At 36.1% G+C, this 72,089-nt stretch overlaps 1 protein-coding gene across 2 annotated transcripts; it reads right to left on the bottom strand.

The window, feature by feature from the left end:
* Positions 1–16,273: 16,273 nt before the first annotated feature.
* fmr1 (fragile X messenger ribonucleoprotein 1) lies at positions 16,274–31,249 on the bottom strand. Of its 2 annotated transcripts, none has more exons than XM_088924966.1 (15): positions 30,957–31,249; positions 29,066–29,118; positions 27,928–28,030; positions 25,251–25,322; positions 24,657–24,805; positions 24,405–24,498; positions 24,183–24,299; positions 23,715–23,885; positions 23,076–23,154; positions 22,827–22,936; positions 21,796–21,885; positions 21,219–21,420; positions 20,409–20,588; positions 20,219–20,301; positions 16,274–19,424 (listed from the first exon to the last, which is right to left on the bottom strand). In XM_088924966.1, exons 1-15 carry the CDS (start codon positions 31,005–31,007, stop codon positions 19,245–19,247), a joined length of 1,734 nt encoding a protein of 577 aa, XP_088781092.1. In that variant the 5' UTR covers positions 31,008–31,249; the 3' UTR covers positions 16,274–19,244. The 2 variants fall into 2 exon arrangements, with proteins under 2 accessions (XP_088781092.1, XP_088781093.1); XM_088924967.1 differs by having other exon boundaries at positions 27,937–28,030.
* Positions 31,250–72,089: the final 40,840 nt, after the last annotated feature.

Raw genomic sequence — 72,089 nt, 5'->3', positions numbered from 1 at the left:
CAAGAGCAAAATAGTACATGCAGGTAGCAGGAATATTAACCATAAATAGAAAATAGGAAACACCAAAGCTTGAAGATGCTGTCTATGAAAAAACATAGATATGTATGTTGTCACATCAAGACAATGGGTGAATGGAATTAAGAATGCAAACATAATATACAGTAGTAGTTCAGGTGGGCAGCTGTGTCAGCATGCGTAGGCTGCAAAGGAACAAGTAATAGATTTATTCCATGCTGAAAAAAAGAAGAAAGAGAACACAACGTTTCAGGCTCCACGGCCGAAACGTTGTGTTTTCTCTCTTCTTTTTTTCAGCATAATATACAGTAGGATATATACAGTAGTACAGTATACAGTAGTATGGTGCACAGTTTTGGTCACCACATTACAAAAAGATATTCCTGCTTTGAGCTTCCAAGAACAGCATCCAGATACATTCAAGGTGTTTATAGAAAATATCCTACACTCACAGGGTTAAGGAACTGAACCTTTTTAATCTTGAACAGGGAAGGCCTGTTGGGACCTGATACAACTATTCTTCATAACAAACAGTTAAATATACACAAGAGAAAAAAATTGACAAATTACTGGAAAATTATTTTTCTACAGACACCATTTTACATTCGCACGACATATATGTAGATTTTAAATTTTCCAAATGATCCCTGTACATCCTTGAATGCAATGCTTACCTCTGTGAATTCAGCATTATGCCAAACAAACACATTGCCATACAAGCGTAGCAGTACCCTATTAACCTAATGCTTAGAGTTAAAATCATATAAATTGACTTAGTGATAAGAGTCAGATTCAGAAGAAGCCATAGGGAACATTGAGCAGCTACAGCAATTGGGCAGGGTGGACAGCTCAAAATAGATTACAAATGCCAAAACCATCTTATACAGATATTCTAACTTGAGGCATGGGTGCATTTGTGCATCAACATTTACAAAACACCCTGTAGATACTGGCAAAGAGAAGAGCTTTCAGATTAATCTCAGTTTTGAATCTCATTTGGCAATGGCAGAGAATGCGTGTACAGGAGAAACCATGAAAGTTTTCTTAGGTCTGAATAATCACTTTGGTGGCAGTGCAATTTGTGTAGGAGGCCATTAATGACAACATTATGAGTAAGCTTGTTGTTAATGAGCGCTCCAGCACACAGCCTAATGATAACTGTACATCAGTTACTTACAGCAGCATCAGCTTCAACATAATCCCATCATCCTCCCATATGATAATATTAATCCCCACAAATATTATATAATATCTTGCTTTTATGTAGTGCATTTCGTTGTAAAGGATCCAAAAGCACATTACCTATAGGTGGGAAACCACTCCTTCCATTACCAAACTAAAGCCCCTTCTGAGTAAAGTGCTACAGCCATTATCCTGTCCATGACACAGCAGGTAGAAAACTGAGAAATTACATCATCAATGAAAAAAAGGATGACATTTTCAGAGGCTGACTTTAGCCTGGACATGGAAGTTAACACCCCTGTTCTTATGAACAGTGCCATAGGGTCTTTGATCTCTGAGTAGTCGGGACCTCCTTCAGACCCAGATGCTAACTGGACAACAGGATTTGGAGATTCTGCTCCAGTAGTAAGTGCCACCTATTGGTCCACAGACAAGTTACAGCAGCACCTGGACGTCCTTTGTAGTCTCCAAACCCAGCAGTGACCTGGCTCAGTTTTCTTCTTAGATTCTGAGAATTGACAAGATCAGGCTAGTAGATGCTAAGATTGCTGAATCAATCCAAACTACCTGTGTGATGATCTCAGTACACCTATATGTCAGTGTCAAATAGCGAACAATAACACTACTGATGTGACAATTGCTTTACAGCTTGAATGAAGGATCATGCCTGTGATGTGTGTGCAATGTGGCAACTTGTCTATCTCACATCATTTGAATGCTTATATCTGAGCTCATAAAGAACCCACCATGCACTGATCATTAATGTAGAGGTTCTTGATATAAATGCACAATGATGACCCATATACTGCACATCATTTTCAACTTTATTGAATATATTTTTTGCAAATGATTAATTGATGTGACAGCAAACAAATTGTGAAAACAATACCATGTTTATCCTTCAATAATTACTGAAAAAATAATGAAGGAAAGGCTATACTTACTAATGACCCCATTCAGGGCATGACTGCCCTGTAATTTACTTGTTTACTGATTAACTTCTAAATGTTTACTTATTTGTTGAAGCTATTGAAAAAGAACAGAATCAACTACTGTGATTTAAATGTATATTAATATTATACATTGAATATGTAATGGAACTGTCCTTTAGTATTCATGGAGGAATTCAAATCATTTTATTTTTCTAGAAAGCTTCTCCCTGCACAGCAGCCAAGCAGAACCTCTGCAGAGAGTGAAAAAGGCAAAAAGAAAGGGCACTGAGCACAAAACAGCAGCTGCAAAAATTCGGCATTTGCATTTTCCCCACACTTTTGTTATTCTGTCTATTATACATACATGCAAGAACTTGTGATAAAAAGAAGCTTGTACAATTCATACAATCATAATCTGAATTAAAATCTCCTTTAATCAGGTTTGTAAGAACCTTGAGTAAATTTTAGCATAAGTAGTACACCAGAGCACATAAACAAGGCATTTTTGTGCTATTATGTAATGATTATGTATTTTTCAATACATTATCTTAATTAGAAAAAGGGGAAACATGAGATATTTATTGCAAATAACTGCATGTCAGTTTTGAATGTTCTAGTTTGATTTTAATCTGAATCACATTTCAAGCATCATCTGTTCTATTCTGCACACAGCTGAGAAAGTTTTCCAGCAGAAATAATGACCAGAGAGACGAAGGTCTTTGAGAAACAGAATCAAAGAAGTCCTGCTGCTGGGATCCAGGGGAATTGGTAATGATAGTGTTTTCTGTGGGAAGGCAGTATTAGTCAGAGACTGTGAAAAACCCAAACATTTTATAATTTATATGGTGTGTACATACTGCTGAGCACCCAGGAACCTACCCATCTCAAAAGCTACTGAGTGGCACCTCATTAAATACAGTCACAGCCTAATCTAAGGAGGAACTGATAGGAAAACCATTGCCTTCTCTGAAGCAGCTAGTCCTTTAGACTGTATTTGTTCGGTACAGCAAAAGATTATGTGGAAATGAAATTAAAGCCAAAATATTAGTGTTAAAGCCATCAACACCTTAATGCATTATCCAGTCTACTTCTAATTTTACATATGATTGTATGTTTTATATATTAAACACGCATATATGAGGATAAGTAAATAAAGCTAATTTTACAGTCATAGACAGTGCATGTTTGCAATACAACTGTAATATGTGGATTATTGAAATGGTTGAAATCTTTTTGTTGAGCACTTCATATCCAATTTTCCTGCACATGAGACTAATAGCCCAGCTAGAGATGGATGCCCAAATACTGAACAGTGTGGAGTCATCTAAGCTTGAGGTTGACAAGATAGATCATACAGACCTGAACTACTTGTTTTGCATTGCTGAAACGGCCAAGGAAAACAGCCATCCACAGAAACTTTCACAACTGCAAAAATAAGTTCCATCTGTTGCAAGACAGGCTAAAAATAATGTTCCATAGAAACATGTAAAGCTACATCTGGACGAGTGATCTTTCAATTCATTTAACAGGCCAGATTGAAACTTTCAAAGCTCTTTTGTCTGTTCAGCTCAGTGGTGTTAAATCCATTCTAAATCTATTTAAATCTATTCAGATCTAGATTATAGAAGTATTGATAAATAAACAATCACAATTGCAAAAACAAGTTTGTATATGTTTACCTAACTTATCTAGCTATCACAATTTTCACCATTGCCTGAAACATCATTATTTTAAATTTGTAGCTGCAATATGTATTGATCATAATAAAGTAAATATTCAAGAGGAAAAGAAATATAAATATGACACATTTTAGTACTGTACACTGTAAAAAACCCACAATTGTCTTTAAATCGGCACTGTTCTCCCACACAAAAAGTACAAAAGACATCTATTTTTAGAACATCATATAAGATTAATCTGGAAAGATGGAGAACTTTTTGTACTAGAATTAATACTTTGTATGTTCTTAGCATAAAAATAAAATCCAGGGTAATTGACATGACTGCATTTATGTTGTGTTTTTTAAACTGAAAATATGAAACAATATACTGTAAATGGTGAAATGATTTGAGTAAATTATTGAAACATTCAATTATTTACATTTGTCATGGAAATCTATCCAAAGCAGATAAATATTTGCCTATCTATAACTTTTTTCCAGTGTGAACTGATACTGCATAGAATTATTATTTAACCACTTCCATGCATATAAATATTCTATGGGAAGATGGGTTGTTTATAACTGAAACTGTGTCAATATCTATAGCTTAACATTGAATATTCCAAAGGAAATGGACTAGCCTGTGTGCTGAAACTCTACACAGGACATTACAAATGTATCTTAGGAGGAGAGTATATGAGCATCACTAGCTGTTTATTACAGACAACATTTTAATAAGGACATCCATCAAACAGATCTCCAGAACTGTGGTTGTAAGAAGATAAGGTTACAGAACAAGAGAACGTTGCTCGGTCCATCTTGTTTAGATAATATTTTTAAAAACAAATTTGAAAAAGGAACCTTTGATATTTACCACAAGAGCACATAATTATTCACGTGTTCTTTACTTCTAATTGCCGGGTAGTCTTCACATTTTCTTATTTATTAGTGCACAAAGAGCAGGGCAGACCTGAGGTCCCTGTCTGTAGCCCTTCTTCTGACCTGGCCCTCCTGTCAAACATGCATCTGAAAGGACCAGAAAAAAACAGACAAGCACAGAAGGCACAAAAGCACATGCACTGAAGGAGCATCTACCGAAAGCTCTCAGGGGATTTGTCCCCATCACGGCCAGGGTGAACAAGAGCAGGTGAAACAGCCGAGTCATCATAAGCCTTGTCTCTCAGAGCCCTATCTCATCAAAAAAGCTCATCTGCTACATCTCTACTTGTGTGAAGCCCTTTGTAGTCTAAAGTGCACAAATTAAAAAAAGAAGGCCCATCCCTGAATAACAAAGCACAGTCACACTGGGAAAACGAGTCATTAAAAACAAAAAACTTTTGCCATTTACTGTTTATTAAAAAAATTCTAATGCTTTACATTTAATTCTTAATTGCTTGTAATTATCAAATGTATCGCATCACTTCTTCAACAGACACTCATGAAAACACTTATTGTTCTAGCCAGTGGAGCACATAACATAAACCTGAGACACAGACCAAGACATTTGATCATTAGAGGTAATATTTCTGTGCCTGGTCTCAGGAATGCTCTTTGTTTAGATACTGACTAAATGTGATTTTTTTCCTGCTGTGCCAGTGAGGATGACAGATACCCCAACCTCTACAGCCTCAGCTAGCTCTTTCTATGATGAAAGCGCTCAACTGAGTGGCTTTGCTGCTTCACAGCAGCTCATTAAGGGATTCCCTTTGAAAGGGAAAAACTGATTTTTAACTTCAAAAACTATGACCCAACAAATGAAATCTGTGACTCTTCTCTCTGTACAACTGCAAATGGGACTGGGGTGAACCCATGTCCTACAAAAGGTCTATAAAAGGCTCCCAACTCACTGTGCAGGAGTTAAATCCCCAAGGTGGTTCTTTCGAAGGGTCTCCTTTTCTCAGAAAAGGGGGTAGAGTTTCTTTCTTTACTGAGGTGCTGTTTAGGCTGCTGCATGTATCTGAAAGAGCATGTGGATTTAATGCACATTTCCAGTCTGTCTTTCACAGAAACATTTGGCATTCTCTCTGCACTTGTGACCACATGTAAACCCCAACCTCACAGTCACTATTGTATTTAATCCAGTCCCAGGGAGGAAACCTGGAGATGTTTACAAAGCAAAACAAGAGGAATTTCTTAGATGCTAAACACCCACAGCTAGTGTTTGTTAAAGCCCAGCTACACAGACATAAGTGACTATACAGCCTTTTTGACAACATGAAGGATAATAAGATGTCAGCTGTAAAGAGTCATCTGGACACTATGGTGGACATGTCCTCATAAAGATGACATGACATGAAGATCTCCTTGTTTCTTTAGCTTGCTATGTGTGACATCACCAATGCAAATCTTGCACTACTTTTCTAATGTGCATGTACTCTCCCTGACCACTTCCAGCTTTTATTCTGCATTGATCTTTTAACTAAAGGATGTATTCTCCTTGGAATATTGCTGTTGCAGTTTACATAAGGCTTGTTCTACAAAGTGAAGCTAATTTTAAGATAACTTTTGTTCTCTCCCTCTCTCCTTTCCTCCCTCACTCTGTCTCTGCATGTGTCTCTCTCTTCCTCCAGCTTGCTTTTTCAGTGTCCCTGAGGGACACTTATGAGTACAGGGTGATTCATCAAATGCAACTCTGCTGGTAAAACTATTTCCGAATAAACAAATAAACAAACTGAAATTTGCGTTTTTTTTGTTCTTGGAACTCTGTGGCGTGTTTTATGTTTAATAAAGTCGAGTCATGCATAAAATGTTCCAATTATAAAAAAAAAAGAAGGAAGATGCTGGGTAGAATCAAGGCCCATCTCTGATTGCAACTGTGGTTTCTGCTTTCCTTGGATATAATTCTGAGCAGCTCAGCCTTTCCCTTGACCTCTCACTGACATTCCAGTCCTTCATTATATAAGAACTGATGATGTTGGAGGAGTGTGTTAAACTGAACAAAATTCCTTACTTTCCCTCACAATAAATACGTATTCATTGAGCCTAAGATTTGCCATGTAAAGATGTGGACCGTGTTACATAGTTTTGGGTCTGAATTTAGAGATTACATAATTGACAATGGTACATAAAATGTATCAGAAAAGTGATGTGTTTTCATTTTTCATCTGGTGAACATATAATAATGAAGATTTGAAAATGTACTACACACACACGACTAAACTTCAGCAAATACATATATTGTGTATATATTCCACACATGTAAACTTAAAGCATTAGTGTACATTTACATTGCTACTCTAGCATGTAAAATAATAGGTGACCAATTATTTAGCTTTCTTTGCACATACACAAAGAAAGGAAAAAGGGCTTTAGATGAATTAAGGATCCAAAATTGTTTTGAAATGTGCTCTTAAGCATTTTATCACTTTTTTCCAGCTCACAGCTTTTTTTGGCTTCAACATCCAATTACACGAAAGAGATCTCAGGAATATAACAGGCACCATGCATTTCTGTCTGCTTGGAGCAATGCTGTTCTTCTCTTGGACTTGTTCATCTTCTTGCCTTGAGCTCTGAAGCAGCAGTCTTCCATTCTAATCAATGAGTGCACCCTGCTGGCATTAATAAGCATCTCTTCTCTGTTTCAGTATATGCTGTTTACAGAAATAACTGATAATTACTCAACATGAAAATACATTTTACTGTAGCTTGAAAATAACTGCTCTACAAAGGAGATGCTTGTTGTAAGATTGTCAGTAGTGGGTAGGTCCACTGTGGTGATCCATAGATTGATGTTTTTTAAGAACACACTATTCTCCAATTACTTTTTTCTCAAAATTTCTCCAAGGAAGTCACGAAGGAAGTAATTATTTTATATCTCAACATAGAGTAATATTAAAATACTTGTAACGGTAAGGCCAGAATGAAAAAATGTTTCTAATGTTTAATCAAACTGCTATGTGGGAACATGGAAAGGGGCAAAAATATATCACTGTCCAAAATGCAGATCCACCTCTAGAGGATATTAATAGAGAATTACAGTATGTGATGATCCTTATGAAAATAACCTATAAATGACCTGTATATTTCAAAAGAAATGTTCCATTTAGGCTTCTATAGAGGACTAGGACATTTTAATAGATTATTTTAGACTAGTTTTGTAAGAGAATGTAGGCTGAATGTAGTTAAATGGTTTGTCTTTTGTCATTTGTATTTCATGAGCATTGTTAGGTGTCAGAACAAAAGTGTGGAATATATAAGCCAATGGCTGAAATATCTCACAATAAAAGATTCATAACAGAACTAGATAGGAAGAACTACACTTTTATTAGTAGTATTTTGTTCACTACAGTGCTATTAACACAGTAAAACAGAATGAAGCCTAACAATTGTTCCTTATTAAATGCCCTTAGCACTTACTTGGCTTTCCCCATGCTTAAAATTACAAACACCTGTTATATTTTAGCAAGCTCATTTTAAATGTCCACTTTGCATGGCTTTGCCGTTCTATCACTGTACTTAAGAAAACCATAATATACTATTGTGATACTGGAACATGTGTCCTGGAAAGAGCACAGAAAGGAGCTCAGAATGACACTGGAAATAACCCTGACAGAGAGGTTAACTTGCATCGTAAGACCAGAGGAAGGTTATCAGCAACTGCTGGAAAGTAAGAAAGTAAAAATTCTAATCCCACAGAGCACATAAAAAAGACACTAAAAGGAAGGTCAGTCATGTAACCAGAAACACAGAAGTTTATGGCCTTATAAACTTCACACTGGGATCAAACCAGCTCCACACAAGGATTCACTTAGCCCTGTCGTGTTCCACTGTGAGATAACGTGCACCACTTGCAGCTATTTAACAAGATAGATAGCAGCTCTAATGCTAGTCCTGTTCTGATTATAAAGGCTGTTTTGTCTGAAGAATCAGATGGAAGGAAGACTTTCTACATTTTCGAACCTGGGCATGACCAATGTCTAATCTCAACAACCTCATGAGATTTGCGTGATATACTAGTGTTGGAACCACTAGACAAGGGATTTTTTTTAAAAAAACATGCCTAATGGCATCCAGTACTGGAGTCAGAGCATCAGCTGAAGCAAGCAGCAGCAGGGATGTCATTCCCCACCCTGCTCCTGTGAAGCTAATTGTTATTGTAAGAGATCAGGGAAGGAGAACAGCTGTAAGCTGTACTGACTTCTGTAATCTGGGCTATACTTCACTGCTTCTCTTTGGAAGAAAATACCACATGGAAGCAGATGTACAGGTACCACTGTGTAAGTCAGTGATACAGAAACTTCACCTGGAGAATGTTATTAGCTTTAAAAGGTCATAGCGTAACAGACATCTCAAGAGATTTCTCTGTTTAAAAGAAAGAGTAAGGCAAGTAACCCCAAGGGGCAATTTGTTTTGGAAGAAACCATACATACAATACACATATACATACACAAAAGAATCACCTGTTAAGCAAGGTTATAGCCACATGTATAAATGAGAACTTAAGCTTGTTTGTTTTAAATTGGGAAATATGTTTCTGCAATGTGAGGAGAATGATTGGAATTCACTACACAAAGGATGTGAAGGGACCTCTAGGATGGAATACACTTTACTCGGGACTTTTACCTGGTGGACCTGGGACAGGACCAAAACATCAACACCAGCGGCAGTCTGACATAGTCTGAGAACACTCCCCAGTTTGTTCTTTCTCTTCAGATTCAGATTCCCAAACAAGCAAATCAGGGTAGAAGTTAAGAGTCCATAAAACACTGATAAAACATTATCAACAATAAATTATCAAGCTTAAAATGTTTAAGCATCCTTAAGAAAAATAGATCCTTTAGCCCTTTTTGAAAATAGAGTCAACAATACAAAAATGCATTTCAATATTTAACGAGTTTGTCTTTGATTGGTTCAGGTTTTCCAAGTTCCTTCACATCCAAGAAATGTATGTCAATACTCACAATTAGATAGAAATTTAAATAAAAAATGTAAATGTAACTCTGAAACATGTTTTTTTTTAATCAATTAAGTGTTGAGTGTTCAGATTATCCGAGTTGAGCTTTGCAGGCCATGCCCTCTGCAGCGTGTGTGAACCAGTTGATTTTGAGAATCGGCGGGATACAAATAATACAGATGTCCCAAAGCAGCGGGGAATCCTGGCTTTATTTCTCTTTTCATGTGTCTTTCTCTCTGATACAGCTTCCATGGCTCTGACAAAAAAAAGGATCTTTATTTTATAAAAAAAGAAAAATGTTCATTTAAATCTCATTAGTCAGAGTCCCACTTATTGGACTTGAAGCCAAGGGCTAAGCACTCCAGCACTGCATGTCACTCCAACAGTTCAGGTCGTAAGTGGACTGAAATGAGATCATCAATCAAGGAAACAATAAAACTCGACTGGAGCTCCTCATGTTTATCGCTTACCACTGGCTTTCCCCAGGGACAATTTCAGAACTTAAGCTCTGAGCTATGACATATTTCCTTGGCTTCAGTATGCGTACCTTAATCTATACTTATGTGGTTGCATACGAAGCGAGCATACATAAATCAGCAAATTAAAAACATCTTTTTTTTCATTGCTAGCAATTAAGGTTTGAAAGCTGGCAGGGGCACTTCTTAAATGAAACTACACCAGTATGAGAACAGAAAGATATTTTGTTCGGCAATGTGTTTAATATACAAGTAGGGTGTCTTTGTCTAAATCTAGGTTGATAGGTAAATTCTGCTGTTATGGAATACATAGTGACCCTCAAAAGTAGTTGGACAGCAAAGTCAAAACTGAGCCCAAACACTAATATATTTACTTAATATGAATGTGTCCCAAACATTATGGTCTCTGAGTTTAATACAATGTATCATTTACTTTTATTCTAATTAAATACATGCAGGGAATTACCCAAAAAAGGCTGAGGAAGTTAGCACTGTGTCAGTGATCAGAGTATGAAAATGTAGCTGGAAGTTAGGAGGCTGAAATCTCAGATGGGATAATAATAATAATAATAATAATAATAATAATGGGATAAATAATAATGGGTGTGAATGTAAGTTGCTTAGGAAAAAAGCATCAACTGTATTAATTGGCAAATACATATATTTAGTAAAATAGTAAAATATATTGTAGTTATCATTCATAATAATCTTGTTATAAAAATACAAACTGTTTGATTGGAAAGCAAAAAATACTTTTGGAGGGTACTTTATTCGTATTGGGTTATTGGGTTGGAGGCTGAGGCCTCCAAAAAGACCACTGTGAACACAAAACAATGATCTTGAGAATATCAACTGATTCTACTAAAATGCTTCCTAGGCAATAACAATGTCAAAAATGGACCCTCTCACATGGAGGACCAGCATGCTATAAATGTACTTATTTACAGATGCTTTTAGAGTATGCATGAAAAATATGAAGAAATAATTTACCATTACTCAAACACACAAAACACATACATGGATACAAAAAGCACAACATCAACTATTTCTGTTGTCTGAATTGCTAGAGCCTTTTCACCAGGAGTTAATCCTTGCACTGTTACACATGGCAAATAGAAAACTCTGAAACGATGCCAGAAGCAGACACAATGCATTGCATCACTGGTTTCCACAAAGAGCAACGTGAGCAGAGGAATTTGTTAGGCCATCCCTTCTGTTGTTTGCAGATGCAGCTGTGATTATCCTATACTTGTCAAAACACTCCCCAGAAAGACAACTGCAAACCAAATTCATGCAAACCACAAAACCCACATTCTATACTAATAGGCTGTTAAAGTTGAACGGTGCTTTCCATCAGTCTTCAGTTTGAGTCATAGAGAAGGTAAGTAATGATGCAGCATGTGAAGTATTATGAGTAAAACAAAAACAACACAATACAATAGTGGTACAACATTTCTCCTAATTCAGTGAAGAGGGACATTGTACAGTCACATCAAAGCAGTCAGATAATATGATATAATATGCCAAACCACTGTAGACCAATATAGTCCCATAGCCAAGCAATATCTAAGCACAAAATGATTTTTGTTGGTGTGATCATGTTTCATCATAGAATGTGTGATATATATTTCCTATGTATCATGGTTTGTTGTCATCATTTTGTGCTAGTTTATTCTCTGCTCGTGTAAGAGAACAAATAGCAGCACCCACGACATTCTCACAGCCAGTGGTACTGCAACAAGCTATTTTTAAATCGAATTTTGCAGTGTAAACTGAGCAATATTCTAGATAATTTAATGTAAAAGTCATGTTTCAGTAATGTGATATGGCACAACTATTAAGCCCCTATATTTCAGTGCAGGCCAGAACAATGGGACATGAGAAGTGTAAACGTACTGTAACATTCACACACTGTCCTCCAGTCAGTTATCCTTCAGAGAGCAGAAAGACTTTGTAGACACCTTACAGCAAATACTATAAGAAGCAACATATAGAATGAATATACCATGTGTATCAGTCTTTTAAATTAACTTGAAGGTAAAAAGCACTATAGCTATGTACTGTAGCTATCTACATTAGCCATCTGCATTAAACTATTAGAAAATAAGGTACACAGTAACAATCATAAAAAAAGCAGAACCATCAAAGAATAAGTTTAACAAATGTCCCAATACCACAGATACCTACTATCAAAGCACTTGCACTCTAGGTACTGTTGCAGTTTTTTGTAATTTGTACAATAAAGCTAAAATGATTTAACAGAAAAAAGTGATTTTACAGAATAAAGTGATTTAACAGAATCTCCACACAAACTCCATATTTACTTTTCGCAAGAGTGTGATCCTATTAAAATCTTTTTAATGTGATGAAGGAAGTAACTTTACTAACAGTAATTGTTTCTCCTTCAAAAAGATAACATATCAGATCACTCCATGCTACATCATCTCCAGCTCATTAAAAAGGAGAGAACTTCATACTAATCAAAATGCATTAGGAGACAAGCATCTGACATTAGCATTAAAATAGCTCCTGAACAAATTTAATTTGACTATAGTGGTTAGAACCATGATAGCTTCTGGCTGGATTAGAAAGGATTTTTGTTTTGATAAATGTTGTGATGGTGGATGTGCTTCATTTAAGACAATCTCACTGGCTGTTGAGAGAATAAAGTCTGAAATTTAAATATTAAACCAAGAAATTATTTGGATTTACAAATTAAATATTAAATTCTTACAGTGAACTAACATGTATCATGATCGGGTTAACCTAAGGCATTATTACTTTTTACAGAAGTTACATTCAAGATCTGCCAGGTGATAAACGAAAGAAACTACTTATTCAGTAGGTGGCACTAGATGTGCTATTGTTCAAATGTTAATTAAGGTTAAAATCAGAATCATTTGGTTAAATTCAAAACGGTCATTTTGAGTCAATGAATCTTTTTAATTAATTAACATTTATTAAATAAATGCAGTGCACAAATGTGTTTTTGTAAAATATATTTAGCAAATTCTGTTCAGTATAACAACTGAAATTTTTAATCTAGAACAGTGCAGCACGAGCTAGCAAATTACCTCCAATCATGCACTCTACACTGAAAAAAGTAAAAGGCATTTAAAAAGAACAAAGAGTACAATGTCACATCTCCCAGGTGACTTTGTAGTAAAGTACTACTTGTCAAACAATCACCTTGGTGTACAATTATTTTGGCACACTCTAATTTGGAGCAATTTATCAAATGTGTTGGCTTTCTGGTGTTTTAGAATATGTTTTAGAGATTTTCAGTGCCTTCTATTAACTTGGATGATGACTTTTAAGATCTTGTATATTCAAAAAAGCAGTTTTAACACTTAAATGCAAGGAGCTAAATTTAAATCCTGAATATAAAGTTAAGGCTTTGGGAATTTTGTTCAATATCAGAGCATTGAGCACATTCTGATTTTATATCTAAGAAGACGTGCCATGACTTAGCAGTCTGGTAAAACTCAGTTGTGAGAGAGGAATGATGATGGCAAAAAGGCAGGCAGTGACAGATAAATACTGTATATTAAACTTGTCTCTGTGTCAGTGTTTTTCCTTTATAGGACAGAAGCTCTTCTCAGTTCTGCAAGGTAGGAGATGTCACACATGCAAATGTGGGTGACACAAACATACCACCCTTTACATCCCTGGTGATGAATTTCAATGTAGTTGCCAGCTCTCCTCTTCTGAGTGCAGTCTCAGACAGGGTTGGGGGTGGGTGACAGGGACACTGCAAAGACGAATCACCTAGGAGAGCGAGGGTGACTGAGATGGAGCACTTTGAACAGCACAGGCACTGATTAAAAGGTCCAATGACGGGATTCTTACCACAGTGAGGAATTTAAAAATGGGAAGTGTAGTTTCTTAAATCACAAGAACTTCTCTTTTGGACAATGCATCAATGCAATCCCTGAGAAAGGGCATAAATGATGTTTGAACATGATTCTGGCAAGTAAATATTAAAACAAGAAGTATATACACACTTATCAAGTATGTGGACAGTAATTGCTTTATTTTGGGCATTACAGGCACTACAATATCTTTGTTGTAATGAACAGTTAATCTAGTATTTTAAAAAGTATGCTTGTATTTTAAAAATGACTCAGAAGAAAAGAGTGAGTTACATTTCTTACTGTACAAAATGCCTTTAAAACTTAATTTACAATATAAAAGGAACATAATTTTTAAGGCTGCTCTTTTCAACAAGATGCTAGAATTCTTTCTCATTTTCCTGAGTTTAGGACTGAAAAACCCCTGCAGTGAAGCTGGCAGGGAGACTGGCAGTTCAATAATGGACTTAGAATACAGCATGTCACAGTTATGATTTGTGGAGCCTTTCAGAAGCGTCTGCTGTGATTGAAAAAATAAATTGATGCCAAAAGCTGGATAGCTAAGGAACATATTGAGAATCAGAAGAATAAAGTTAAATCAAAGAAATCAAACATTGTCATGACATATCATTATTATTATATTAATCATGATATAGTGCCTTTCATGCTACATGGTCTCATATAAAGAAATAAATCAAGTATTATTTTAGGTAATCATCCATGTCTTAGGTTGCTGCCCTTACCTACTAATATCTCTAAAAAGCTGTTCCTCTAAAATTAAAACCATCAGATAAACATGTTCACAGATCAATATAGCAGTATAAGATTATGATACAATAGGATGCACAGATTGTTCATTTTGATTTATCTACTGTTAACATACCCTAACACCATAAGAAGTATATGCCTCGTGAAGTTTTTGGGTAACTGACCTTAGTGACTTGTTAACTACATGTCACTTGAGGTGCAATTTTAACACCATGCCATTAATATCTCATTAATTTATTATAAAGGAGACAATCACTCTGATCACATAATGGAACTTAGATAAGAGGGAGGGTGGTAAGGGATTGTACCTTTGTGTTTTGAAATGAATCGGAAGATGTACAAAAAATTACTGAAAGCAGAGACAATACTGAGGCTATCTTAAGTTTCCTGCTGCCTCTGCTGCTGTTGGAAGAGCAAAACTAGGTCAATCTCTGGAATAGAAATGACAGCTTTAATTCCTTTGTCAAAGCTCAGAGACAGGCTGGCATGGGAAGGCTTCTTGTTTTTCTTGCTTAATTGGAGTGTATCATTTTGCAGAAATAGAGCAAGAGCCACTGCAGCTTATATCAGGACTGACACATTCACTTCAGAACAGGAAGAAACACCAAAAGAGCTCTTCAAGCCTCAGTGAACCGAGTTAGCGTATGCCAGTGTATATCTGAAATGTTCATTCTGCAGAGTGGTGCCACCAAGTGGTTACTATTATAGTGTTTTGTTTTTTCTTTTTATTGTATGTTGCAGCACTTGCTGCTTAAATTGCCCCCCTGGGGATAAATAAAAGTATTTTGACTTGAAATCATTTTTATTTACTACATGGTAAAAAAGCTAGATCATACATGACTTACAAAAGCAAAAAAGGAGATCTGGTTGTCTTACATAACAGGGATGTTAACAAGGGCCCAAGAAACAATCTTCAGGGATGTGTTTTGTTTCAATTTTTCAGATGATTCATTCATATTGAAAACTGAGCAAACAATTGTAAGCCATTTTGAGCATGATTAAATTCTATTTAAATGCATGAAAGACTCACAGGATAATAACTGTTCTAAATGTGCATTACTTTGTCACCAACACTGAAGTTCTTTTGGACCCATTTCAACTCTAAAGAGACCTATAACTTCAACAGGTCTGGAGAACCAATCTGCTAGTAATTCAGATAAATGTTAACCCGCATTTAAGATGCAATTTATACACGCAACAACTATTAGAAAAATGCAAAAAGCAAAGTCAAGCATTCTTTGAGTGCAGACCATAATCTTTGATCCCTAGAAAATATTCACATAATAGTCTTTCTAATCCACCTTTTTGCAACAACAATACTGTATTTACAGAGTGTCATATCTGTAAGAACATCTCAGGACTTATTTTCTACACTGCTAGTGTAAAATAAAACTTCAGGTCATGAATCCACTTCCACACTACTCAACTGGAACAAGGTAAAAAACCCATTGAGAGCTCTGCTGCCACATAACCCAGAGAGAAATAAACTCCAGTTAGCAGAGGAAGATCAAACTTTATTTATTGAAACTGCTTGCATACAAAATATATTGCACTATAACCAAACAATGTCAACATAAAACCCAATCTGTTCAGCTAATATGTACAGAGAAAAATATTGCCCCAAGTGCAGTTACATACAAGGTCAGTCTACCTTGGTTAATTATCTACAGTATTTTTTTAAGGTTTTGAACCATAACAGCCTACAATGACATGTGCAAGAAACCTTTCAAATCTCATATACATTCCCAAAATAAATAAGTGAAATCAGTCTGTTTGGCAACACTTTGAAGACATTTAATGCCTCAGTTTAACAATGCGCTGCAATGTCTTTCTGTGTATGTTATGCATCATATGCACCTGTAATACAAGACAGGAGTAAACACAGGCAGGACTAGTTTTAATACCCATCCATTGATGCTGGTCTCAGTCCTAGTGAGAAAACCAGGGACTACCTTTCTTTTTAATATTGATAGCTATGTTTAACCAGTTAAAATCTTCATAATGCAGCACCGTTCAACACCTTAGGAAAGGTACTCTAAAGTATTTTGAATCCAGCTTTTATTTTTCAGTCTAATCATATATGTAATAATAAAACTCAGTGTTTCATTCTGGCTTAATCTGCACTTTAACAAAGGATAGCAATGGATCAACAAAAGCCACGTGTGAATGTTTCCCTACCCTGACATTAAACCCAGAAATTAAAAAAAATGAACCCCATTTTTGTTCTTATATTGTATCCTAATATCCCTATATCCTGAATCTTGAGGATAAAGTCTGTCCTGTTGTGCATTTAGCTTTTTTCCTGTTAAAATGCATCCTTGTTGAACTACAGTTGAACTTCATTCATAACCTTACATATCTGTTCTTCATGCAATCTGCTCAAAGAAAACTCCTTTTTCACAGGGAATCCTGCAAAGGGCTTCACTAATGCAAAGAATCTGAAAATGAAGCAAATGCAAAGGAATGAGGAGAGTACAGGCAATCTAATTTCTCATTTTAAATGTCACAGGGATACTTATGGTGAGTTTACATTGGGTATGCAACAGGTTTAGAACAACTTGAAGTCTTTGCAATAAATGCATATTACACAAAAAATAAGCTAAGTGCAAAAGCACTGATAATACAATATGCTTGTAACAAACCTAACTTATCCCTTCATTTGTTCCTCATGCAAAGTTAGCTATACGTGAAGCTTGACCTTAACACATGGAAAATACATGGTTCAGAGAAAACAATGTTTTTTCTGCAAGTAATAGTCTATTTTCCTCTGTTGTATAAATTGTGTTTACTGTGGATATGTATTCCAATCGCTACTTCTAACAATGCCTTGTACCATCCCATGAATGACTTACGGAATAATGCTAATGTCTTAATGAAATCACAGAAAGATAATATGGAAATATTGGAAAAATGCTTTTGTTTATCTATTCAAAAGACTTGTAGCTTTGCACTCAGATAATACTGTATTGTCTCAATGCATTATACTTCCAAATCCCATTGAAACAATTTGTAATCCTGTGTATAATTTGGAATCTTATGCTTATTTTTTTAATTCAAGTAAACATAATAATTTGGAAGGACCACTTTAGGAGAGAAAACTGGATTTGTTTGGACCCACAGAGCAAAGTCTAAGCATTTTGTTGAGTACTTTGAAAACTATCCATATATTTTTTGATACAGTATGTACTAAATGTACATTTTGGGATGACAAAATAAAATTAAGACATGCCATTCATCTTGGTAGTCCTGGCTACCGCAGGTTTCTTCAGCATTGCTTCTGCTTAACCAATTTCTTATAGTCTCCAAGTCAAAACAAAGTTGTACAACGCCTTGATAAGACAAAACTAAGAATCTCTACACAGCTTTTTTTAGGATACACAAAAAGTCAAGATAATACAAGTATTTGCTATGAATTTTTCTTATAAAAAAACCAACTGTCTACTCTAACACTGCCTTTGGGACTATTTTAGGCAAAATTTAAACAACCACAATCCTTACCTCAAATAGGGGTCACACCTTTCACTTTATCATGATGCATTTATTTGATACCATAAAAAATTGCAAAGCAGATTATTTTTTTAACCTAACCTTTCTCAAAGAATGTTTTATCCCTGCTTGAAAAAAAATAAAAAGAATAAAATACAGCTTTCTTCCCCCAATACTATTCTATGAGATTTCAGTGCAAAAACATCTAAACAAATTTTTATACTTTGTTACACAGATGGAGTCTTTTTTTCAGAAGAACAAAAATGTTATGAAAGCATGCATTCTTCCAGAAACAAGGAATTCTCTTTTGATGAATGAGCAAGATCTCTACATACAAATATATTACATTAGTGTTGTCCACTTCTTCTTCCCTGATTAATACATCCAATTAAGATACTATCCCAACTATATTAAAGGCACAGGATCATACAGGATTTTTTTTTTTGCTAATGATGCAACAACTGTTACCCCTCATTGTTAAGAGGTCCACAAGAACAATGTGGACAACGGACATGAAACAGATAAACCATGTTAGTGGTCAAAACAGTGTCATTAAGTTCTAAGAAATCACAGGTTGAAAACTAAAAAACTGCATTAGATGTTACTGAACACAATCTCAAAACCTGTATTAAAGAACAGAATTATCTGTAATTTAAAATGTGTCGCATTTCATAGATAGGTAGTTTTCTAGAAATTCAGGTTGAAAACTGCAGTTTCTCTCCACATCTACCCTTCTATTCCCCAACCTGCGCTCAGCCAGTTCATTTTCCAACTTGATTCCTAGAAAATCAAACCACTGAGCTCCCTCCTCTCTCTATCAGTTGTAAATGCTAATGTTTTCAATTCAAGTGTGCTTATTTCATGTCATGTGACAGCCCTACTGACCCAATTCTCTTTGGCCTACCATGGTTTTCTAATGAAGAAGCTTCTGGATTAATGAAAACAGTACAGAAAATGGTATTGTACAGATGGGACCCTTGTCTATGACACTCCGTTCACCAAGACTCTCGGGGCATCCAGACTGTCCTGCTTCTCTTTCTTCGGCCCACGGTCTTTGCCAGGTCTTGGCCGGTTGCTGCTGTTGCTTGTTCCACTGTCAGCAAAGGAACTCTGAAGTGCTTTAGTGTGAACGCTCCTTTCATTATTGCTGTCAATCCTGATCTGCAACAAGAGAAACATTCAGAAATGTAAGGAACTACGTCATGTAGTCGTCATATGTAGTGCCCTATGTTGGTGTCTCTTCTTCAAAAAAGGGATTGTAATCATTGCATCAGTTCTAACAACAAAACAGCACACACATAACCTTTAACATCCAACCACAAATGTTGTTTGCCATTCACTTTATACACAATTCATTTCAACTGTACTAAGTAATAGAATATAATTATCAAGAAAATGGATTGCTAACTCTTCTCTACTAAATGAAACCAACTTTCGATACAGCCATGTATCTTTTCACAACATAATCGAGACATATTTAAAACCAGACTAATGGAGTCTTTCGCTGTCCTCTACTTAGGTAAGGAAATTACCACGATTACTAGGGTTGGCTACTAAAAGCATGAATTATATGCATCTGAATACATGACAGCTTTGTGAATGGATCAGTATTGGCTGATTGCCTTTTCATTCATTGTAAAGCAATGTAAAAGCTAATACACATCAAAATCAAATTCTTAGATATTTATAGCAGCTATCTGACATAATAGAAGTCCCATCGATTTGTGTAAATTACAAGGAATTGATGTAACAATTGTATTTAAATTTGTGAGATCTGCTATTAATTCACCTTCTAAGAATTAAAGCTAGACACCCTGTACACAGAAACAGCATTTACAATTCCCTCTTTTTCAAATATCTGTCAAGATCTAGAAGAGAGGCTATTCCTGACACAAAGATGCAATTAAGATTCTAGAAAAGGGCTGCGTGACCTCAGTCACTATGAAATGCATTACCTGCAAAGAATCCTCCTGCTGCCTTGGTTTAGGGTCTCTAGAGTTACGGGCCCGGGATTCGTTCCACTGTATCTCCTCATTTCCTGAAAAGGTGCCAAATTTATGTAATGAACATCAAAGCAATCACTGCAGAACGTTTACTCATAAAAAGAGAAAAAACGCAGAAATCTGGCATGCTAACCGCACTGACCTTTATACCCTCCACGGCCTCGACCCCCTCGACCCCTAGAGCCCCCACCCCGTTTACGCCCATCGCCACGCCGAGTGAACACATCTCTCTCTTCGTCTGTGGGTGCCAGGGACCAGTCACTCAACTCGTCCCTATGGTCCGACTCAGTCTCCGACGCATTGGATGCTTCAGAGTTGGTGCCTGAAAAGAAATAAAATGTCTCCAGTAGAAAATGCAAAGTAAAATGAACATACTTTCATTTGAACATACTGTTTCAAATACTGAAAACCTAAAACATGTCCAGCACGGTCACTATTCCTCCTTTTCATTCCTTCCTCCTTTTCATCCTCCTTGTCCATTCAAACTGGAATTGTCAGTTATTTCTATAAGTCTTAGCACACAGCAAAGATTCCTATACTGACCCTCTCAGCTACCAACCCGCAATAAATTGCCTGACACATTAAAATGTGGTGGTGCAACTCTCCCTGACATCACTGCAAGCCTGCTGACACCCAGAAAGTTTCTGGAGGTGCTGGTTCATGGAAAAGAAAAACAGCCCTGGCCCGGCTATACCAATCCAGTCCCTAGCACTGTGCTGTCAGTTGTGCCACTAAGGGAATCCCAGTCACAGATAGCTCGTCTCGTAACAGGACCAAGGTTCAGATTCTCCAAAACTGGCTCATAGAGATCAAATGTCTCTAGCTGCTGCATTTCTCAACACTTAACTAAGCTTAGTTCAAGAGGTTTGAAAACAATTCAAAAGGGTTTGAATGTGTTAAAACAAGCTGGAGCTTTTTGGACTGTATTTCCACAGGTGCTTTCACAGTGTACCTGATGCAAAGCCAGGCCCACGCCTGCCACGGCCCCTGCTGCCATACGGCTTCCCCCCTCGGGAGGGCCCCACCCCGGGCCCGTCATCGCTGACAAAGCCCTTGTCCTTCTCTGAGCGGCCAGCCTGGGGCCTCGACCCCCCTCCGATCTGCCGGAGCTGCTCATCAATCTGCAATCTCTCCAGACGAAGCTGATCCACCTCCTGAAGCACAATATAATCTGGGTCACATTCTGTTTCTATTAAGCCACAAGCAATTGCTGTCATTATCCCTTACCCAGCCAAAATCCAAATGCATGAACTCAGATGCCATAAACAAACTACAGCTTATGACTTTAATACAGCTTGTTAAAAGTTCAAATCTGACCAACTTAAACTTCCTAATGAAATACATTCTCTCTAATCACCCATTTGCTAACCCTCAAAAACAATCTTGATATGACATAAAACAAACAGCAGGCAGAGAAGACACACACGAATGATTATAAATGAGAGAAGGCCATTCAGCTCAGCTAACTTGTCTAGTTTTTAGTATCTTTAAATGAGACAAAGATCTCCTTCAGCCTCATTCTCCCTCACCTTTAAGTAATTGAGGTGATAGTCCAGCAGCACTCGGGCATTTGAAATACTTTCCTTTGTTCCAACAAACACGAACGGCACCATACCTTGCTTTGATGGAAAGAAAAGATTAAGATAGAATGAAAAAGTATATTCCACAATTAACCTGGTAATAGACAGTATTAGAGAAAAAACATGATTCACATAGATACCACCACCCAGTTCATTCTAGATTATAACACTTAAGACAAAAACCACCCCACTGCATTAAAATTAACTAAAAGATTCTAACACAACAATATAGGGAATTATTTATTATTCAGAACCACAGAAAGGAACATACTTTAAGAAATCTTTATTTAGATGCATAGATATATTTGATACGCCAAATCAAATACAGAAGGGTCTCGACATTCGCCAGGGCTCTGGCAGAGAACCGTCACAAATAAGCAAATTCACTTATAACCAAGTCCACCCCTATACTGTCACATAATGTACTATAACACATAGTATGTACGGTTAAAAGTAATGTAAAGTAATGCCAATTAAAGTACTAATGCATTTGCTTCACCATAATTCAAATAATGATAAATTAAATGAAACGACAGTAATCAAACTTAATAGTAGTCAGCTAAAATAAACATGAATCCCTCCTCTGCATCCTGGGGACACTTGCGGCTTCAATCTCTGCCTCCATGTTCAGCACAACCCGTAATAAAACAAGCAAACTGTCAGAGAGCCTGTAAAGTCATCGCCTGCATGTCATTCCCTCACGCAGCCGACACAGAGTCTGTTCTGTACAATATAAAAACAAGAGCACGTTCAGATGCAGATCATGGATAAAGGGTTCTTAATCAGGGAGATGTGCACTCACTAGCTAAAATCATCTCGTTATCCTAGTCTGTTGTGCCACAGTTTGATTTCATCCTCGACTCCGCTGGTCAAATGGAAGTGTGGATAAGTGAACTTGCGAATGTTAAATTCGCAGATGTCGAGATCCTTCTGTGTGTTGGGTTGATGTAGCTCAACATTTCCATGTAAAACTCACTCACCTCGTCCTGTGGGTTCTTTCTGTCATTCTCAGCCTCAATTCGGACTCGGACAACTCCAGATTTATCCACAACCTCCTGAATAAGTTTTCCGTTTTTTCCAATAACTTTACCTAATTAACATAAACCATGAGAAAATGTTTTGTTAAAAGAGCCACTAGAATGCATAACTTCACTCTGGATAAAAACTAATCTGACTCACAAGAAACCAGAAAAGTAAAGTTGTAAACAGTTGAATTCTCCACTACTTACCTACTAAATTCCGTGGTACTTTTATTACGTCTTCAGAAAACTCAAGGTAACTTCGAGCTTTCCTCACTGCTTCCTGGTCCTAGAAACAAAATGTACTTCAAAATTTAAAAAGAAGGAAAAATACACTTGATAATTTATAGCAAATACCATGCGCAACTATGTATATCACAAATGAACTCAATAGTTAAGTCAGTTTGTAAATTTTGCAAATGTGTTTTTTAGCATGCTATGTTCTGAAACAAAAAGTAAAAATATACCTTCCAGCCCCAGAAACTGAATGCACCAAATTATACTTTATTTGATGTTTTTTTAACAGTAAGTCATATTATAGAAATAACCCCACATCAAATATTTACATTCAATTTCTCTTAGAATTCATTTCAAAATTAAATATCACCTTTGCTCCTTCAACACCTCTTGTTTTACATGAGGTGAGGCAATGAAGACAAGAAGCGACGACCCTGAAGTGAAAACCATGTCATATTGAGCACTGAAGATGTTCTATCACAATCCATGTACTAACAAGTAGTTATAGTCATTCTGCCACTATCGGATTGAACATTAATATCTATGTGGATATCTTTTATTTTGGAAACCGCAAAGAAACAGATTACAAATGGGGATTTTCCTCAAGCTTGCCTCGCCGTAGATGTGGAAAGTGCAGGTTTCTTCATCAAGGTCGATGGTAGTCACTCCCGGCACCTTCCTCGCCTGCTGGATGTTGGCACCATGAGTGCCAATGGCCAAGCCCATCAGGTCTTCCCGCACAACAAACTGCTCGTGGAAACGGGAGGCCAGCTGCCGGGAGCTCTGTATGAAACAAATTGGACAGAGACTTCACTTTGCTTGTTTACAATGCAATCAACGTGGTCTTCTGAAAACCATTTTACCTTTTCGATTACAAAAAAGAAATGCCATGATATTAAGGCTTGGATTAAATGTCAACCCCCCTTCACAAAGTTGTATTTAGGAAGTAGGAAGAGGCCTCTTGCAAATGACAGGCTGCCGCCTAGGGGCAGGTATGCAGCTAAAAAGTGTTTATGGCCTTAACTAGTGACAAGTCAATATTCTAATAACAATATACCATTGCCAGCAAAACTCACTCACTTCTAGCTGCCTGCTGGCTTCTTCGTTCCTCAACATCAGAGATAACTTGGTGCGCAGACTTCTGAAGTGCATATCGCTCAGCATGGTTGCTCTCTTTGCTGTTACTTCGTTGATAGACTACGGAACCGAGAAGAGAAGCGCACCGTGGAATGAGAAGCAGACCACAATGAAAGGAAAGCACTGTTAAAGATTTAAGCAAAACCATCTATCAAACCTACTTACCAAAATAACTAACTGGTTTTTGTCTGAATCGTATGTCACATTAAATGCTCCAACAGCCTTTTTAAAATCTTTGTGTGCCGATTCCTTTGCACACCTTTCAGGGGGAAAAAAAAAATCCTTGATTAATAAGGTAACATTTTTTAAGACAAAAACAGAAGCAGAACTGAACTCTTGCTAGTAAAATCATGAGCAATTCTATGAGCTTCAGCAATTGCTCATGTAGATCTGGCAAACAACTTCAAATGAACTTACATTTGCCTTAGGTCGTCCGGTACATCCATTCTGACTTTGAGGAAAGTGTTTTTTGTAGCTGGCTTATTAGGGTTCACAGGTCGTAGCCTTTCTATTGTGACAATTTCATTGAAGGTAGCATCACAGGCTGCATATTCTATGACATAAAACTACAGAGAAGATAAAGAAATCATTTTAATTACATGTAAAACTGACTATCTTTCTCAATAGGTCTATCACTGCAGCAATTTGTATAAAAAATTGCTAAAATAAGAAGCTTAGCTTTATAAAATAATTATCAACTAGACAAGCACAAGAATATTATATTTACTAACATGCTACATTAAACACAAAATAAGTAACAGTAAAGGTGCATTCCATGCTGAAAGGTATAGAAAAGAAATGGTCTGTTTTGGCTATGTTGCCTTTTTCAGGTGTCTTCAGGCTCCAGGGCCAAAGCTTAGAGGTGAAAGCTTGTTGGCACAGTTCCCTACTCTAATGTTTTGAACATAAAGACCTTCTAAGATCAATTCCATAACATAACTTTGGTTCTATGTATGATTTGAGAAAAAAAAAGTAGTTTGGAAAATGGCACATCCTCAGCACGTCTCTTACCTCCCCCTTTACCATCCTGACGCGGGCCAACCACCATCCGCAGGGCTCTTTGTCATTGGCTCTGGAATACACCTGTTTCAAGAGCAATGCAATGAAATTCAGAACGCCCCACTGTACAGAATTCACTACTCACTTCAAGACTAAAGTTTCCTAAATACAAATGTAAAGCAACAAATTTAGTACAAATACTTCAGATTTCAGAGGTGGGTCTCAGGAATATTTTACATGATCACAGTCTAATTTGCATACGTCACAAGTCTTTCTTCTTACTCACAAGAAACAAGCTCTCCAGACACATTCTACACACTTTAAATCACTCACTTGCTTAGATGCACACATTCTACTGAACTCAGAAACAAGGAACTAACCTTCCCATGATATGTATACCCTGCGTTTCATAAGAATCTTGCTGCAGGACATACGAATAGTATTTTTCATTGTAATACAAGCTAATATTGATAATCGGGCAAGTGAATGTTTTGTGTACAATATGTATTATAATATGCTCAAGAAACCTTTACACCCCCTTCCACTACAGCAATGCAACTCACATTAAATGATAGGCAAGTGAAAGCAGCATTAATTTTGGAAATAAAATTGCACTAAAAATAGTATTTCACTGCCCCGGTATTTTAAGAAACATAAAAATGTGTACCATGTTATTAATACTGCCAGTTTAAGCTCCTAATATTATACAATTATTAAGGTCTCAAAACAGATCAATTACATGATGCATCTCCCCAAAAAATTTTTTCTGGAGTTTCATCTAGGGCTGCCACGATTAATAGATGTAATCGACGCAAAAACAACAATAATCTAGTTGTATTTTCTTAATCGACCCCTTTGCACGCCGTTAATGGGATGCTACGATGCTCTGTACAGTTTTAGAGTAGGCTAATCATGCCAGCAGCTGCACCACATTCTGCAGAGGAAGGTCCTTCCAAATATCGACCAAAAGTCTCTTCCGTGTGGGAGTATTTCACTAAAAAAACAGACAAAACGGTTGTTTGTTCGCTATGTAAAACAAAGATGGTGTTCCACAACAGCACTAGTTCCACGAACACCTGAAGAGGAAACACTCTGGAATTATTGCACAGGACAAGACAACAGTACCATATGTAACCCATTCACACTTGTTTAGCCGTCCTGACAATTGTTTTGTGAAGCTGATTAACTTGAGAGATTGATGCTAGTGACTGGGGTTGGGATAATATTTAGAGGCACGATATTTCTGGCACAGTCGGTTAGTCAGCTAAGTACACTTGCCACCTTTATCATGCACGAGTGCACTGTAAATAATGTTTCAATAGGCTAGCTTAATACCATAGACTAGTGTGCTAAATGCACTTGCTAGCTTTATTACAGGCAGAGAAGCATTTTCACCCTTTCCTCCTAAATGTGATGAGGGCAATAACAAAGACCGGTAATTTAAAAAAAAGATTGCTCGTTGTGCAGACATTGCCTTCGGAACGGAGCACGAGCCTGTACCAGAGTCTGCGGTGCCAGAATTAACTGTTACAGAAATGTTTAACTTTTCATATATATAATTATTTCAGGCATTGTGGCTCCAAAGGTATAGTATATTTGTTCCACTTCAGTCTTCTCTTCAAGAGATATGAATTGCTGTCCCCTGCCCTATGCTTTCAATTGGTATCATTTTATACTTTACAGACATTATTTAGCCTCTTTATGCCTGTTCAACAAGATATGTAGCCAAGCCACCCCCCTCGGATTCAGAAACATAATCTAGCAGCTGTATTGACGACATCTATGAATAAGCATGTATGTAAATCGCAATTTAAGATGGAAAACATTAATATGCCTACTTGCATTATTTAGACAAAATTAGTTGTTAAATTAATCGATTAATAGATAAAAATAGTCGATAGATTAATCGTTTACAAAAAAAATCGTCAGTGGCAGATCTAGCTGTTTCATATTAGATAATTTTTTAATTCATTTTTACTTTAGGTATTATTTATTTTATACATTTCTGTTTATTTTGTATATTGCTCTGGATACTTCTTGTATTTTAGTTAACTTCTTTATCAAGAAAAATGAAAAGTGATTCAGTAAATCAGTAAATCAAGGAAGTACAATAAATAATGACAATAAAATAAAAATAATAAAAATAAAACAATAAGCCTAAGCACAAACCTGGAAGTGCAACATACATAACAAACAGAAGCAAACCATTAACCATACAGTGTGCATACCATCATTAATGTGACCACTGCTGAAAGCTGTTCTGGGTACTGCGATCAAGGGATTGTGCATAATTGTGTAAAATAATCGGTTGCCTTTGGACAGGCAAATAAATGCACTAGGAACAGAACTGCACTTATAATGGTTCTCCATATTCAGTGTCAAATGAAATGTCATGCTGAGTTATTGTTAAAACTGCCATTAATAGGTGAGAAAAAAAGTTCTGTTTTATGGTTTTTCATTATGCTTTGGCAACATAATTCTCATTTGCATAAAGTTTAAAATTAGAATGGAAATGTTGAAGAAGATCCCTTACTTTTGCAGGACGTGCGGTTTCTCTGTGTTCCCATTCAGAGCCCCTGCTATTTACAGCATTTCAATCCACAGCACAGCACAGTCAATCTGAATGATTTCAACACTGAAAATGACAAATTTAACTAATGTAGATTGAAAGTACTTGTCCATTACTTACAGCACATACCTCTACTTCATCACTCTCATTTATTTCTTTCTGAAACCCTGAAGGAGGGGGAAACCGAACATCGTGGAAAGGAATCTGTCTCTCTGGTTGCCAACTGAAAGAAACAAAAGCAGGGCAATCCATTAAATTGCAGGCAGACTGACATACACACATAATAATCAATGCACTTGTTCAAGGCACACCTTGAAAAAGTCTGAAACTATAACCTCATAAACAGGTGTTCAAGAAGTATCAGTTAATGCACTGGAAAACTTAAGAATACAGGTGTTCTTTCTATACATGGCTGGATTCTCTTGAGTACACCAATTGCAAACTCAGTGTGAAGATAATGATAAAAGAAAAGAGAAAACAAAGACTGTATAGTTATCCTTTGCAGAATAAATGGAACAACAACATGCATGTATGCCTATGTTATTACACTAGGTAAATAGTTTGTAAGTACTAAGTGCATTAAATTAAATACTTTATAGATAGAATTTTGCTCATTTGCTCTTGATACTTTACAGTTTTGCTGTTGTTACAGAATAAAATACTGGTGTTTGCATTACCCAATCAGCAATAGAATACAGACACGTCACTAAAAACTCAAAAGAAACATCAGGTAAGATACAGGTTCAGAAATCAACTTGAATTTTAAGCGTGTAATATACAATTAAAACCAAAAAAAATGGGCATTCAAACACAAAAGATTTATCAATTTTAATAAGATTTTGATAGAATGTAGTTAAATGAAAGTAGCTAAACAAATTCACAGGCAGAGATAATTTAACAATCCTAGCACTGCACATATGTTGCAAATACAGAGCCTCTCTTAAATCTTTATAAAAATAGTCAAGTATTTTATTATTATTTTTCCTCACATTGAACATTGAATTTAAAATCTTTATACACATTACTGACAAACACATTCATATCAAAACAATTTACACAAGCTTTATCATGTTGCTGTGTTAGGATGCAAAAACTGCCTTTAACATATTGGGATACTAAAGCATATGGATAATTTTTTTAAAGAAAATCTCCAGATAAATTGTGCCTTTCAGTACATTCCTCATCTAAGATGAAGATGTCTTCATTCCACGCATGACAGATACACAAAAGTGGCACTGTGAAACTACTGATTACTTACTTATTTTCAAATGTCACCGTGACAGAATCATCATGCACATCCTTCACAAATGCCTGAAAGAAGACATGTCATCACTGGTTAAAAAATGGGTTTCACAAATTTGTCCACTGAGGTTTCTTTGGTTTTAAAACAAAATAAAGCCCATGTTTTTAGACTGCTACCACTACACCTCTTAAGATGAAACTGTATTGATAATAGTTATGACAACACACCATCTTTTTAATTAACAGCATTCTCAGGAAATAGTGTTTCACAAATATTGACATTCAATCAAAAGACAAGGCTCCTCTGTGTCTTACCACTGGACTAAAGCACTAGTGCTTTCTTTGTACATTTTAAATTTGTTGCAGCACAATGATGCATACAGATATGAAAAGTAAAAATATATGTGCTCTATATTATTTTTACAGCATGACGTGATAATTAAGATACCACTGCTCTATATGTATAAGAATCATTGTATCAACGTCAGTTATCAGATTACTGAAATTTATAAATGTAGCAATGTAACAGCTTTACAGTGTCTCGACATGCTCTCTGCTGAAAACTGACAGCCTATGTATATTGGGACAGTGGTCTTCTTTTGCCTTTGTTTTATCATGAACTGATATATCAAGAACGGTGCTTTGCAAAAACAAAGGTCTTCACTACAGAGAACACTTTAATATTACAGCGGTGCAACAATTTTGAAACTCTGAAAACTTACTTTTAGAGAGATAAAAGTTTTTTAGTTCCCATTTATTCCCTGGCCCCCAGAAAACCCTTTAACCACGGGTTACAACCGCGGGTGATCGTTCCGCTGCTCGCAACAATAACAGGAAAGTCTTTTCTATCAAGTACCAACAGAAAAGCATGAGAATTCAATTAAAAACACGCCAGAAGCTCAGTTCTGACTTATAACGTTAACGTGCATGTATTGCATGTGAGCAAGCGTCAAGTGTGAGTGACGAGACAATTCCACATCCACTCCACACTGCAGCCCCTGCGGCTCTTGAAGCCTAATGCAGCTGCCGGGCTGGTATTCGAGTTCTCATTCCTATGGATTAGCGTGGACACCACTGGCAAAAAGGCAACTACTGCAGTTCACTCTCTCTAAAACTCTTTAGTTAATAGAAGCAGAGCATGGAGCTAAAGTCGCCGATTTAAAGAGTGTGGCTTCACCAACAGACGTAGGTGCGATGCACATGTTACAGAGGAGACGCCTTTAAAAACACAGCACATTTTCATGCACACACAGCAAATGCAATGATGTGGTGTATATTAAAAAAAAATCATGCATTGATGAAACTGCATTTCAAAGATAAATGATCCTATACCGGTTGTAGTCCAAGCTGTTGCACTACTGACACATTTTACTTTTAGAAAAATAACTTGATTCAACTCCCCCACATTGTAACATGAAAAGTAACAAAGCGGCAAATAAAGAGTGAAAGTGAAATAAATGAAGCCGTGAGTAAAATTTGATGGACTCCACACGCATGAAATACTGCATCATTATAAGGTGGAAATAATGAACGACGCGTCGAGGGGTTTCTGCGCCCCGAGGAAGCGACTACACGCCATCAGCTCAGCGCCCTGCAATGGGAGGATTGGCTGGGGGGAACGAGTCCGATTTTGTAACTTAAATCCCCCTTTTGCAGAAAAAGCGCTGCGAAAACGTCCATCCTGAGTGCGCCCGGAGATAAACTCAGCGGGAGAGACGGGCCTTGTCTGAGGTCTAGCATCCACAGCTCTGCCGGATCCGGGCCTACACGGGTGTTTGAGATGTGAGTGCAACACAGAGGACCCCACTAGCCCGCACCTTTGCACGATCGCCAGCAAGCGCCAGCTGAGTTAAAAATGACAACAAAGCAGCCGCTAGCGCGGACCGGGCCTTTGCTAATCTCCCTACCTTATAAAAGGCTCCACTTGTTCCTCGGACCTCCACGGCTAACTCTTCCATGACTGTTACAATTAAATGCAAAAACGGCGAGCGGGTCGCTTCGGTCCCTAGAAACGCCCCCCCCTGCAGCTCTCCTTCTCCGTCAGTCTGCCTCTCACTGCTGCGAAACCAAGTGTGTTTTTCTCCCCACTTTTTCTAAAGAAATGAAAGTGAAACATTCATATTTTTTCTTCGCACAGTTCGCACCAGCTGCTCCTGAGCGCATTGATGTAAACACAAGAGCCCCCTCTCGCCCCCGACACGTGATCAGGGAGCGCTCCGGGGATGCACGTCTTCCCTCGCGTTCCCATCCGGGCGAAGAAACTGAGTCCCTTCGGGTCGCCATTTTGACTCTATTCCCGTTTCACAGTTACGTCATGTCGCTCTTGAACGGAGTCAAAATGGCGCCAGTTTCATGGCTTCCTTCAACTGAGGGCAAACCCGACAACGTTAGGAACCAATCAGTTTACGGAATGCTCCACCGTCCGAAACTCAGCCAATTACAGCCGAGAACAATGACCAGGCGGCCCCTCTCCAGTTCCGTGAATCACGAGGGAGGCCTTCCCAGCCGACGGTTGCTATGGCAATGATAATTGGGTGTGTCCCATTCACAACAACCCGGCGTCTGGAGAGACCCGTCCCGCGTGCGGGAGAGCAGCACCATTACTGTGATACAGGGGACCAGGTGTACTGCATTTTAAACATGTCATTCATGCTTTCGGATCCGTTTAACCTAATTGTTGTAGATTTTTAGATACCGTAAAGTGCAATGCCTACACTGGAATCAACACTGATTTCCTAACGATTAAAAATAAACCTTTCAGGGTGACTAGAATGAACTTCCCCACAGTCCCCATCAGAGGATGTGCAGTGAAGACAGAGCTCAGGCACAGGCGAGCATGCAGCCTGCCTCCACACACACAAAGCATGAGAGGCCTGCGGCAGGTGACGGGTGAAAAGACATTAGAAAACAGAAAAAACAGGGCAAGCTGCCTGTCTCGTGCTATAACGTCCCATTGTAGATTGGGCATTAGAAATGTAGACGGGCTGAAATTAAATTAATATCTTTACTTAAATTAAAAACAAAAAGGAGACCCAAACTACACAACAAAACTCAAGATATAACTCTACAGATAGAGCCTTTTGTTGTTGTGTCGATTTTAAAATGTATAGAGAAGGAAAATACCGATATTCCTTAGTCCTATAATAAAACCATTTGCATTTTGAATATTGTAATTGCAATTATTGACAAGAGTGATAATACAAGAGAACGTGAATAAAAGCTTGGTTAGACTTGCTCTCTTTTGTTTTCAGTGAGGAAGCTTGCACTCAGACTCTAAAAAAACTGAATTTTAAATTCAGAGTGTTTTGAGAACAGTGACACAAAGCTGTCCTGTGTCTGATCCAGCTTCCTTTCAGTGGAGGCATGGTGTTGCCCACGATATGCCAGCAGACTTTTAATCAAGCTGACATACTTATTTTCTCCTGCAAAAGTCTCTCCTGCTTCTGCTACTGTAGGTCATGATGCGTTTGTTCTAGAAATGCATTTTCTTTAGTAACAAAATGTTTCTGAATTAAAAGAGTAATACTACCGCAATATCCAAAAAAGAAATAACTTTGCCAAGAACAGAAAATAAATTTAGATAAACTCAAAAAACAAATAAAAACATTTTTAAAATAAATGTACTAAATATTATTCACAAGCAACTAAACATACTTATTAACAGGCATATTGTCAGCTTTTTTTCTGATATTAGCAGAACATGGTTTATAATAAGAAGCGGAACAGAGTGTTAGACAAATTGAAGAGCAGCACACAATCTCTCAGATAAGGGATCTGGAACTGGGAGCAACTATTCCAGCTTCAGCCTCCAGGGTTTGAGCATCACAGCAGCTAAGCCACGCTCCTGGTGGAGTAGGTAATAATATATGAGTAGAGGGCTGAGTGTGTCACACGCTGGGAAAATGTTAGATTGCCAGAAGGAGCAATAAATGTACGTGCTTTTAACAAGAAGGGATAGTAAGTTATTGCCATTCCAAGATGTGTTACTACTTGGAATGTACCAGAGTAATTTATTGCCTGGTCAAGCCTGGAGCGCACCTGACTGTGTCTCTTATGACTTAGATTTCCACTCTTCAGAAAGAAGCTGACACATACAAGTACTTAATATATGTCCATGCTTTGTATATCTAGAATATATACATACTTTCCCCCAATAAATAGTATATATATTTTAGTATAGGAAGAAGTATGAATTAACTAATGTTTAATGTATTGCAATTTTGTGTTCTGTCTCCATGGCTGATATTAAAATGATTCAACAGAATCTTGTTTTGGGATGACTCACAAAGTATGATTGTTTTTAGCTGGATGCGCAACATTAGATTTTTGCCTGTTGGTTTAAAAATAAAAGTAATTCTAAATTAAAACAATAAGAAATTATAATATTCTGGGAAACACAAATTTAAAATAAATGTATTAATCTTTACATTTCAGATGTCAAGTAAATGCACATGTTTATAATATAGTACTCATGTACAGAAATATATATTTTTGTCATAATGAGAAAAAATAACTATTTTCCCCTTCCTAAAGTTTTTTTTAGTGAACTTGATGTCTCAGAAAAATTACTAAATATATGTTAAGGGGACATATTAATACTTAATTGATATCCATTTTCACTTTTTAGTCTGTGACTTAAATATATTAGATTAAATTTAGAATTTCTTTATAGGGGACGTATGGTATTAATTTTTCACAAGCAGCATGATGAGCCTGTAGTCTGATCTCTTCAGAGTTCTGGAGCTCAGTAGCTGAGCTGGTCAGTACTGGAATCGAAACCAGACAGCTGCTGTCCAGCTGTGGTACAGTTCCAGACCAGAACCACAGTGTTTTAATTGGGGACTCTGTGCTGCAGGAATTGCCGTCCCTCAGATTAAACGTTAAGCCAAGGTCCTAACTACTTTATCATGACATATCCCAGGGTACTGTTTGCATAAATGGATGTGTTAACCCCAATGGCTTTACTAGATTGTGGGCAGTGTGGTGGCACTGTGGCTCAGGATCTGTGTCTGTGGCTGGAAGGCTGCCAGTTCGTATCCTGTGGCCAGCAGAGGAATCCTACTCCCTTGGGCTCCTGAGCGAGGCCCTTAACCCCCACTGCTCCAGGGGTGCTATATAAATGGCTGACCCTCCGCTCTGACCCCAAGCTTCTCTCCCTGTCTGTGTGTCTCCTGGGGAACAAGCTGGGGTCTGCAAAAAAGACGAATTCCTAATACAAGAAAATTGTATATGGCCAATAAAGTGACCTTATCTTATCTCTAGATCCTGCTCTGGCCTCCCTAAATGTTCCCCTTGTTGTGACTGGTGAAGCAGTTTCGTTGTGTAGTGTGTCATCCAGATGTTGTGCTTCAGTGGTGGATGGAGTGCATTTGCTGTTAGAATAACAATAATAACAACAATGATAATAATAAAATCCAAAACTAGTGCTGATGATTGTTTTAGCCATGCAATGCAATGTCTAGAACAAAACGACAATAAGGCACTCTTAGTTTTCTAAAGTAGTTCAAGTAGGGAGCTGTGTCAGCATGCGTAGGCTGCAAAAGGAACAAGTAAAGGTTTATTCCATGCTGAAAAGAAAATAAAAGAAACACAACGTTTCAGATGGGGAGCCTTCTTTGGGTTTCAGGTGTTTCTTTTCTTCTGTTTTCAGCATGGAATAAACCTAAACTTGACTCTTAGTTTTCTGTGATAAAGAAAGATTCAATTGCACATTTCAATCACTAGATGTCAGTATAAACTCATTAGAAAATAAGTCGGCAAGGATCTCTTGATTTTTCTTTTATTTTTTAAGTGCAGAATTGGAGAGAAATACATTTATTCAAAACGCTTAATATAATTTCAACAAACCTGAATTAGCCCCTTCTTAATAGGAAATAAGTGTCTTATTGCCACAACATTAATTCTATAAATGGGGGTTTATTTTGCACTCAGTTTAATAAACAACAGCAAATACCTATTGAAATAGGCACAGATCTCTATTACTCATAAGAAATAAAAGATACTTTTGGAAAGTAATTTGCATAACATTATTTGTATAAACTCAATACTTAGGTTGTCAATGCACATGCCTGTTTTAACAGGACTTTAAGCCCTAGTTACTGGAATTACTGAATGTCACAGTTGAAGCCCCTGAGGAAGAAGAACATGAGGATATGTATAAAAGAATTATGATTCCTCTCTTGTGGTAATTAACATTTGGTATTTTAATTCTGCTTCATCTATTTCTTGTGATAGGCATGATTTTTTGGGATTTCAATCAAAAAGTTAATGATCTTCTGAGAGCTGCAGTTTCTTAACATTTTACTGAGTTTTTGCATTTTCACCCAGTTTAAAATGTTCTCAAAAGTGGTAGAACCATTAATTGCTTCTCTGTGTGAATTAGACTAAATGTAGCTTGGCTCTCTCGCTCATTGCCAAGATAGGCCTGGTCAGTGAACAAGATTGAACCAACTCTCAGGAGGCACAAGGTGGGCCGCCTTTTAGAGTGCTGATGTGTTTCTAGAAATGTAAAAACAGTTTTACAACACATATGAATTAATGCTTTTCTATATTTTATTTTTTTGATACAGTGTTTTTCAAAGGTGAGTGTTCATAAACTGTTCTAATGCCGAAGGAAAATTTCATTTCCAAAGCTTGATTTAATCAATACAGAGAGGTTATTGACCTTTTCTAGGTGTTTCTATGCGACTGAAGAAGATGAAAGTAGAAATTTGTTAAGAGCATTGTACTTTCAGTTATCTTTCACATGAAAAGATTCTCATCATGTTGTCTTTGTACAAAGCAATGCAGAAATTTCAGAAATTTTAATGCATGAGTCATATTATTCAATAGAGTCTTGAATGTGTAATAGTTAACCTAAAGTTCTCAATAGCTAAGAAGATGGAAGCCATGATTAAGCAGGGTAATTAAATCAATAGTTGAATCAATTCAGTTCAAAAGTATTATAAAACTAATGCTAATTAAGACTTCAGGGTGTAGTTAGGGGCTTATATTTTCAAAGTAAAGTTGCAAAAAGATCTTCAGGTTTAAAATCTATATATTTCTACTAGAAGGTTTTTCCATAGAAGGAAAGATATGGGACTGGAAAAATATTGTGTTTTATTATTTAGGTAGGACTGCACCAAAACTATTGTTATTGTTCAGAAATAAATTAAATATAAGGTATATAAATATATATATATACAAAAGGCAATGGAAGAAGGTTCTGTTGTTCTGTTTATATTATACTCAGCTGGGCAATAGTCTTAGACATTTTGCATTGTTCTTTTAACTCAATGTTTTTCTTTCTTTATACAGAAATGCAATGTATTGCAATCTTTTACCAAAACTTTAGTCATTAATCATCTTTTCTTACAATCACAACAACAGTTTTCAGATCAGATCAGGGGGGAACTGTGACATTTTCTTGCTGTTTGAAGTAGAGTGGGTTTCAGGGACTGTGATTACATTTACTTTTTGAAACAATGCTGTGTTGCTTCTGACAGAAGAGAATGTGGCAGCTGTCCGTAGGGAGCAGTTTCTTATAGCTTCTCCAGATTATCCTATATTGATTTGATTTGTCTCTCAAATATAATTCTTTCATGAATTTTCTGGTCTAGATTACACAGAGACAAAGCACATTATTATATCTGTTTTTTGTCTGATTACTGTTTGGCAAAGACTCTCATGACACAACACAAAAAATGGACATGGAAAATCCTTCGGATAGTCTATAGGCAGGTAAAAACTGCCAAAGCTCTCTCTTTCTTATTTCTGCAGTTTAAAGTTCCCTTTTTCTATTGGTTTCCTTTCACTTGAGACTGAAACAGCTGTGAATCACTTAGGTCAGCATATCCTGCCAGTTCTGATATCATTTACCAAAAAATAAGGAATCCTATAAACATATAGCCTCCCATAGGATCATAATTCTAATATTTCAAATAATTTCCATTTTCTCTCTGTTAGCCCAAATATTTTCAGGGAAATCACTGACTAAATGAAACCTGTGCAGTGCGTAATCACTGCAGCAATTTAGAAATTATTTCAATAATCAGAGTTTATGTCTCTTTAGTTTTTTGTTTGTATTATTATTATTATTATTTTATTAAGAAACCTTTATTCTGTTTCCTGCCTTTAAATAAACTTACATTGATGGGACCATATCATTTCCACATATAGCTGGCAGACAATCACGAAGGTGTCTTTGTTATAATGTACTTTTCCTTATGAAAAAGTCAAAATCAAGTTGGGAGTTACTTTTGAAAAATTACTCATCCCACAGTAAAATCCATTGAGATGAAAAGTGCTATTCAAATGCAAGCAATTAAAATCATTATAAAATCCCCTTGTCTGATACAACATGAAGTAGTCAAACTACCATGTGTTCTAAAAAAAATAGTTACAGGTACTTATATTATACATAATATAGAAATTTCTATGTAGAATAATTCCTTCATAAATGTTAATTGTTAGAATGTATCTTATATAATTTTCTAAATATCTATTTAAAAACGGAAGAAGTAATAGGTTTATTCCTTGCTGAAAAGAGAAGAGAGAAAACACAACGTTTCAGCTGTGAAGCCTTCTTTAGGTGTGAGAAAGACAGGGCAGACAGCAAAGATTAAACAGCACAGAAGAACAAAAGCTGGGAGAGGGGAGGAGGCAGGAGGGGCAGAGGCAGAGAGGCCACTCAGGAAGTGCAAAGTGGAGAGGGGTGAAGAAAGGTGTCAAAACCAGCACAAGAATAGAGAAGATTACATGAAAATAAGTCCCCCTCACTGAGAGAAGGGGGATGGTGTGAACCTAGTTTCAGGATGGGTTTCGTTTCTGTAGTCTTTCTGCTGTGGGAGTTGAGAAACCCTTCTTTGAGAACAGAGACAGAGAGATCAGTGTGATCATGGCCATCTGAAATGAGAAACCATGGGCTTGGAGAGATCTTTAATCTTCACAGCCCTAACATGTTCTCTGAAGTGGTCTCCTAGTCTCCTAGTCTGTATTTAAAAACTGATACAGACAAAAGCATAAACATGTTCACATCTGAAACGAAGAATAAATACTGAGATTTTTATCTCTGAGAGATAAAAAAAATGGCTTTTGTCAGCAAACACAGTGGTAATCAGACATAAGGAAATGTTGCAACCGTAATAGTTTTACACAACAGCTACAATTGTAATTGTTCTTCACAAGTGTGGTTCCTGAGCTAATTTAGCAATTAACAATTCCAATCATGCTTAGTGTCATGTGTAAAAATGCTGGGCGGGGCCAGTTGCTTATTATTTTGGCTACCATGGCTATAAGAACACATCTCAGCTATGCTGAGAGAGGGGTGATAGCTGGGGCACATTTGGCAGGAGCTTCAGTGCTCAACTTTCATGAGGAACAGTGGCTGAGGTGATGTTGGCATGGAGGTCAGACAGAAAGAAATCACCAACTAGGAGCAACTGTGGCCGAAAGCACATACTGCTTGACTTTGATGTCTGTGCATTTGTTCAAGATACAAGGCAAAACACATGAGCAGCTCTGAATCAGTTTTATCAGTTACAGTCCATGGAGAACGTCAGAGATGGATACTATGCTGGCGCTGCAGTGCATAAACCCCTTATTACTCCTTAAAAATACACGAAATACACAAAAAAACCATATGGTCAGATAATAATATTAATAATAACAATTCCTTACACTCCACTCAAAGCGATTTTACATGTAATGGGGACTCCCCTCCACCACCACCAGTGTGCAGCCCTACCTGGATGACATGACTGAAGCCAGAGTGCACCAGTACATTCACCACACACCAGCTCTCAGTAGGGAGGAGAACAGAGTGATGAAGCCAGTTCAGAGATGGGGAGTAGTAGGAGGCCATGATTGGTAAAGGCCAGGGGAAAATTTTGCTAGGATGTTGGGATAACACCCCTACTCTTCAAGAAACACCCTGGGATTTTTAATGACCACAAAAAGTCAGGACCTTGGTTTTACGTCTCATCTGAAGAACGGCACCTTTTTACATTTAGTGTCCCCGTCACTACACTGGGGCATTAGGACTCACACAAACCGCAAGGTGAGCGCCCCCTACTGGCCCCACTATATAAATAGCTGACAGTCATCCCTGTTCTCAACAAGTGGATGAGTACATGTGTAGTTCACGCCAAGGAGCCTACAGGCTTGAGTGATTGGTTCCCACGGTGAAGGGCTCTGATGGCTCTGTTATGGTGTGGGGTAAATAAATCCTATTATTAATAATTTAAATAAATAAAGATAAATCCTTGCTAACTCACTTGGTAGAGATCTTTGAACAAGTAATAGTAAAGGACACACCCAAAACATACAATGTGATATATGGTATATGCTAACAAATATGGTATATTTAGAATTTCAACAGGTTTTTGATAATTTTCCTTCTAAAACTTTAAATTGCGGTAGTAAGAATTCAAGGTAATTTATGTACTTGAATTGAGAACTCACAGGATAGAGAATATAGTTAATGGGTGAATGCTCAAACTGGGGTGAGGTGAATAGATATAATAGATTGCAACAGGCATCTGTATTACGACCAGTGCTCTTTTTAATTTATACCAATGATCTACAGTTGATTCTGGTATAATTAGTATTTTTTTAGAAATTTTAGACGGTATCAAAAAAGGACTATTAGCAAATATTTTAGAAGCTTCAAAAGAAATTCAGAAAGATTTAGATTTATTTCTAGACTGGACATAGACCTGGAAGATGACAATATAGACAAGAGTAGAATATTTCATGCAGACTGTAAAAACAAAACTATGGATAAAAATGGTACACTCAGAGCTGCCTGAGGTGTCTACTTATGAAAAAGACTTAGGTGCTTATGTTGTCTGATTATTTGCATCTTTTAGATAATAGGGAGAATCAATAAAGCAGGCCAGTGAAGTTAGGTTAAATAGTTGAGAGAGATCCCTGGCCCACTAATCATGCCCTACCTTCGTTGGCCTGGGAGAGTCCCGGTCCCTCTCAGATAGTGACAAGACCCACCCTCAAGCACTTGACACCTGGATTATAGGCCTCAGCCTCTACTCTGGGAGCCCCTTTACTAATTGAGCCACTCAGGAGACCCTAAAGTCTTTTTCTGACAGTCGTGTGGCTCCACATGAGAACCATTTGTACAGCTTCTTGAACATCTGGTATCTCCACATTGTTACTAATTTATCTGGCTGAGGCTTTCATCCAAAATGACAATGTTTACCCATCTAGTGGGTATTTCAACTACAAGAAACATTCTTTACCAGTTTTTAATCAATAAATTAAAGAACTGAAAATTGCAATGAAACTCCATAATGAATTTCAACTAAACTGCCCAAGTACTAGAAACACTAAATCCTTTAAGAACCTAGTTGGCTTATTGCAGCAGTTCGCATGGAAATAAGTAGGTTCCAATACCTTTGGCTTTGTTCATGAAAACTCCTCAGAACAAATGCTTCCTTTGGTGTGCTGGGACAGAAGAGAGCTCCCAGCTGCACTGAATGATGCCTGGCTGCAGTGAAGACCCTCTTGCTTGAAACAGCTGCCAAATATTACACTTTGAACGTACAACCTGGAGGAGCCTGCCTCTGTTATCATATCCTGACAATATACTGTACATATTTTCTAAGAGCAGAAGACAGAGATCTGTTTTTCATTTATACCTTCTGTTGTGAGAGTAGGAAATATACATGAAGCTGAACCTTATACTGTATACTGTATCTATGTATGATAATGTGACCCTTTACATTTAAAAGAAACACAAACCTTTCACTGTCTTCAATTTGCAAATGACAGTGTAACTATTTATGCTCTGTGTAAAAAACAGCACTGAAGAAAGGAAATTCTATCCCCAAAATGTAGACTTCACATTGCAGTTAGCCTTCCTATGCTTTGATTTTTTCTAAATTAACTAAATTTTCTTGTAATTTATTTGGGTACAATTTAAGTTGATTTTAAAATAATATAATTTATGATGAACAACTCAATGAACAACAATGAAGAAAATAATAAAATTACATAAATAACAGGACAAGCAAATTATCAAGCTTGAAGATAAGATAATATATTCATATAATTTGTATATCATGAAGAGAGTTATTAATTAATAAAAATGATTAAATACTAGATAAAGGTGGTTATCTCTTATTCTTTTATTTGCATGGTTGTTGGATCCATGCGGACAAAGAAATCAATAGATTTCGATTTATGCCACTTGAAATTGATGAAACCATGTAAAATCTAAATAGAAAAGAATGAATAAAGGTCTAAAGATGAACAACAGGATGAACAGTGTTAACCGAGCATCTAGTTTACAGAAGGAAAAAAATGGTTCCAGGGTCAAGAGTAGGTGACATCAATGAAGATAAAATCTCTATAGTCCCATGATTTAACAAGAATGAGCTGCTTTTGATATGCAGGCCAGTGTCTTCTTGTTGCCAATTTTTATTATGTTCTCTAGCCACTGGGGCTTATAAACTGTAGTTGACATTTATGAGAGTCATTAGTTTAATCGATAGTCCTATAGCTGAGGTGCGATGTGTGCTGAGGTTATGAAAGAGGCCACCAGTGTAGCCTTGCCATAGAGTAAGCCTAAAAAGACTGTTGGATTGAAAACGTACGTCATTTCAAATGACTGTATCATCTCAGTGCTTGTGTTTGATTATTGACTTCAAAACAACAATTAACATTTACAGCAACATGCTGAAAGTGAAATCAGGACAAAACTGCAAGCTTCGTGAAACACTGGATGGCAGCAGTGTGGAGTAGTGGTTAGGGGTTTAATAACTATAGTAGATGCTGTGGTTGTTCCCTTGAGCAAGATATTTCAATCAAATTGCTTCAGTAAACATCATGCTGTATTGGTGGGTAATTGACTTCTCTGCTTAAATGAAAGTAGCATTACCACCTTCAGGGCTGGACTCTGTCAGTACATAGATGGTGCTTTAATTAGTGTTTGTGGACCAGCAGGTAGCTCTCTTTTCTCTGGACCAGAATGTCTCCCAGGAAAAACATCACCCCTGTGTTGCCCATTGCGATGCCACTCTTTGGACAAAACATTATAGCTTGGTCACTAAAAGCATCCTGGCTCAATCCCCCCTTTGTTTGCACATTCTAGTATCCATAAAAGGTAGTTCAATTGGTGAGGAAATGTCTCACTTATCTACCTGCTGAGCAGTTCACTGGTTCATAAGTGTGACACTTCTTATATGGAAAGTGCTAGATTAATGTGATTATTTTAATCAATTATTTACAAGCCTGCTCCAAGTATCAGATACCAGCTAAAGAACATGAAAAAGTTCACATATAAGAGGAGGTCTTTCATCTAGTGTGTTTGGTAGATTGTAGTCCCAACTCTAGTTAGCATCTGATTAAATTAAGATCAGATGCAAAATGAAATTAAAAATAACAAGTATTTCTGCTTCTGCTCTCTCTGACTTAAATAGCAACATTCCTAAATAAGTTTAAAATTTGTTTTCATAAGAACAGAATACAGGAAATTAATCATCCTCTTTGGTATTTTAAAGTCTAACTGCACAGTTCATATATTAGTACTACCAATAAAACTGATATTCATCAGATACACTTTAAAAATTACATCCATCAATTATCACTTCATTTGCTATGAACTGCAGTTGGAAGAGGGTGGTACTTTAATATTTTGCATTTTTAACTGGACACAGAACAGGAATCCATGACAAATCAAGTTGAATAAGAAGATTATAACTTGAGGCTCAATTTAAATTTACATAACAATGTCACCAAAAAAGCAAAAATATGTATGAAAAATGCTAGATGATCTTGTGAAGGTCAGATTATGAAATTATTTCAAAAGATAACCTTATATTATGTTTTTATTGATATTTATGCAGTGTTTTATAAGCATGAAATTATCTTGCTGCTGCATGTGCAGTTAAATGGTAACCTATGCCCCATTTTTTCAGAACAGCCCACACTGTAAAGTAGTAATTCCAGGGGTACCATACAGTATTATTTTCTATTGAATTAAAGTGTCAGGAACACAAAGTAGAAAAGCATGTTTTACCGAGTTACTGCTAAATCAAGGCAAGAAAACATACAGTGAAGTAGCATTTCACTTCCAACCTCTTTAAAAATTATGTAAAGAGTAAGTAACAGATTGTGCTCATTTCTATGTTCATGTCTGCAATAATTAGTCATTTAAACTAAACTTCTACTTCAAAAGAGAACTTATGAAATAATATTGAGCACATAACTTATTATAAGCAATAATAAGTTATCACTTTAGTAGACAATGAGAACAGATCACCATGTCCATCGGAGATGCAATAAACAGGTCTTATTTTCATTAGCACAACTTTACTTTTTGCTTATGTTGTGCCTTTGAGACCCAAGGGGAATGATATGTAGGGAAAAATGACAGCTTTAATTAGGCATTCCCTAACAAACGTTGTGTTGTAAGCACAAAGCTAAAACTGCCCGCCCTAGAAACAAATTCCAGGAGGCAATCACTTCCAAGAAAATATTAGCATAAAAATTGCATCAATTATGCAAGAAGCAACATAATTAGTTCCTTTGGTGCCAGATTCACAGGGAGCAAACGGAGCTCAAGAGTTAACTTTATTCATCCTTCATGCACTGAAGAAAATATAATTTGTGCAAGTAGAGTGCATCCACACAGAGTGCTTCAATGGCAGCAACCAAGATACAAATTGACTTTCAAGACAAAAACACATAAAACACAAACCAGATGACAGGGTGTTTTTCATGAGAAACAAACCTGATTAGCACCTGTAAACCCAACGACCAAAAACTGACCTCGTGCATAAAATTAAGGATGTCAAAAATGTCACAGAAACCTGTCAAAGCAGTACTTTAAAGCATTCTTTAACATCATGTCCTTAAGCTCCCAATGTGATTTATACAGAATTGATGTCATTGTAGTGTGTTCTTACAGTATATCAACTGACAGAGTTACTTCAGGTTGCCTCCTTAGTTTTCTAAACTGTGACACGATTAGATCATTATCAAATTAATAGTTCAAAAGCATTGAATAATAATTTACACAATCTATAAATACATATAAAAAGAATGACAAGAAAATAATCTTGCCTAGAAGTAAGCTTTTGTGAGCCAGTTATTAAACAATAAACACAAATGTTTTATAGTTGAGCTGCATCATAATTTTCTCTTTGTTTGCTTTAACAGATTGTGTTTTGTACATTACCATCTCCATGGTGCACAACTGAGAGACGTATTTGTCTTATTAATACAGTACATTTAGATACTGTATGTGGGTCAAGCAAACAGGTCTCTTGTACTCATTTTAGACAGCTCTATTACTCCTACTATGGCAGATGATCCCTGAGTGCAAAATAACATTCCATGTTGCACTGCTTTCTTGGAGAAATAAATTGGAAAGCACCAATCGTTATACTTTTTTTTCTGTAGAATAACCATACAAAAGATGGTTAGTAACCACCAATAATTATGACAAGCTCACTTAATTTCTGATATGAACGTTGTCTTTGAATCCAAGAAAAACAGTTTCACAGTGAGATATTCATCAATACAATGGAGAGGTGCTGCAGTTGATTTGGACATTCAGGATATTTTTGAGAACGAGTGAAATGCCAGTTTCACAGCTGGGTCTGTTTATTTTACACAGTATAGATATAAATCTTAAATATTATATGTTTAAAGGATACTTTCAAAAGTGCACCACACTTCATTAAGACAAAAATGTATAAAACTATTTGACACATACTGTACTTGTTCTGCCATATTAATCACCTGAACACAATAAAATGGAGCCGGACCAAATACTGTATACTCTATACTATCGAGCTTTTTTTAGAGTTTTCTTTTGTCTGCTTTAAAGCAAGAAGGAAAGCAAGCTTTGTAGCCTCCATCCTTGTCTTCTGTGATATAATTTTACATCAATGAAGTCTTCAGAAAGAGCAGACCTACAGGGGATACAGAATGTTAAATGTATTGTAACATTCCGGGGTTCATGTGGGCACCTTTGCCGCTGCCACATCAGGTTGACCCCCCACCGTCGGGGACTCGAACCCAGGCCTCCGGCATCACTCAACAGCCTCTTGAGCCAAAGGGAAATCTCCCGTCAGCCTGGCGGCTGCGGTCCCAGCTATTCACAGGGAAGGGCGGTGATGTCACCACTCTGGTAAGCCGGCTCTCACAACCAATGGTGGCCGTATGCATTACAATATTTTTAAGGAACAACAACAAACAAGGAAGGTACTACGATCTAAAGTTTGACATAAAAGCTGTACACTCATTTTCTGGAACTGAGAGGATTTGTTTGATTTTATATATGTGTTTTTTCTGCCAATGTCCATAAAATTACATATTTGGGTTTAATCTGAGATATTCCTAAAAACGCAATCACATTTTTATTTTTAATTGTGCCTCCATCTCTACAGAGCACAGACAAGTATGCCAAGTCTTATTGAGGAGGAAATTCAATTAGTAATCTGTGACTGATGGCAAGAGAATAATCACATACATTGTAATTTAATCTTTCATGGTAGAAAAGAGAGGTATCTGTTTTGCTAAAATAGGATATGCTAAGTACAAGTTATCTTAAGCGATAAAATCACAAAGCATACAGTATCTTTCCCTATCTTCTCCTTCATCAGTGTGATTAGCATGCCTAGAAATTGGTTATTTTTAAAAACAATCTTTGCCAACATAGGCTTTATACATACTTATGCAAGTTTTGTAAAAGTAGCAAGTTACAGTGTGTATTTTATAACTTTATCTGAATTATAGGTGTTCAAGTACACATTAGTAACTGTGTATCTAGATAGACAATCTGTCTTTTGTTTCAACTTATTCAGACTATTTTGTTCTTGAATTGAGAAATAAACTTCTAAATTCAAATTCCACATTGTGTTTACAAAGTGGTATGTTTATCAATATCAGATGTAACAGTAACTAAAATTCTTTTTAAAAATGGGAGGTAAAAAAATCTTTGCAAGCAATAATAGTTGATGCCAAAAAAGTAAAGACATCAGAGAGGCAAATAACCAAGGAAATTACACAGGCAACAACAACGCACAACAATGTCATCAACAGAAGTGTACAGTGTAAAGATTTCTTATGTTCTTAATGAACACACAGTATGAATGCCGACTTGATTCCCACATTCACATACAGTACCAGTGAAACTGTTAGCGGGGAGACGAGGACGGCCACTCTTGGATGACTGTGAATCCCCTCTGGGGCCCTTTCATCTAACAAGCTGCCTCTGAAGAACAGTAAAGTTGAAATTTTAAACTGCCAATCGAAGTTCAATGTTGTTGGACTAAGTGGAATGTAATAAGAAAATAACTGAGGCACAATTAATAATTTTAGACTTGTCACTTTACCACCTTATTGTTGCCAACTTTGCTGTCATTACCATTGGAGGCAGTTCATAGTTACAAACTGACACTTACAAACTGGCCTCGACAAGCTGAGCCCCACAACGACTGCCAGTGGTCACATCACATGACTGAAGGCAAGAAGAATGACTGTATAAACCAGACAAATGTGTATTTGGATGAAAATTTAATTAACTGCTTAACAGTAAAACCTCATTTCCTTTTCTTGGCCTTCAGTGCACTATGCTTTCAACTCAACATCCTCTGGGCAAACGGGAGATGAAAAACACAGAAGACCTTCTATCAAATAATTTAAGCAGTTGTCTGGTGATATAAGAAATCTTCTACATTTATCTCATCATGAATTAGGGATTGTACTATATAATATAATAATTGTTGTATACTATTTTGAATTCTTTATCATTAAATTTATTTTGCTGATGAATTTGAGGGTGTGGATTTCTGTTGTATTTAAGTTTAGGATCAAAAGAAATTACACTACAACTACTGTATATGGTCATCTACTGTACTGTATTTGAAAAAGGAAGTCAGTGCTTCCCTGAACGTAATATGATTATGAAACCATATGCTTATATATGATCATACATCACGTATTGTAGCTGTTGTTTTTGGTGATCAATTGACGTTAGGCGTATTGTACTGTATATTAAATTATAGAATGACAATGCAAGTATTACACATATCTGATGACAGTATTATAACCTATTTCTCTTTGTTTTTTAAAAATAAGCATGCAAAAACCTTGCTATCTTGGCTGTCCTGTCTTCTAGAATCATGTACATCATTAAGGGCTGCTTTGGCAGCAGGAGTCAGCAGGACATGTACATCATATAAAGGTCAGGATGCAGTCTTTCTGCTCACGCACCAAAGAGAGGTTGATTGTTTCACATTTTCCCATTACCTTCCACCAGCATTTTTCAGTTAATTGAAATAAACTCAATCTGCTTTGCATTCAGAAGGCCTCACTCCCAATGGACAACATGTGCTTTAAAGTTTTAAAGTATGGGGAAGGCCTTTTAATTGCTTTCTATGGAGCTGGAAGGCAGGTTGTGAAATACCGGCAACTCTGCCATCTGGGATAAATTAGACAATATTTAATTTATTCATGCTAGTCATAAGAAAGTGCACTAGCACCTTGCAGCCAGGTATCTACTCCTGTCCTGAATACACTGTTATGATTGTACTAAAAAAAACTGTCCTCAGAGTATTTTTACCTGTGTAAACACAAGTACACTAAAAATTTATTTCTAAAGAGTTTTTAAAATGTTGTTATACACGTTATTATTACAATCAGTGTGAGGAGATGCAAAACAGGGGCTGATCACATACTGAGTATATTTATTGGTCATGCAATGCCAAAGTTTCCTCTTCACTTTACAGTTTAATGTCTAAATTTGTTACATTTGACTGAGAGCTTTTTCAGATTTGTTAAGAACACTTTCTTGGTGAGTATGAGTACCATTTTATTCCCACGCAATATCAGTGTATTAATAAAAGGTTTAAAAGGTCTTGGATCAGAGAGCTTCTAAACTTTGAGTCTGAATTAAATGCACCCTAAATGTAGAAGTAAGGGTGATAGTCAAGTTGCCATTCTGTTTCTTCTATGTCCTATATCTTGACTCCAGTCAGGTTTAGACCACAAGCAAATTGAGGCTGGTGAATTCAAAAGCATTCTACTGAACACTCATTAAAATTCAAAACCTTCACTTATTTTGACCCAGTCTGGTACATGTAGTCAGAGGTCTTTAACATCAGTGCCTGGAAACAGTAAAAGAAAAAAATAAAATTCGTCTTCTTCTTTAAAAAAAAAGATTTGAAGGTACTGTAAGAGAGAATTATTTTTTTAAAATAATATTTTTGAAGTGATTTTGCATGTCACTTGTCATACAGAAATGTCATGTTGTTTTTAGGCTTTAAGAATTGTCCTGGAGTAGAACATTTCTGTCTTTTTGTTTTTGTTGTTTGTTATTTGTAAAAACCAGTGCAAAGACAATGAGCCTTATATTTCCAATATTGAAATAATAATTTATTTGCTTGAACTTTGCCCTTCCTATCCATTGTTTTCCAGTTCTTTGTGCTCTTTTTGAAAACTGTGGTACAGACTGAAAACTGTGGAGAATTATTAATCAATATACTGCAGCTTTATTTGTGCTCTCCAGCTCCATTATGTTTTGAGCCGAGCTACTGTATAGTTTCTTAAACAGTAATTCATGGTAATAAACAGCAATAAGATGGATAAATCACTGGCACATTAAGTCTCAGTCATTACTGAGGTCTTAGAATACAAAAAGGTAAAAACAAAACAAATGTAACTTTAACTACTCTCGCTGGATCACTATACTGCAATGAAGTCCAATCAAGCAGAATTAATTGGGCAGCTCCAATACCTCTTTCTGCCGCTGATGGGTCCAGCTCCTCTTGGCAGCTTTGTCCCTCTGTGTGCACATAAAAGCAATATTACAAGGAACAGAAGGATTTGGTGCTTTTAAAGAAATCAATACCAACTTGATTAGATTAAAGCTAGGCAGTTTCCAATTCTGTGAGACTTCACTAGTTTCTTGTACCCTTGTGGGTGTGAATGTTTATATTCAATGCAAATTAAAAAAAAATAGTTGAGAGAGCTATAGAGGCTTTTGTTGTAATCTAAGTCCTAGAGAAAATAAAGAATAGCAGCAAGTTTCCGTTTTTAATGTGAATGCAAAAAAAGGCTGCTCTTTTTTAAACAAAAGCTGTTAGTTTAATACAACAAAAGGGCTTGGGAGTGTTAACTAATAACTGGTTCTGAGTCATGCTGAGAGGGTGAAATGAAGTGAAATGCTGTGAATGTTCACTCTATGATTTATTGGAGCATTATTTCAAATAAGGGAGTAAAGTGTACCCTAGTTCTTTTTAGATAAAGCTACTATGGAAACAAGACCCTGGAAATAAACCCTGAAGATTTTATTCAGGTTTTCATTGTTTTTCAAGTTTTTATTGATTTCCACTTTTTAAAAATTTATACTAAATTTTAATGAAACATAGGTCTTTACATTTTCGGAAAAAATAGGGCTATTTCTAAACTTTAGATTTTACAGAAGCCTAAAAGTCACAAGAAACTTTGAATAATGTGTAGCATTTAATAGTGTAATTAGTTGTTAGAGTAATTGGTTGTTACTGCCTGCAATGAGTATGTCAGAAATGGAAGTACGGAATTCAACATTAAAATCCCATTTTATGGAGTTAAAAAGTAACATTTGGTTTTCAGATATGTTTTATTTAATTGCGTGGTGCTGCAATGGTCTTACATGTCCTCTTGCAATCAAAAAGCCTTTCTTGCATTTAGAGCTTCTAAGCTTTCTAAACATGAATCAGAGCAAATCTCAGTTGTACCTGGGGAAACTAAGTTAACAAGGACTGCCTTTGGTTCCTTTTACAAGGGCATAAATAATAAATGTCTGCCTGTTTGTGCACTAGCAATGCACGGCTCTCTTGAGGTTTCTTCAACACTAATACGAATTTTGGCAGATTGTCTAACTTTTAAAGCAATTCTAAGTATATAAAAATAAACTGCAACATAAAGTATTTTTGACGTTTCAGATAAAAAGCACCTTAAATATTGCTTTTGTGAGTATTCACACAAAAAGTTCTGCTTTCACATCACAGATATGATAGATACTTTATTGATCCCGTGAGGGAAATCGCAGAATTTGAATGTGAATGCCCTCAATAGGTTTGCATGAGCATTATATAAAAGAGGAATAAAAAACATAAAACACAAACTTGTACCATGATTGTCTGCAGTTATGTCTGATTTATGTAACACATGAAACGCTATTCAGCTCTCAGTGTAAAGTGTACATTCAGTAATTGCCTCTGACCCTAGCTTCAGTTTATTTCCATAGTGGTTCAGTGCTGCTTGGAACCTGCAAGAGCCAGCAATGCCTTTGGGCTGATACATTTCAGTATAGCATAAATCACCCACATTTTACACTAGTTCCAAATTTTCATTATTTCTTGTTGATTTCATAAAAGACTTTTAAGAGCTCTCTGAACAAATAATAGTACCTGAAACATTATTCTTCTAATGTTCATAAAACAAAACATAAAATAGATTATTTTTTTAATCACTTTGCAGCCAAATAATTTTCAAAGTTTTAATGAAGAAGAGTAAAGCATGCTCTTGGGCTGACATCCAAATGTTCCAAATGGGAGCAGTTTTATAGAACATAATAGAATCAATAGAGGTTTCTCGGAGCAAACTGCAGAGGATGTCCTGGAAATAATAACCTACAGTACTAAATTTAGATTGTGAACGTAAAAAGCAGAAATATGAAGAGCAATAAGCAAATATTCAGAAAGGGAATAAATGTGAATAATCAATTTAGCTCTCATTTTGGCTTTAAATTTACATTTTTATTGAGTTATTATAATAGCAAAATGTAAATACAGTATCATTTGAGTACTGTACATGTGCTCTTGAGTCTTTAAGAGTGCAAGCTGTAAGGCAGATGGCTGGGTACTTCAATATTATTATTCCAGTTATTTGGCTTCAGGGAAGAGCAGCAATGTCTCCACTTGGGACTGGACCCCTGGACCACATGACCAGGTGTCCAGAGCCCTGGGGCAGCAGAGTGGAGTAATGTTTAGGGCTCTGGTGTTTTGCAGCTTCTTACTTCAAAGAAATGTACTGAACCTTTTCTGTTATTGTGCCAAAGTCAGGATTAAGCAGCCTCTTTGATTTATTTGAAATTTTTATTTTTTTTCTGTTTTTTCACTAAAGGTGTAGTGAACTGCCAGACCTTGTTTCTCTAGAATGCTCCCTCAACCATAAATTTCTAAATAAAGCATGTCTTTGTAGCCCTTTGAGAGCCATATCAATCTCTTTTCAAGAGAAATAGTCAAGAAAATGAGCTACCTGAGTCAGTTTAAGTAATCAACTATGAAACTAATTTCACCTATTCCTAAAGGTGGTTGTATCTCACGCAGATGAGATACAATTGATCTTTGATGAGGTGCCTTTATAATTAATCACAGTAGTTTACCTGTTCGATTAAGCATACTGTATAACCTTTAGGTCTACATCTTACAGTCAATGCCATATACTGTATGTAAGCATAAAGAAAGATGAAGTGAAATTCCACTCAGAAATTAAACTCTGTGTGTTATTTTCCTTTTCAGGCCACAAACAGAAAACCTTTATATGTATGTGCACACAAAATGTCAAAGGATAGCTTAAGTCTCAGTTAAGACTGTATCTATTTATACAGTATACAATGTGTGTGTGTGGGTGGGGGGTAAGGCAGTGAGAATGCTGCACACAGAAACATATTGTGCAATGTAACAGATGTTATGATTTTTACATTGCTGAATGTACTGTATTTGTAGATATCATCTTAGAAGTTCATAGGTTTATTGGTTTTATTAAAACTAAAATGTGATGGGCTTAGTTTTTTTTCTATTTCACTTGTTGACACATTTAATTCATTCTTTAAAACAAATCAGTCTTTTATTTCACTTTGATGATTTACAAACTTTATTTAAATATAATTTATTTTACAAAATAGTTTCCTAATATACATTATGCTTTATTATTTGCTATATCACATCTTAATAGAAAATTATCTCTAGTTACCATATACTGCTGATTAAATGTACAATATACAGTATATTTTAATCTTTATTGGTATTTTAGAATATGCTTTAATTTAATTAAAATTCTACTGTATCACAAACATGTTATAAGTATTAAAGAAAGGCTGTTAAAAAAGACTATATTGTTCTGCAGCCACTGCAGCTCACTGAAATGGCAACATTTAAAAAACACTGAAGATCTGTTCTGAAACTGACATGTGGTTTCTGTAAGAGAATAGCGGCTGGATTCATGTTTGTGGGTTCAAGTCCTGCTGCAGACACTGCTGCTGTACCTTGAGGCTCTGTCCCCCAGTGGCTCAGTGCACCCAGCTGCATGAAAGGGGATCAACTCTGGGGTCATCGCTGTGATGGACTGGTGAGCAATTCAGAGGAAGTCACATGTTTTCTGGTCCTCTTAGCACTACAGAATGCAGGTTGAGCTGCTGTGGCCCTGGTATGTATTTACCTTTTTAAAAGAGAATGGTGTTGGAAAAAACAGAAGCAAAACATTGTAGTCCAGAACCCGTGTATGTAGACTTTCAAAACATTCATTGACCTCTTTCCGAAATTAGTTCAGTGCATGTGAAAGATGGATAAGTTACAATTTAGAACATTTACAATGAAAATACATTTTAAATACAACATCATTATTTGCTATAAAACAACAAATTTAAAAAACAACCTAAAACATGAATAAGGATTACACTACAAACACAGAAGTAATAAGCCTTTACAATTTGCATGTTAAAACTTGCTGCACAAAATGTAGCTGCCTCCTCTCAATTGTGCGTTTCACTGCAGTTTTATGTAAAAACTGCTTTCTGAATATCATTATTTTTCATCTGTGTCTAAAATGTTCACTTATGACATTGCACATAAGGGCCACATTTTATGCTACAATAAACTTCTCACACCAAATGCAGAATAAAAACTGACTTAATCCCACATGTACTATTTTCAGATTTTTAAATATATATTTTGCTACATTAGTATTTTATATCTTATGATTGGGAAGGTTTCAGATTAAATAGTGATAATGATAGGTTTCACTTTTGACAGCTAGGTCTTGACATATGACTGACATTTCCTAGTTTATCTGGCCTGTGTGTCAAAAACAATTTGTGTTGTTTATGCTCTGCTTTTTAAAATTGCTGTACATAAGAGAAATTAATAATTATCTTGAAAATGTATGAGCAAAACAAATACTGAAATTCTATGACATTACTGGGTTACGTTTTTTTAATAAAAAAGAAGAAAATGAAATATAGAAATTAATATGCAATAAAAGATAAAGGAACTTAATGACAACATAATAGAAATTCTAATAGCAGGTTAAAAAAATAAACTTTAGTAAAACAGCAGTGGATTCTGTTAAGGGGTAAGTGGTTCTTCCCTCGACAGTGCATTTGTGCCTCAAAATTCTCATTAAGGAAAAGAATGACTTATGCATGATTCATGACCTGAAACACAAAACATTGTTACTGACTGCACTCAGACTGAATCTTCATATTGTCATGCATTGTTGTGCCCAAGAGCTGTTTTATTCCTTCGCCACTGCAATGTAATTAAGTACTTTCCCATATGTTCCCTTAAGTCTTTTTATGTCTTAAATTTTCCAGACTTTCTGTAGTACTGTGCTCCAAAGGCTGCTCTTTCCTGACTTCACTAGGATTTATGAGTGTAAATGTAACAATTAAAACGTAAGCTGATATTTTAAGCAAAGGCAGTGGTATCAGACAGCCAACTTGCCTTACAGACAGACCTCCTGAATTAAGGAGAGTGTGACTGTCATTTATGCCAAATAAAAATTCTGGAGAAGTGTGTTAGGAATGAAATTTCAGCATATAGGAAAGAAACAGAGTGTTACAAAATAATTAAGACAACATGCTTTTATTTGTTGCCTTTAAGCTCAATTGGAATCTAATGAAATTTATAATTTTCACAGTGTGCACAGACCAAAGGGGCCAAGGTGCCTTGCAGAGAACACAGGAATAAACATCAAACAGGGCAGTTGTACCCACGCGGGCTAATTCTGTATGACATATCTGAGAATTGACTTTAATTAGAAATTATGTGCATTTTCTTCAGGTACTGTAAACTTCATCTGCATCACCCTGGGGAATTTACAGCTCCAATTCCATTACTAATTTGTTTGCTTGAATTTTGAAGTAACCGACATCCGATATAAAGTAGATTAGCAGGCTTTATAAAGACATTAACCAAGGCTGCAGCTGAGTCTATGTCCACATCCAAAGCGACTGTTTATTTAGTTAAGATACTATACACTAACACAGTGAGCTTTGGCTTATCAAATCTTGGCAACTGAAAATGTCAAAATCCTACATTTCAAATCAGATGTTATGTATGGGGTATACTTTGTAATACAAGTAACATAAATTTGTTAACAATAAGAAAAGTTTAGAATCTCAAGCCTATACAAAGATTTTCTTTTTTTAATTATGCCATACCGTTTAAAAAAACAGCAGCACATTTCAGTATCACATGAGCTTTAGAAATAATGGTTAACAGCTTCATGTTCCTAAGCAAGACAAACATAATCATTTTATGCTTTGAACCATCAAATTCAAACATGAAAACCATTGCACTATGCAGAAGTGAGTCTGATGTTTCAGAGCCCCACAGACACCTGGGATTTGGATCAACACTCATTGAACCTGACAGCACTAACAGTTTCAGTTATGGGGCTCTAGTGTTTAAAACCAGCCTTGTTTCTTTTGATGGCTCAGATTTCCGATACACAATAAATCATTAATTGATTACTCTCCCTAACCATATCATTGATCTGCATGTGCCAGTGAACAGTAGAAGTTCAAGTACAAGTGAGGGACAGTCTTGCATAATCAACTGTGGTGAAATAAGACCAGAGGAGTGCACATTGTGATTTTACAAGATCATTTTAGAGTTTTCTTATGCCTTATCTGGTAAGTTCTATTCAAGGATGGCTGGGATTTCCACAGGAATGAGTTATGTGCAATAAAAGTATAATTCAATCTCCTTTTAGAAAAAAAACAAACATGCATTAAACACAGTATATACTGTATATATATATTCTCCAATAAATGGAATTAAATAATAAAATAATACAAATAAATACTACTTAAGGATTTAGACCTCTTTGATTAAATTGACCTACTGATTAAATTCACTCAGGATTCTTCTGTTATAAGTCACAATGAAAGTTAGGGAAGGATAAGAGCAGCCTAGTTCACTTTCACCTTAGCTGTCCTAACTCATAATCATTCCTGACATCATTTCCTGAATAAAAAAATGAACTATAAATATAAACTATATATAAATATAAACTAAAATACCATAAGTCCTTTGCATTCATCTGATGCCTCCCTCCTCCTATGGCAGGTGCCCATGTCCTCCTCTGCAGCTGCCCGTTGGTCACTCCTCTCTCTGCAGGTCCCCTGGCCTGGGGGCTGGACCTCAGTTTAGAGATTACTAGCATAAGCACTCAATGAACACCTGTGAATACATTTACTTATTCCTTGTGAAAAATGTATTGTTGAGGTCCAGCACAACCTGAATTAGAGCTTTTTCTCCCAGCACTGATGAACTGAGACTTCTGTTATAGTTACAGAGTTTTCTCACATCACAACTCTGAAGGTAAAGTGTACAGTCAAGAAAATGAATTGAAATATTATGAGTCCGGTTTTCTTTTTTTTTTCTTATTTCTTATTTTCTGCTTTAATATGTTGTTTGCTGCCATTTTGCTTATACAGTAAATTATTGCATGTTCAAGAATGACCAGTTCAATGGCCTTGTTCTGTGTTCTTAGAAATGTCTGGATTTTCAGTATTACTGTGCATAGAACACCTTTCTTGATTTTAAACCTACCTCTTTAGGCACTGAGCCTTTTTTTTAATATGACAGTACTTAATGCACATTGATGTACACTCTTATTAACACAAAATATAACCATATACAGTATACATTTTTCTCAACCTTATGTTTGTAATATTGATTATGAAAAATAAATTACTTCCAAAACCTTTTTTTCTGTTTTCAAAAGTTCTGAACATCACTAGAGACCAGTGCCGAAAGCAGAATCCTAAATATTTATAGTAACTTATAACTTGTTAGGTGTCTTTGGCACAAATCTTATAGAACTTATCAGCCTTGGAATAATTCAAAAGCAAACTATAGTATACGTTGGTGTATCTGAAGTGGTATCACCAATTATTTCCTTGCCCATTGATTTGAGTTGAAAGTTGAAAGCTCTGCTCTCTGAAATTTTCTGTCCTTTAGTTAGATGCTTTAAAAATATTTTTCCATCAGTAAAAGACATTAACATTTTAAACTATAAGAATACAGCATACAGATATACCTGATCTCTGAGCAGAGGCAACAACTTTTACTCTTTCCAAATGCACACACCCACATATTTGTAAAACTTCATGAAGATACAATGAAAAGAATCAGAAGAAGCATTTCTGTTCAACACCACTCCCTTGTGCAGATTTCCCATCACCCAAACAAACACCAGATAACAATGATTAATATTGCAGTCATCTTCTGTACAAAAATAACTATGGCGGACAAATAATTCTTTAATCTTTTTAACTGAAACCTCTATCTTCACTTTTATATTTATTTAGGCCCAGTGGCAATTTTTATAGATTAGATCTCACTTGTATAGATATGACTTTACTAATAGCTTAAAGTCTTTTTATTTTCTTGATACTTCACAGCATTCCATTATTTTATTACATTTATTAGCACCATCCACAGAATCCTTTGCTGCTGAGACAATCCGAAGGCTATCAGATAAAGCTACCAGCTGTCCTCTTTTTCTAACCAGCCTTGCTAACTTCTAGTCATGATTCCCTCCAGGCACTCTGATGTCTTTGGTTTAGTTACTGTTACAATAGCTCAGATTTTTTATCTTAGTTATTTGTTGAGGACAATTTGTAAGAGTCATGTATGTGAGCAGGTCCCCTGTCATTAGGAAGCTGCAATGAAAATGATGAAGGTTTTATTTCCGCCCATTCTGTTCATTGTGTAAGATGTTCTCAGCATAACGTGGGACTGTGTCAAGATATACCTCCTACAATGTTATTGGCAGATCTCTAAATGGCCAATGAGTCATTGCCTTATTGTTGTTTGCTCATTACTGTAAGAACATTTTATGAAGAGGTTTAGACTGCCATGCTTATGCAGTTATTAATTTCCAGCCTTTATGACACCATGTCACTTCCGTTAATTACATTAGACGTATTACTAACACAGGGCAAATTCATCTGTCCATTTCCCTCATCTATTCATTGTCACTCACCTCGACCTGAAGAGGGCTGTGGCTTGACCACTTTCTACAATACTTTTTTCAGTTCAGACTTGAGATCTTGGACAGCAGAGCTTATAACTGCTTAATATTATGATTTTTTAAAATAGTTTTCCAGTATTTAAAACAAGCAAATACAATATGCCCACTATTGTCTTTCTAGCTCAGTTAGCCCAGTTCTTTGCTTTAACATGTAAGACATGTTAATGCAATACTTTGATTATGACATCAGACCCCTTTGGTCTTAATGAACTCATTCAATGTGGTTGCCATGGCCGTATCACAAACCCGAATCATTCAGTCTCATATGCATGAATCTTTCCACAGTGGAAATTTGTGGGATCACATCATTTAAGACATCCGAGAGTTGGAGCTGATGAAAAAAAAATAAAATATCTGTGTAGGTCTGGAGTTGTGGGCACCAGTGATACAGCCTGTGATCTAATTTTTGGTAAAAAAAAATAGCTTTTTGTTCTTTCTCTTTTATACCTACAGTATAAGCGGGAACTGACAGCAACATTAGCCCATCAGCAAGAGACACAATACTGTTTTGTGATCAATATTAAAGATTTCCTTTCATTATTGCAAAACAAAATTATAATTAATATCTCAATCCCTCACAAACAGAATACAAAGTCACCACATTTTTTTTAGTATGTGTTTCACCTAATTCTATTGTTTACTGTTTTCAGAACGTATTTGCTCATTAAGCAAAACATAAAGGTTTTGGAGAATAATTATTCTTTTGGACCTTACAGCACTTTTATTGTAGTGGAATGTCTCAAATGGTGCTCTAAATTAAATTATGCGACAATGACTAAAAATCTGCTTTCCTTTAAACCAATAACAAAAGCAGCTCTGTTGTTTTTATATACACGAGGTGATTTTAGTCAGTAAAGAAGAAATCTGTTTATGTGTACCACCATAACACAATATTCACATTGTCTTTATTTTGTACTCAAACCCATTACAGGCACCAATTCCCATTAAAACATTGAAACAATGACAGTAATGTGCTTACAGTGACATCCTCTTATAACTATGGATAAGCTTGAAAATTGTTTAGGCATCTTGTGCTTTGTGAACAGTTGATAAAGGAAATGTCATATTTAAGAATTAAAGATGTAAAAAATAATAATTGCTTCTCTGAGGAAAGAAATTCCAAATGAAATTCAAAGTATGAAAAAGGATGGGTTAATGGTTATAGCCGCTCAAACATACATTAACATTTTTCATGCTAAAATTTACTTAGGCACAAACTCCCATTCCAAGAATCTGTTTCTAATGAGAGAGGAAATTTCTAGAGAAATTAGAGAGTTTCTAAGTTAACAAATTCATCCTAGCATATTCAGACAACTGTTTTTTAGCTCTCAATTAAAATTTATTTTTAATGATGTCTATTTTTCCCTCTGCTCATAGTAAATTCTAGAGCTTTCACAGCCACTCTACCCTATATCATGATGCCCCATTACAGTTATAGCCCACATTTCATCAATTCAGGAGGCCTGTATTTCTACCCTAGTGATGCAAGGTTGGTAGAAAATGGGGTTTGTCTTCTCAACATCCCAATAAATAAAGCACAATAACTGATTAAGGTTAAAAATAATGACTTTTAACCAGTTTAGTTTTGATTAAGAGCTCTGTCTAGCTTTTATCATACCACTGATTTTGCTGGAGGCAAGTCATTTATTTGGCAGTGTGCTGTTAACGTATAATCACAGTATGAACAATTCCTACAGACTACCTAATGTGGCTCAAAAATGATAAAAAAGGACATGTAAAATTGACTTGACCTTCAATCAGATAAAAGTCTCTTGAAGTGACCCCTTCTCTTGAGGGACTATGAAATAATTGTATGATACTTTGGATTAGGAAATTAAATTACACATTACATATCATAGACATTTTTGCAGTATTAAAGAGATGTTAAAAATACCTTGTCAGAATATCATATGACCATTGTATTTAAAAATTAGACTTTGATATTTCTGTAACATTATAGCTCTGATCATGGTCTGAATAAAAGTTCCACTGGTACAAATCCTGTATACTGATCATGATACATAGCTGCTTTTGAAAAGCACCAATCTGTCTCAAATCATTTTCAGTTTGAAATGTATAATTTTCACTTTATTATTATTGATGATGTTATTATTTTAATTTTTAAATGTGCTTATTGCATGTAATGCCCACAAGATGACAGTAAACTATCAAGAAACTCCCCTGAGATTCAAAGGTAAATATAAGGGAAATTCAGCTAAATAAAAGTGATTCATATGAAAAATTACATATTTACTTTTGACTTTATAGTAATGCAACAAAGTATTACAAAATATGGTAGATTTGTTAATTCTAAAAAAGACTAAAATTGGTCAATAAATTCTACAACAAGGTGGTCCTAACTAACTGCTTTCCTTTTTATTTGGCTGTACAGTCAATGATCCTCACTGCAGCTTCTGGAGCTACAGGATCTTTCAATTTTCATTGTATTTGAGCTCCTAATGACTGATTTGACTCAATTATTGACTTAATTGTTTCCAAGTCTTTAGTCTCTGATGAGAATACATTCCTTTTGAAAGCTGCAGGGATTTTCAGGGCCAGGAGGAAGGATCACTAGTGTGGCATATTGCAATTGCAAAAAATAAATCTTAAAACATCCTGTAATTTAATGAGAGGTGGCTTTGTCAGGAAGCTGCCTGTTAATTGGAAAAACTACAAATGAAGCACAGATAGTCTGAATGAATAATTCACACTCAGTGGGAGTGAAATTCCATTTGAGGGAAAGGAGCTGTCAGGATAGGCTCTCTCCTTGGAATTAGTCACACCTCTAGACTAATTAAGGGGCTTATAAGAACAGCCAGGGAGAAAAAAAGATCAGTATGTGTCTATGTTTCTGTTTGGAAGGAGTAAGTGTTAGAGTTCTAGAGTGGTGTGCTCATTGGTAATAGACTAAGCTGGCTTGCAGGCCAGTGGGACTCAACAAGTTAGGGATGCTTAAGAAAATACAGTACAGGCTGTTCTGAGGGGTGTCACAGGTGTTTGAGGCGTGGGCAATGTGGTGGCTTGCCATCCTCAATGGGGCTGAAGGGTGTTTACCCCTGGAGTAGGGTCATTGCCTAGCAAGCTAACAGCATATAGTACCTCCCAATCTCAGAGAGGAGTGTAACTGATGCAGGTTGAGTCTTAAATACTCAGTGGGCCTTGCCTTCATTAGAAGAGCAGTCTCATAGAGAGTGAGAGGAAAAACCTTTAGGGCTAAACCTGTCTGGTGGCCAGTTAGTAAAGATGTGGTGCTTGTTGAGATTTTAGTGAAGACAGCAATTGTGCAACACAAACATAATTGAGCTGAATGCTCTAGTGCCTGGTGATTAATGCAGACTGAGTGAAGAGTTAATTAGAAGGTATAGAGAGTAGAACTGAAAGACCCAGGTTGTCCTAGGGGAGGAGTCCAGAAGATAACAGATCAGATGAAACTAAGGTGGCATGTTGGCAGTGTTGGTATTAGGTTGATGTGTGCTGGTGGTGGTGGTGACACCTCCCAGAGTAGGGAATCTTTGAAGGTGAATCTGTTTCCTAGATCTACATGTTTTATCACATCCTTTCCAGTTTGACTTAGCAATATGTATTTTTGTGATGAAAGTGAAATATGCTTCAATATAGTGATTAACATGGAATTTTTAAACTTTCATACTGTATGGGGGGGAAAGTAGCAGGAACTGTGCTTGTAATGAAAATCATGTGAATTACATAATTTCAATAAGGTTTAATTAGTCTTTCATATTTCCTTTGCTTGGGACTACAGTGTCATGGTAGCTGATACAGCTAAACCAGGTGATTATAGATTTTAGTTCAGTGTGGACATAATTGAGATGTGTTGTACCCCCACCTGCCAACTCTACAGAATGCTTTGGAGATTCAGCAGTTAAAGGTGTGATCTTCCAGATCAAATAACTGAGAGGCCATCTGGCCATAACAGAAGAACAGGAACACATAAAAGGAGCCCTTTAGACCTTATTACCACCTACTCACACTAAGGAATGGTTGAATTTAGTGGCTTATATAGCAAATTGGAACACTTTTAATAAAGGATAATACAAAAGACTAGGAGGGTATCAATGATAAACCCCTTTCTGTTCCTTCATGCAAGACATGGGAGTAGACAGAAATTGTTTGAAGGGTGGAAAAAAACGAGCATGTTCTTCAAAATACTCTAAATTTATCTTACATTTATTTAAGACAAGGCAATCTTCAAAATAAATTGCAGTAAAATGAATGACTCAAAATGTGAAGTTAATTTTCTTATACACATTAATAAATTCATTCAAATGCATGAATCACTCACATATGTTGGTCATTGATGTACTTGTAGTTGGAATACCTTAAATTTCAATTTCCTATTAACCCTCATGTTAGAAAGATTAAATTAGCTGAATTGCTAATCACTCAGTTACAGGCTATTGAAAAACGGACATGGACGAATAGCAGGCGAGACAGTATCATGCTAGTTAATGGTGCTACCATGCAGCTCTTGAGTGCTATCTGTGTGTGTGCCCTGCAATAGACAGGTCCTCTGCAGGATATAGTGCAGCTTGCAACCTATGGTTCCAGAATGGGCTCCAACTTGCCGGTACCTTCATAGGGAATAAGCTGCTTTCTGGATGGATAGACTTGTTATATATTAATGAAGGAATTGCATATTAATTGTCCATTTGCATGCTTCCCTGTTATTCCCTGTGTCAAGAAGGCTAGAAAATCAAACTTTCTGTGCTACATTACTGAATTTATACCAATATAGCTTTCCTTCCTACATAAAAAGCCATTAATGAAGTAAAAGGCAAACCTTGAGAACAAATTTGCTTGACACTCTAAGATATTTAACATTTCAATGTTCTCCTCATTCATTTCTGTTAAGACATTTTACTTGTAAAATGACAGCAGCTGTATATGTACAGTATGTGCAGTCTATCTTTATAACAAGTACAAATGAGTCACATCCTGATTAAATATGCAAATATTGTACATTTCAAAGCCCGCTAGTTTAATCATTGTAAAAATGACACATTTCTACATAAAGAGAGACAGTTGATAAATTATGATCATGGAATCTAATTTACATAGGTAAATTAGCTTTGATTACACAGCAGAAGTCTCTTGATGAAGGGGAAAAATAAATGCAGTGTTTATGAAATTCATGTGTGTTTATATTCAGGCACTTTGGGGACATGCGACATTTACAGAGTAGCATATATAGGCAATTCTGTTTAAATTACACTAGAGTCTAGAGAACCACCAGCCAGTAGTTTGTGCAAATGAAATGGGAGTGGTGTGATTTTGGCTTGAAGTATCATCATCAATTTACCTACTGTACAGTATGTTACTGATTGTATGTTTGCCTCGTAATGATTAAGTCATTCATTCTTTCAAGAGTCTAGGCCAGACTATTATCACAGAACATTACTTATACATCTCTGGTGGTCTTGCCAGTAGTGGTGCCAAGTCCTTTTTAGCAGGGAAACCATATTTGACTCACACTGTGTAATATGTTCACTTTGACTGTATGATACAGTATGTTTAAATTTGAAAAAATTAAGAGAGTTATCAAGAGTCTTTGATCAGTATTTTTGCTCACATTTTCAGTAAAGTGCTTTGATATAAAAAAAATGGTGACATCCTGAGTGTTAAAGTTCCTTATGTGGAAAGTATTTCAACAAATATGAATGCTGATCAATATTCATTGCTCTTAACATGCCACAAACTCAGATATTGTTCTAGTGCTAGTTCATATCCATATCACAAGGTGAGGAACTGCATGTTAAGAAATTCTAACTTTTGTGGAAGAAAACTGTAGATAAGACTGTACTGTATATAAGAAAGATAAGTGTGCTTATCTTATGCAGTCTTAAATCTAAACAAATGTGGACTCTTAATTTCAAATGTTTTAAATACATCTTTCAAGGTGTAATGTAAATAGAAAGGCTTTTAACTGGATATCTTTTTTTTGGAAAAGCACTAGTGAAAATGAATTGCCCTTGAGAGAGAGAAAAAAATGTTTTTGGAATTGTGTTTAAATATGTTGTGTAAATTGTGTGATTTGTGCTGCACATGTTGAAGGCTGAAAGTAAATATGTATGGAGCTACTTATAAACCCCAGATTTTAGAACTGCACTAGATTTTTTGTCAGGTCATATTTGAGTCCAATTGCTTACACCTTCTAGCAAGGTCACAGCTCTGCCAGGGTCAGCATTGTTTTCTGTGATTTCTTCTGCCCCGTTTTGCAGGGTGGAAATGCAGACAAGGCAAAATATTTTCCCTTCCTCTGCATCCTTTTTTATTAGAAGAATTGACTGCCCTAGTAAATCTGTAGAGTGTAATACTCACAGTATCCTGCTTGGAAGAACCTTTCAATCAGTCCCAGATCCTCTGGTATAAAGTCAGAATAGTTAATTTTATTTAGCAATCCAGCTATGAGGAATGAAGAACGAAGTGAGTGTTTGTTTTTGGGTTAAAACCTCTCAGATCTGTTGGACATCGTCCAGCAAAATACATACAAAACAACAGAGACAATTCTGCACAGTGATCACAATTGTTTTTAAAGGGTGTTGTATGGTGAAGTTGTGCTCTTCACTTCGTGTGGATGTGATCAGCATTCAAGTGTGTTATGAAGCGTTTTCTGAGATTGTGAAGTAGTTCTTTCCAAAGGCTATGGATGCATTTCACTTCGCCTGATCCAGCATTTAGCCAGGGAAAGTAAAATTTACTTTTGGTAAGTAAATAGGCAAGAATTCCTGGTTTATTGAATACAGTTCCAAAATTTGGAAATTAAATATTAAGTATAGAATCTTGTATTGGAGCTAAAAAGACTTGGCATGTTTAATCTAAGCTAATGTATATAAAAACACATAATGTGTTCTACTGTATATGCATTACACATATATGAAAATATGTATACTGAGGTGGTGAAATCCTCAGTATAGAGGAATCAGCACTGTTATTATAAGCCTCACCTGCTGTAAGTGTTACAGTACTGTTATACACTGTAAATTTGCTGTGCAATCAGGTCTAGAATGGTTAACAGACCCAGCCTGTGTTTGCGCTCTGTTGATTTTGAAGCAGGAGCTGTGTTTTTTTTTAAAACACACATAAATGTAAAAATAAGGTCCTCACATGACGCAGCTTAACCTAAGATTATTGCTCCCATTAGCAGGGTTCTTACAAGAATGCAGCTATCTCTGTCAGACATATTTCACACAGCTCTGCATTAGGAGTGTTATTGTCTTCCATCCATATGGCCTTGCAAATCAAGTAGGCAATGATAAAACAACACCTGCAGCTTTCATACTAGTTTTTGTATAATAATGCTTTCTTCAAAAACAATGTTTTTTTTATTAAATAAGATAAATATTTATAAATTAGGCAACATTTTGTATTGTTGTACCAATGCCAGGCAACAGAACAAATTTCTCTAGTTCAAAAAGCTATAGGAAAGGTTCATATTATCTAAGGTGTTGACATCATTTGTTGCCTGAGGCAAATTCACAGAATTCTCCTTTGCCCTTATTTACCAAATTTTCATTTCCAGTAATAAGTAAACTCTTCCTTAAAAATCCTTCAAACCATCCTTCCTCAGAACCGATGGCAATTTGATGGGATGCAAAAAAAGGTTAAACAAGATGAAGTTAATTGGAGGAGCACTGTGACCTAATTTTGGCACACAAATATACTGCATTCCAATTGCACTGAGATTTTATCCCAGAAACAAGTAGCAAGGTCAATGATCTGCCACAGCATTGCAGTATTTATACACACACATACATGTGCACACAAGGACAATTTACAGACTATTTAAATTGGTCAGCAAGTCTTTTCTTTTAAAAATAAAACAGGTTACCTAATAATTACTGTAAATAAAATTCAATGAAAATATCAGGCATTTTAAATGTTTGTAACACAATAAAGAATGTACTATGTTTAATTTTTTTTAACAAGAATTCCATTCAGAAGTTACTGAGTTGTAATAAAACGCCTTCACTGGTATATGCCTTCTTGTGTTCATTTAAAAATTGCTTTGCTGTAATTTTAAATCAATGGCAGCCAATTATATCCCATTATGAATATTTGCCACCTTTCAATCAAGGCCAGTTTTGCATATTCATGATCACTTGATGTGTGCCAAATAAAAGCCTCAGTGATTGGCAGTTTTCAAGAAACATATCATGGATCCTCAAGGCTGAAAAATGTCACCATAAAGACTGCAATCACTCCATATTTTTCAGAAAAGTGTTTCAGCATGTTTGTCTTTGAAGGTAACCCAGTGGGAGACCATTGAAGGCAATCCACACTCCATAATGTCTAAAAGAGAATAAGAGTGACATGATGCTATTTCACCTTTTCATCATCTTTATTATATCTTGATCCAGTGGTGTGAGGAAGGGGTGATGATCAGCTCTCAAGCTAGATAACTTTAAAAGTATCAGGGTGACAAGTAAAAACAAGACCTGAACATATTCCTATTACTGAAATACATTCAGGACAAGCAACGTCTAGTTACATCTTGTTAAGATGAAGTTTTCCTTTTGAAAGGTAATGCTCAATTTCAACTGGAGATGGTGGAAGGTCCCACAGGGGAGCACATTAAAATATCACCAGGAGGGGAAAGGCAAGCACAGGAGTAGAAAATGAAATCCAGAAAAGAGGCAAAATGCATTTCTCAAGCTGGGACAGGGAAGCAGCATGGATATGAATTAGACACTTTCATAATTTATTTTAAAGCCTGTACAAAAAAACAAAACATTCAATTTGATTTAGAGGGATGATTCAGTCTGAGCTTTTTAATTCACAGACTAATAAGAGACTTGTGTAATATTGGTACATGGGATATATTAGTAGAACTGATTTCTTATATTCACAAGCCTTTTTAAGTAACGTATTTTGGAAATTTTGTTTCCTAAAATTATTTGTGCAACTCCATTTTTCCAAGTGTACATTCACTTCCCCTGTGTTTGAAATATATCAGGGGCTGGCTTGTACATTCAATGTTATTTTCTGCAATAAATACCCCATAGAAACCCACGCTGGTATTACAGAGCCACCATGCTTATTGTCCATTCAACTGAAAACTGTGCCACTCCACCTAAAAAAAGGTTCAGCAGCTCTTATTTTCTGTTTGCTGATGCAGCTCTTAACTCAAAACAATAAAGAAAAATTAAGACATTTAGCATCATACAGAATGTCTACTAATACATTATGCCTGGAGATCCATGTGAAAACTTACACCAACATTGTATTCAGATCTGAAGATTATTATGAGAATACTCTTTTAGGAAACATCTAAAATTGAGTTCCTTAAACATTAAACATCTATAATATTCTTCCATCATCAAAAAACACTTTCCTGAGAGGGGTGCAGGAAACCAGAGCCCATCCCAGAAGCAGATGTATTAAAATGCACAAAACAGCTTTCTGAGGGAGATGTTCCACACCACTAGGTGGAGCTATACGGCATCCCTTTAAACTTTCTTCTATTGTAAGTACAATCAATTTCAGAGCAAATTATCCTGATTGTTCTATAACCATAAAGAAAGTAACCATTTAATCTTCAGGCATTTTTTAATATCCCTTTCTGAAAGGCAGAAATTGATTTTTCTTTAGTATCCATTTATCGACAAATGTGCAGCTGTTTTACAAGGACCCTTACGGGTGTTATGCAAATTAATATATTTGTGGATATAGATATTGTAGACAAATGCACATTATGCAAGCAGAATAATCATGCAAAATCTACATTAATTACTGTACATTTAAATATTTAAAAAATAAAGCAACAGATAATCGAATGTGCATTTCAATATGTATTTTTTTAAAAATATGCAAACTCTAGGCACCGCTTGTTAATATTATTAAAGTAATTTTGTGTATTAAAGAGAAACCACATAGACATCCAGTGTAAGAACGATGAGTCTGTGAGAGAGCTTCTAAAGCATTTTTGAATCATTTTCTTACTTCAGCTGCTACAGTACATCAATTCTGCTGCAATTTCTTTGTTCTCACATTTCTCTCTGCAGCTGAAAGCTGCACTTCCTCTAAAATTACTCTGACCCAGGTGTGACAATGTTCTAAACTGGCAGCACAGGGGATTAAGGTTCACCTGACTGATCAATTACTTAATTAACTTTGTACTGAACAGTGTACAGGAGACAGAGATCTCCAATTAGAATGAACACCATATGTAAAATACAGGTATGGTGAAAAATTAACAGTGAGAAATGTAATACTAAAATAATAATTCTGTATCTGTAAGGTTGGTAACAGTGATAACATTAATCTACATTAATTTAGAAAAAAGATATTTAAAATCCATATTCTTCAGTGCCTGGCTGTTGGGGAACCTATCTTTTTCTCGTATTTTTATAAATCAGCTATCCAGGTACATAATAGACTGCTTCTGTAGGTTCACCAAAATGAGTAAAGGGATTTTTATATACACATAGCCACATTTTCCCATATCAGACTGGATCAAAGTGATGTGCAAGAATCAAATATCCACTGCAGAACGTCAGAGGCAGAGCAGTAATTCCACCATGCGGCACATCTGTCAGCTTCATCACCGGGAACTTGGTAGGATATATGGTTTGATCATCAAAGGGCTTGTAGGATCTCAGCTAGGAGCTGAGGCTAATGTCTCAACCCATCTGTGTCTGATAATTTTCTAGCACTGATTTAAATTGTGATAATGGAGCGTGAAATAAAGTTTATGCAACATTTAGCAAATATTATGATTAGTGTTTCATAAATGCAAATACACAAGAGGAAAACATGAAATGTGAAGGTCCTTCACACTTAACAAGTGTAGTATTTGTTTAGAAATATAATATATACTGTGTGTGTTTTATCAGTGGGATAGGTAACACTTTCCTAGAAGACCTGTGGCATTGAGAGGGGGCTTGAGGGTTCACCAACTCTGATACATAAGAAGCTGAGCTGAGTAGACATCATCACCCTAGACATCATGTCATGAATGAGTGAGTTGTTTGAAATAACACTTGCTGTACGTTCAGTACGGTATGTTTGGTTTAACTACAGTAATATTCCCATTTACAAAGATGGAGGAGATGGACAGATTTATAAACCAATTAAGAGATATTCTATTCTGATGATATTTCATTGCATAAGGTTACTTTCCAGTTAGGTGCTTTACTTTGAACAGACAATATTCTAGTAATGCCTTTCCTCTATCATAGTACTATCTGAATGGTGTTCAGATTTGGATATCACCAATGAAGAAATGAGAAAAGACCCATGAGTCTGACCAGGGTAGCATATAAAAACTACAGTATATAGAGTGAGGCCGGGAATAGAACCTTGAGGGACTCCATCTTCGCCTTTAACAGCAGGAGAGAAAGATACAACATTTTGGAAGAATAAAGTTCCCCTTGAATTGCATTCTTTGCATCATTATGGGTTTTCAAGTCTCAGGCCACCTTTAGATTGAGACTATCACAAGGGCACAAGGGGAATTAAAAGTTGTCTGCAGTACTGTATGTGTAACAACAGAATGGTAGCCCATGTGGATATACTGTACTATTTTAAGGGTAGGTGATAGATGATCTCTGTAGTATGTGAATTTAAAGCCCAGCATTTGTCTGTCCTATGTCATCAGAATGTGTCCATTTCTGCATTTTATATATGTAATATGTATATATATTTTATGTTTCTTTGAAGTTATTTCAGAGTTGATTCTATAGATATGATGAAGGTCTTGCTCCCTGTTTACACACATTTTGCTAAAGTTTAAGAGAAGTATTAAACAGCAAGATACTTCTTTTGTTGTAGTTGTTTTGTAATGGTTCTCTGCATCTTCAGTGGATGTAGATAAATAGGACTGCACGTCTTCTGACAAGCTGGACTATGCTTTAGCGCCCCGGTTGCTGTTTTTTGATCAAAGTGCTGTGTGCCTCAGCTGATGTCTTGCACAAAGGGAGTGTAGCCTGTTCCTGAGTGGTATAATTCAAAGGCATGCTCTTTTCATCTATATAAAGTAAGCCAGTTTCCTGTGAGATTCCTGGGGTCTCATTCATACACTGAGGACTGCTTGGTTTACTTTATAATGTTGGATTTAAAATCAAATATTGATGTAAATTCATATACTAGTGCTACTTTTGCACACTAAGCTGCATGATTATTTTTTAAGGATTGAGGCTGAATCAGGAGAAGTGAATTGCCTTTCAGATCTAGCAATCTTCACCTGACTGTAGACACAACAAAGCAGCAAGTTTGGAGCCTAGAGCAAGGAGGATATCATTGAAGACCGTTAATTTCACCAGGACAAGCTCTTGTAATGACAGAACTTGTAGGCTACAGGATGACCCTTTCAAAACACAGCTCTTTCCTAATATAGTTTTTCATCATTTTCATGGACTTCTGTATATATGAGCAAACACAGAGCACTTGGTTAGGGGTGCAAATAGGCTGCAAAATTACCAAATAGGTTTTTCATTGATCCTTCCTTGGATTTAAATTACAGTTATTCAGCCTTTAAAAGGGAAGACTGTCTGCCCAACATAATCCTTTTACCCACTTTGATGTATCATTTGAGACAGTTAAAGCCTGTCCTTTTACATTTCGAAGGATGAGGGATGAGTCTGCATAGGGAACTAACTGGAAATACCTTTCTCTTATGTTTTACTCTTCCAATAAGTGTTAATGGCCAAAAAAGCACAGTGCTAAAAGACCCCCTTCCTGCACATGTCAATATAAGAGAACAGCTGTCAGAATCCCATATCTTACAGTGCAGTGGGAATACAGAAGACAGAAATGTGCAAATGCAAAGCAAAATTATGAGTCTATAGTGTCAGTATTTGACAGGAAGGGGTAATGGAAATTGCTCTCACTTCATATAAACAGGGAGACTTTCACTGTTGGTAAAAATGCAATCTTGCAGTCTCATTTAGCAGATAAAGAATGTGGCTTTTAACTTGTTATGTGCACAGGTCCTGCTATAGCGCATTCCTCAATATGCAATTCACATCAGAATCTTTGATGTTAATAGAAGTGAGAGGGACAGGCTATGAAGATTTTTCTGGTGTTGTTAGTGATCTGGGGCCGAGCACTTTCATTTTTTCACCTTTCTCTGCAGGATGTTTTTCTGTTGCAGAAGGTGAAAGATTGAACAAAGTAGCGATAAAATGTTTAATTAAAACAAATCGTACTGATTCAAAGCTTTTCCATTTGTGCTAACATGAACAGAGTCTTAGTGGGAACTAAGAGATAATTTTAAGCAGGATAGCTGGGGTGTCTAGAGATACAAAGGAACAAGTACATGACTTTTACATCAATATAGAAATTACATTCAAATAAAGTTCCTCTGTTTTATTGAGATTATATATATATGGTTTGTCCTTTGTAGAAAGTGTGATACATTGTAATGAATGGAAAACCTGCATTGTAAAATGTAAAGCTTACATTCTAATATTGTCAGTATATTAACATCTACAGTACACTGGACATTCCTTTTTAGATAAACCCTAGTGATTTAGTACCCAAAACATGATTTAGCAGCTGGTTCCACACATGTACAACATCTTGTTGAAAGTGATTCTTCATGTTCTTACTCCAGAGTTTTTTTTTCTGTACTCAACATAAGCTCTTTGCTTCTGTCTTTTCACAGATTTAGAAGATTTAGGCTGACTTTGTCAATTCCTATTAGTAGGTCTGTCAATTATTCTTGAAGTCTTCGTTCTTTTCAGGCTAAAAACTATTTCAATTATTCTAACTGATCCAGAGTCTTTTTGGATTTTATTACAAAATTCTAGAATAGAACACTGTCCTTCAGAAGAATTCACAACTGCTCCTTACTCTTTATATATCCATTGCAATTCTTCTTGTAACACCTACCCACATCGCTCATTATAATGACTTATAAAAACATATAGATCTTTTCAGGTGAAAGCGTGAAAGGCTTGTAAAACCTTTCTGGAAATTATTTTAGAAAGGGGTGATTTGTTTTTATCATTCTTTATTAGATTGACAGAATCCTAGGGTCAGTTTAATTGACCTTTTCAGTCCATCCAAATTTTTCATGATTTAGTGTTACCCCAGACTCCCTTTGTTGAGTCGTAAACTCAGATTTAAGTAATTTAAACTTATTTTAGAACTTGGTTGTGTGCATTTGATATTAAAGTAATTACCTTAAGATATTTCTTTGAAGTATTTTAGAAACTTGGTTGTGCTTTTTTGTAAATGTAGAAAAAAATGAAATAACACAGAAAAATACAAAAGTGTTATCACACAAAAAGCATTTATATGTTGATATTGTCATAGTCATGCTAGAATGAAGTTTTAGATCCTTCCACTTCAGAGACACTTTAAAATACATTTTATTCTCAAAGGTTTCTGTTCCAGTCCAGCTGGTGGTCAATTTGTTTCCACATTTCTTGTGGTAGTAAGGATTTATCAATCCTGGAAATATTAATCAGACAGCTAATTGAACACATTGCTATACTCTCAGGTCAAGAAAAAGTGGTGGTACATTTTGTTGGCTGTTAAACAAGTCTAATAATTGTAGCATTTATCACACTTTAGCATATTAAATATTAATATGCTTGTACCCATTTGCATTAGAAATATCTGGGCCCCTTGCAAAAAGGCCAGCTGTTTGATTATCTCTGTTAAATTCCTAGTAGGTTTTACTCCAAGGTAATCTTTTTTCGTTTACTGTGCTCTGTTGCCCACAGAAGGAGCTACATGACCTTATATAAATTATTACAAAGATT

This window comes from Atractosteus spatula, chromosome 9, assembly GCF_055471065.1.
Source record: "Atractosteus spatula isolate fAtrSpa1 chromosome 9, fAtrSpa1.hap1, whole genome shotgun sequence".
NCBI classification, from domain to species: Eukaryota; Metazoa; Chordata; class Actinopteri; order Semionotiformes; family Lepisosteidae; genus Atractosteus; species Atractosteus spatula.
The sequence above is the reverse complement of the archived record's forward strand: the minus strand, read 5'-3'. Positions and strand labels throughout refer to the sequence as shown.

Bases quoted from the DNA above. Each gene is read 5' to 3' on its own strand.
- fmr1 (XM_088924966.1), bottom strand. From the start codon at position 31,007: ATGGAAGAGTTAGCCGTGGAGGTCCGAGGAACAAGTGGAGCCTTTTAT. The intron at 21,421-21,795 runs GTGAGGGAGAAT...ATTGTGCTTCAG, and splicing joins ATCACCTCAATTACTTAAAG to GAGGTGGATCAGCTTCGTCT. The intron at 20,589-21,218 runs GTACACTGTGAA...ATTTCTTTTCAG, and splicing joins TGGGCCTGGCTTTGCATCAG to GCACCAACTCTGAAGCATCC.